Raw genomic sequence first — 72,089 nt, 5'->3', positions numbered from 1 at the left:
TTTTGAGTGATTGTGTATGTTTTATCATATTTTATGGAAAAAAAAAGTATGATGTTATATTGTGTATGTATTTGTATGCAATTTGGAAATTACAATGTTATAATAGAAACTGTATTATTTTTGTATATGTAATATGTGTAAAATCTATTCATATTGTAATTTTCCAGGCTATATATGGGGTTTAGTTGGGCGATACTCTTCTACGTGATGGCGGATGTTATGGGCTTAGGACATGGAGGTGATGGAGTCGGGGATCCACCACCTCCCGTAGGCTTTGGTCGTGGTAAACACAAACAGGATGGTAAGTCTTATTATGATATATTTGTTAGATATTTTTATCCATTTATTATAAGCTATCGTGATTAATATTTTTGATTATATTTTTCAGCTGAGCTCCCTAAAAAAAGAAGAGGCCTAGCAAAAAACATTCAACTATCAAAGATAATAAGGGCAAACAAGGGAAAGCCTGTAGATTTGGATTTCGATAAGGAGCTGACATATTCCCCTGTCGGGAACCATGGTAATTGGTTTACCCGTGAGATTGGGAAGTATATATGGATGAACATCCCTTTGAACGTATCTGGTAGGGATAATGTTTCCCCCGCTTTAAGGAAGGCCATAGTGGTTCATTTAAAGGTAACTTGGACACTATTTTAAGTTTAGTTCTAATTGGTATTTAACTAACTAACTTTTTTGTATTTGTAGAATAAGTTTGATTTAGATAAGGTTAACTTGGATTCCGAGTGTGCTCAGTTGTTGCAGAGCATTGATGCGACCTTGCAAATAATTTATAGAGGCCGAAAAAATAAAGTGCATACTTATTTTGAGAATGCCGGGGGGCTTACAGATATCCCAAGGGCATTAGCCAACCACCCCGATGGTATGTCACGTGAAAATTGGGCGTAAGCAGTCGAGCATTTTCAAACTCCTGAATTTCTAAAGCGTTCGGCGTCAAACAAAGGAGTCAGTACACAACAACAAGTTGTAAACAGAGGGGGGTGGTGCTCGTATAGCAATGCATGTTTCAAAGAAGTAAGCTATGATATATTTAACTGTTTATTTAAATTATAATTAATCTAAATTTTAATGTTAAATAGGACATCGCTAGAATCGAAGCATTTCATAAGGCCAATACTGATCGCCAAGAGGTGTTTAGTAGTCCTGCAGTCGAGCAACAATACGTAAGTGGTTAATTTGTATTTTCATATAAGTGCTTATATCATCAAAGGGTAGTTAGTAATCTAATTTTTATTATATTTATTTCTTTTTTGAAAATACAGAATGCTTTAATCTTTGAGATCAGTCAACAAACTCAAGCTTCTTCTGAAGTCAACGGTCTAACACCAAAGGATACACAAAATTGTTTTGAAAAAATATTGGGTGTTCGACGTGGCCATATCAAAGGCATCGGGCGTAAACCTTCTACGGTTGTGTCGATGTACGATCAGAAACAACCACTGACACAGCCACCACCACAATCACAGGTGACAAGACTATTTAAATTTGGTAATTGTTTAAAATGTTGGTAATTGTTGGTTTAGTAATAGTTTCAAAATTTGGTAATTGTTAGTTATAGTACAATGTTATAATGTTTTATACGCAATATGTGGAATGTATATTTTGTATATAGAATGTTATAATGCTAGTTTAACTTATAAGACTATGTTGTTTTATTTGTAGTTGGAAATGCTTCAAACAATGTTAAAAGATCCGGCATGTAGTGCTGCACTTGAAGATTGGTTTCGTTCATTGCCACAACGAAATAAAACCGGAGGAAACGAGAAGAGTGATGATGACGAGTAGATAGTTGTAGGATTTTTTATGTTTTATTTGTGCAAGTATTTTAGACTAGTATTTTCGATATTTTGTTATATGTTAAATCAGACGAGTATTTTAAACGGATATTGTATTAATATTTTGGAATAGAATGATGTAGGATTAAATTAATTAATATCATACCAATTTTTTTTTTAATATTAATGTGAATATATATATATATATATATATATATATATATATATATATATATATATATATATATAAAAGAAAAACACCAATACCGGCGACGCCTTTAGTGGCGACAATAGGTTATTACCGGCGACCCGTCTTTAGCGGCGACAAGTTTTTAGCGACGGCAGACACGCATTAGCGACGACATTTTGATTAATAACGACAAAACATTAGCGGCGATGTTTTAGCGGCGACAAGCCCCACTTTTAGCGACGACGTCTGTCGCTGGTAATATTCTACTTTCTTGTAGTGTAAGGATTATATATACAAAATGTAATAGTATATTAAAAATCGAAATTACTATCCAAATATTATTACCTTCCTAAACAACCATACAAACATTATAATAAATTAAATATCTTCCTACTTATTATATCTATCTATCATTCTATATTATTATTTTTAGATTATGATAAATGTAATAAAAATTTATTAATTTTATTAAATATGATAATTGTCATATTTTTAAATATGTATGAAGATGATAAGAAGAAAAAAGTATGAAAAATTTGATTTCTTTAAAAAAAAAATCAATAAATAAAAAATAAAAAAAAGCATCAACCTAAAATTGCATTGCAAAGAGATCCCAAATAAATATAGGCCATCATGTGAAGAAATATGACGTCACCTACGAAGTTTATGGTTATGTTTAGAATTTCTGACTTTTTTGGTTATTTTGTGAAAAAAAAAAAAACTTAGCTATATTATGATCATTTTCTAAAAATAATAACTAACACTTACTAAAAAATTTAAAACTTAGCTATACTACGATTATTTTCTAAAAATAATAGCTAACACTTAACCACAGCCAAAGATCTTCAATCTTCAATTTTACTTCTTTCAGTCATCAATAAAATAACTTATTTGTACATTTTTCATTAAAATAAGTGAAAAATACAGCGTTTACTTTTTACTTAAGTAATGATCTGTTTTTTATAATTTTCTTTGTAAATCATCAACATATAGACATTTGACAAATAATTAATATGATTATCATGCATCATCTTTTATTAATTATCCATTAAAAGAATCTAATTAAGGCCAAGTTTAACATATATAATTTTATGTAGATTATCTGCACAAAAGAGGTCAACCCCTTAGACGATTCAACACAGTTTCTAGACAAGACAAATTGTTGTGTTATGTTATTTAATTAATTCTTTTTGTATGACTAATTATCTTATAATATTTCTTCTAAAAGCGCTTCATATATATGTATAATGCGTTGATGCTTATTGAGTAGAAGGCTTACAGTTTATCGTTTTACATGCATGAACTCCTAAATTACTTCAACTAAAATAATCAGATACCATTTACAGAAAATAGGAGAAAAAAAAAATAGAGTAGGCCGCTGTTGACAATCCATTTTTTTCATTTATTAATATGTTTAATTAGAATGGACACTTGAACAACCGAAAAGACTAGATCCCAACTGCATATATCTTCCAAATGCAACAAACAAAATTTACTTGTAATCACGATATCCCTTATTATTATATTTAATAATCAACTGTTTCAAAAAAATTATATGTATATCAATCACTAGTAAAATGTGATCAACATGGTTTAAATATGGATTTAATATCTAACCTAATAAATGAAAATCATTTTTGCCAAATATCATTGAGTTTGACACATTGGACTTTTTGAATTATTTTTTTTCCACTTATCATTTTCTTGTGTTTTTTATTTTTCTTAAATTTAAAATCCATATTTAAATGAGGGTCTATATATGTAAGATAATTATTCTATTAAATTTTAGAATAAATGTTATGTTTTCTTTCCTTTCTCTTTCAAATCTCCTATAATTAAATTTTAAATAATTATACCATACATCATTTTTTAAAATGATTATTTTTTATTACTTTATATTAAATTATTTATTTTATTTATTATATTCTTTGTCTTTATATAAAAGTATTACTTAAAATACAAATGTTTACAATATTATATTAAACTTTTATTTTTAATAAACCCGTGTAATACATGCGTCTTACACCTAGTTGAATATTAAAGAAAATTTAAAAAAAAAAAAAAACAGCATGAATCTATTAACTTGTTCATAATTATCATTGAATCAAACAGAAAAAATAGAGAATGTTTTTCAGTCTTTTTTAATCTTACAAGTTAACAAATTAAAATTGGATATACACAATCTTCTTTTTCTTAAAACCGGAGTTAAACATTATATATCAACACAAATTATTATTTTGTTCGATTATATTCGACTACAATATCATTATATCAATTAATATATTTGTCTTTCAAATTTCAAATCCCCTAATATTAAAGCAACATCAAACTTGCTAAATTTAAATTCAAATCCTCTTACATTTAGCTATATCAAATCGGAAATTCAGTAGACAATGTAATTTCATATCCCTAAGTGTTAAGGAAGATATTATAGACATATCATGCATGAATAAATCAATCTCTTTGATTTTTATTCTTCAAAACCAAATTTCAATCATCTACTCATGGAACAATTATTTTCAATTCCAATATTATTATCTGAGTTTTCATATTTTCACCTATTTTATGTAAATAGCTTATATATAGTATTATAGTTTGTATACCCTAATTTTTTTTATTATTTAAAATTTATTATCGTGAACTGTGTCCTACCCGGATTATAACCTAGTTAAAGAATATAAAAAACCAACATTAATCTGTTAACTTGTTCATAATTATTATTGAATCAAACAGAAAAGTAGAGAATATTTTCAGACTTTTTTAATCTTACAAGTTAACAAAATTGGATATACACAATCCTCTTTTTCTTAAAACCGGAGTTAATTAAAGATTATCAACAAAAATTAATTACAAACTTACAAAAATCAGTACGACTTCCTGAGATACTTGTAATTTGCAGAATCAAAACAATCTAATTTATTTTTGTATTGATTCATCAACTTCAGCATCTCAGTAGCCTTCACCTTCGTCTCTTCACCGCAGTTGACCTGCAACATGAGCAAAAGCTTTTGAAAGGCTCCAATATGAAGAGCTTCCACCAACGTATCTCCATCGTCATTGTTGCTGAGCTTCCACAGCATTGAAACACAGAAATCAGTAGCTAAAGAAGACACTCTCAGTATCTTCTTTACTAACAATGGCACAGATAATGCATGTTTCTGCACTCTTTCCCTCCCTTCTTTTGAATCAGAGAGGCAGTCTAATACGCCTAACGCCATTTCACTCAACCCCTTATTATCGGCTTCCACAAGAGCTTCTAAGCTCGATTCAACCACACCCAATTCGATGAATCTTGATGAGACTTTGCTGCGAGCAACAGGTGTTGAAAGTATGTAATATATGACTGCAAAAGAAGATTTTTTGGCTGAAGGGCAATCGGGTGTGGTTATAAGTTTGATCAATGCTTCTAGAAGGCCGTCGATGTTGATTAACGTCTGCACATGGGTTTTATCGGTGGAGAGAAGTTCTTTTAGGGTTAGAACACAACTTTTCTTGAGCAACAAGTCATCTCCTGACAAAAACCATGTCATGCAACGTAAAGATTCTGTTGATCCAAGCATAGATCGCCCTTCAATCCCTAAAGGAAACATCCATGTTAACAAAAACATAATCTCCTTTAGAAGATCTTCATGTTTTTCATAAGAAATACTCGAAAACGACTCAAATGAAGCCGCTAACACATAACCGAGTCCATTATCTTTAATGAGATTCTTATTATGCTCGCTTTCATTAGCCCAAACATGTACCTTTCCGACCAAATCAAGAAACTTCTTTTCATCGCCTTTTGAAGCTGCACCCATCATTTTAGTACAAATCTCCACTATATCGAATGAGGTTAAGGGGGTTCGAGGAGTTGGTATTCTTTCAATGCCATGAGCACGATTCTCCACACACCAATCTTGAATCATTCTTCGGATCATATGATTTGGTATCTGATCAAAACTTGTGAGGATTTGATTTGTAACCGGACACGTTTGATTCCCGTCTTGTATCCACTTCTCTATGCTCTGTCGATCGTAAGTGATTCCTGTCGACAAAGTCACCGGATCTTTCATCAGATCAAGAGATATCGGGCACCTGAAATGAGTCGGAATGGTGAGTTCTAGCTGAGAATTTTGCTTCGAAAGAAGCTTCTTGCCTGCTAAGCGACTAGCTCTTTGTCTCTTCCAAAAAAATGTCATTTTATGAATCGAAAAACCAGAACCAATGAAGTGGGTATGAATGATTTGGAAAAATAATTAATGGGTTTTATAAATCTTTGATGATTAGAGGTTGTTTATATATTCTAGTGGTTCGGGTCAAAGGTAGAGGGGGGAAAAGAAATGTTCAAGTTAAAGATGACGGTGGAGTAGGGATTTGAATATTGACCGTTGAAAGTGAGAGTCAAAGATTGAGGTTAATGCCGATCGGGGAAACTTTTCTTTGATTATTTTATTGGAGTTTGAGTTAGTAGTAGTTGCAGTAACTGAACGGGTATAATTTGGGTCCGGTTAAAGTTGGACCAAATTTGTGATCCACGTGGTCAAAGGTCAATCTAGTTGTACTCAATGACCGTTGTCCACTTCTCTTAAGAAGACCCGACCCGACAAATATTTTTTTTTCTTATTTTGTATCCTTAGCCAGGTCTCGTACGTTTGTCCTAAAGTTGCACATACAACCTAGCCCAAGATGGCTTCACCAAGCCCTTTTTCGGCCTGTAGCATATTTAAGAGTTTGAAATTTTTTCATAAAAAATGGAAGGATGAAAGAAAGCAAAATAGACAGATTTTAAAAATACGTAATTTTTTATTTGTATGGAGCTTATAGGGAAAAAAAATCTAAGGGAGTGTTTGGATAAACTTAATGAAGCCCATTTTTAGTTTATTATCAAAATGATGTTTGGATATGATAGTTTATCAAGGTGTCGTATCATTAATAAGTCAAATTTTATAAGTTAAACACCTCTAACTTATCAACTTATAAGTCAGTTATAAGCTATAAATTAAAATGTGTTTATGATTTTTCATAAGCTTAGTCAAATACTCTCTAAACGGGTTGAAGCTCCTGACTATTACTATGGTGGTGTTTGTTTTTTGTTTACAGATCTGCGTAGCTTTTTCTGTCTGCGCCGCGCAGACATTAGCTTTCGCAGACTGTTTGTTTTTTTGAAGACTGTAGACCTAAAAATGTATGTGCGCCCTCGTCTTTGTACAGATGTGGACCAGAGTCTTCTAACATCTTCAGACATCTTCTAGCCTAAAAAAACATATATATCTTTAATTTTTTTTTTTAATTTATATTTTTCCAACTTTATTAATGATAAACAATTTGAAAAAAAAATTACAAAACTTAAAAAAAAACGTTCAACGATACAAACATGATATTTTTGACAAATTTGTAAATAAATATTTATTACAATAATAGTCGTTGAAGTTGTTTATATAAATATGAAAAAAAAAATCATAATATAATCTTATATTTTCTTACCAAATTTTGTAAAATATTATTTAATACAGTATCGTCAGTTTCTCTAGAAAATATTTATAGTACGTTTTTAATAGATTTAATTGAAAAAATCGAAGTTTATTTCCGTCCATTTATATATCAAATTCTTTGATCACTAATTATAATGTTTACTTATAACTTTGCAACAAAAGTTGTTGGTTTTTATCAAATATATACGTTAATTCATACCATTTTTATTTTTATTTTTTATACAATAATACATAAAAGTTGATCTAGATTCGTTAATTATTTATAACAAAGTCATAAAAATATTAAAAAATCACTTTGAAGTTTAAAAAAAATCAGTTTATTTATATTCAATTTATTTTAGTAGCCTGCAGATTTTAAAAAAACAAACAGTCTTTTTTTTTCAGACTGCAGATGTTTGGTCCACCTTTTCTAATACAGATGTCTACAGATATGGTCCGTAGACTGCAAACATTTTGGCTCAGAAAAAACAAACAACACCTAATTGAAACCTAATTGAAATGAATATATCTAGCGAAGATGAATTCCATGTGCCCGACTTTCAACCTTAATTCACGTTTAATTGATCAATTAAAGGTACAATAAAATTACCAAATATTAAACCTAGCTAGTTATGACCAACATAGTCAGACCCTCTAATCTATCTATATATATTATATTATAAAAGAAATATTTTTTTTTAATATACCCATTTGAAACTCCTAGCCATTCAACTTTCTAGCTACCTTGTATATTATATTTATTAATATAAGTATATTATTACATTCAAATTAGTATCATATTAACCGTGAAAATTTTGAATTATTAATATAATATATTTAATTTGTTCATTTAAATACGATGTTAAATCCAAAACATAATTCAAAATATCAAACAAAAAAATAGTCAAATACTATTTTAAAAATAGCTAAAAAAATGTTTGAAAATCTATATAAAATTTTGAATTGACATTTATTTAAAACTATATAACTTTACAAACAATTCTTAATATTTCAAATAATCATCATGATCAAAATTATAAAAGTATAAGAGTTATTGAAACCTTCACTAATCTGCTAGATCCTAAACTTTTTTTTGTCAAATCGTTGACAAATTAATGGTATGATACTATTTAAGCATAAGAGTTATTGAAACCTTCACTAATCTGCTAGATCCTATTGAAATCCTTAACGTTTGCTTCTTGTTAAATCATTTTTTTAATATAATCTCAACAAACTGACATTGAAAAAAATTGAGATAATTAAGAAAGAAAGAAAGAAAGAACCAGGGTTGTGCTGGCTTTTTGCAAGCCTAAAAATGGAGGAACAAGAAACCGAAATTGCCATTCTTTTCATTCTCCACATTCACACCCTTTTGACTAGGCATGTGTTGTTTGTGTTTGTATAAAGTCAGGGCAATTTCGTTTTTTTAGGTTTTAATTTCTCCATTTTTTAGACTGAAAAAAGTCAACACAACCCTGGTTCTTTCTTTCTTTCTTGATTATCTCAATTTTTTTCAATATCGGTTTGTTGAGATTAAAAAAACGATTTAACAAGAAGCAAACGTAAAAGATTTCAATAGGATCTAGCTGATTAGAGAACGTTTCAATAACTCTTTTGCTTAAAGAGTATCATACTATTAAATTTCTAACCAAAAAAATTATATATACACTAAAGTCCCAATATTTTCAACGATTTGACAAAAAAAGTCATAAACTTTATTTTTTTGGCAGTAAAGTCCTAATTGACGATTTGACAAGAAAGTCCTAAACTTTATTTTGTTGACAAAAAAGTCCTAATTACCTTCTAACCGGGAAAAAGGGTAAAAGTGTCAAAATATGCCGGTAATTTGGACTTTACTGTCAAAAAAATAAAGTTTAGGACTTTCTTTTCAAATCGATGAAAATATTAGGACTTTACTGTATATATCCCAAAAAATAATAATACAAGTAAATTTTAAATTAATTGCTCATATGAGTAGTTGAAATTAACACAAAACCAATATTTATATGTAATTGCATTAACATCCAAGTCACGGGTAGATGTTATTTAATATTATGATAATCAATTTGGTGTACCGATTATTATTTCATAGTTAACATCAATAACATAATCATTTTCTATATAATATATTTGTCAGAATATTTATAACATAATTTAACATGCATAACGCGCATATATTCGTCTAGGTATAGATAAATATAAAAAAGAAACACGAACAATACAACAATACATAAAATATACATTAGCACATCTCCATAAAACTTAAGTTGTGAAGATATGATCCAACATGAGTTTGGAAATAAGAAACTCCAAACGGATAGGAGAGTGTGTCTTGGCGAATATATCATTCGTCGAGAAAGGAGATTAATTATCTTTTTATGATATGTTGATAATTGATTAAAAAGTGATGATGCTCTCTACATGTTTCGTTTGTTCATGATAAACATCATTATTTGATATTTGAATGCCACTGTGGTTGTTAGACTATATAGATGTAGGAAGATGCAAAGGACTGTTCATGGCATCCAGATGGCAACGTAGCCAGATTGATTCCTAAGTTGTATCAGCTTGTGCCCATTATTTATATTTAGTACTCGAATTGACGACGAATGATTGTTTCTTATTCCTTAAATATATTAGAGAATTATAAAATGCAAGATCCATGGATAACTAAATTGAGGGAGTGATAGAGGAAACTAGAGAATTTTTTTTGTTCACATGCAATTTCAACACCAAATTTTACATATACATTGGATATGTCTCGTCTAAGAGAACTATAAAAAATTTTGAAATTTTTTTGTGTAGGTCAATATACACAAAAAAAATGTATATGTACAAAATGTGCACACAAAACATCTGTATAGGTGTGACCACCTAACACACCCTTTCTTTTAAGTAAAATGTACTTAGAAGCTAGGGTTTAGTGATATGAAATGGGAAATGTATGTTGATATAACTATAAATTGATACATGCAAGTGAAGTTAGGGGTGATTTTTAGTTTGATTTCACCTTATTGTGATCATCTTGAATGAATTTCTTTATATAATACATGGAAGGGTAGAGCTAGGGTTTAGCCTGGTGAAAGGGGTGATTATAAATCATCAAACATCTTTCATTGAGTCTAATTAATATATTATTGTGTATAGAGATGTAAAATGACTCTTAAACCCATTGGATGTACCATAATCATGCAAACCTATATGGAAACTGAATTCGTAATTGGAGTAACGATGAATTAGACCATTTTGGGTAAAGTTGTCATCGTTAATTGATATTATAAATTATATGCATGATTAACTTGTTCTTGAATAAAAAAGGTAAAAGTTATATGATTCACTAAAGGGAACTTTATTAAGTTTTATCCAAATCATAAGTAGCTTAGATTTGTGCTACTAAATTTGAATACTTTTGGAGGCAAGAAATATCTAAGAAACGAACATCATCAAATCCCAACTCATTATGGTGAGTAACTTGTTATACATACATCTTTGAAATGTACACACACATACATATATATATATATATATATATATATATATATATATATATATATATATATATATATATATATATATATATATATATGTTATAAATAAGGACAAGCCCAACATAAGATGATTATTTACAATGACATGATAACCCATGAAGGGTAGGTCATTGATGGATTTATGATGTACCATTTAGATTATACCCTTTTTGGAAAGAATCAATAGAAAAAAATGTGTAGTGTGATATAAATGATGATATGAAACCACACGTATTCCTAACACAAGAATTCTAATAAAGGAAAATCATTAATTCATGTTCATATTTAGTAAGGATAGTGCTCGAGTGATATTATACAAGGTAAAAGACTTATAGTTATGTCAATCATACATAGAATAAATGAAGGAGTTAGTAATGGTAGCACGATGTAGTAACTTAATAGATGCCTAATTGGTGATGTGTTGTTATCATAATTGTACATAATGGTACCAAATTGGGTATACATTCACATTCTTTCCCTATTGAGGATGTATTCTTATTTGTTCTAAATTAGGGATGTATTCATATTTGGTACTGTATTGGGGATATATTCTTATCAGTTCCGAATTAGGAATGTATTCTATAGCACCTGGTTCCTGGTACGTAATCCTTGTAATTAATATTTCTTGATTATGCATTTTGCCTTGGACTCGGCGAGTTGAAGGACCAACTAACCGAGTAAAAGCGGGATGAGACGCAGGGTCTAAGCTTTGGACTCGGCGAGTCGGTCCCCGGACTCGGCGAGTAGACCTTGTTTGGGCAAAAACCCTAATTCGGGTGTTTCCACCCTATTTAAACACTCTAACTTGGCCTCCTTTGTCCCTAACACTTCCAGAGAGATGTAGAGAGAAACCATAGCCCCATATTGTTCTTGAGAGTGATTTTGGCTTTGTAAAGAAGGTTTGGAGCTTAGAAGAAGAAAGAAGAGGTTGAAGTATGCAAGAAGGGGAGGTAGATCCGGAATCTACATTGTGAGAAGCTTCCATTCAGGTAGAAAAGTTCTTACCTTGATCACTAGCTCATTAGATTCCCTTTTTATCCCAAATTAGTGGTTTTCAAGCCCTAAAACCAAAAGCTCCATGTGTTATGCTCTATGTTCTGAAAGGACTTTAGATTTGGACCTTATGGACACCTTGGAAGTGTAAAGTCGCTGTGGTTGGGGTTATTGAGGTCCTTATTGGGTGTATGACCTCTTAAAGAGCTTGGATTTGCCTTTTTGAGCTTATGGGGCCATGCATGCACGTAAAGTTTGTAACTTTACGTGATAAGCATGCCCTAGGAGCATAGATCTATGGTTTAGAAGCGTTGCATGTCTCAGATTTGGTCTGTATGGGAAGTGGGTCGAAGGGACTCGGCGAGTCCCAAAGTGGAACTCGGCGAGTTCTATGAAGATGGTCTTAGACTCGACGAGTTGTTCTTCAAACTCGGCGAGTCATATGAAGTGTTGCTGAGAAAGAGGGGTTTAAGTGTTGAAGGTCCAACCCTTCGTATTTGCATGCGGAATTAGCAATTTAACGTGTAGCAATAGTCCGAGAAACCCAAATCCTCATAAGGGATGCTCTGGTGAGGATTTGGAAGTGAGGAGGAGGTATGCTCGTGGGGACTCGGCGAGTTGTTCTTGGACTCGGCGAGTCGGATCGTGAGTCGGTTCTATAGTCCCAAGTAGTGAGTCCAGGGTGACCTAGTGAGTGGGAAGAGGGACTTAGTGAGTAAGGTCGGGTTAGTAGGAGAAGGACTCGGCGAGTCTGTGCCATGACTCGGCAAGTCCAGTCAACTGGAAGTTGACTTTGACCAAGGAGTTGACCTTGGACCAGGGGTGGGTCAGTCGATTGACCTAAGGGTATTTATGAGGGGTTGATCTATGTTTATGGATTTGTAGCCGGAGGATTACCGGTGCAGCAGTCAGACGTCTAGCAGTCAGACTTTCGGTAGCTACTTTTCGAGGTGAGTTTCCTTCCAGTAGGAACGGGTCTAAGGCACCAAGACCGGCCCGTATAGATGATATGATAGTATCGGAGTGTGGGCAAAGCCCGTATCTCATAGTTGAGTTTGATTATGTTATATGCCAGTATGATAGAATTGCTTATACTTGTTGTCTGTGTGATACTTGTATGTTGTGGTTTAGTAGTTGAGTGTGGGTGAGGCCCGTATCTCCCAGATAGCGGAGGTTGGGCGAGGCCCGTATCTCCCAGACAGCAGAGTGTGGGCGAGGCCCGTATCTCCCAGATAGCAGAGTGTGGGCGAGGCCCGTATCTCCTAACTGTTCATTGTATAATTGTATGGTATGAGGTATTATGGGGGAACTCACTAAGCTTCGTGCTTACAGTTTATAGTTTTGGTTTCAGGTACCTCTCCAGCGAAGGGGGAGCTGGCACGGTAGCGGCCCATCATACACACCTCTTGTTTTCCGCATTAAGAAATTGTCCTGGGATTTGTACTCTAACACTATGGTTGCTCCTATGTTTTGGTTTCCAGACACGTAATATGTTTTAAGAAATGATATGATCGAACGTTGTTTATTTTCAAATGTTTGCAAAGTGCTTAATTAAAAATGAAATTTTTGGACTTGAAAAATTGGGTTGTTACAAGTTGGTATCAGAGCCCTGGTTTGAGGGATTCGGACACACCCTCGGGGATGTCTGAACTCAAATCAAGGGAATAAAGGATTTCAAAAAAGAGAAGTTTTATAAGGGATTAAATAAAGAGTTTTAAGAAAGAACGAAGTGTATGATGTGCGCGATCGGACGAGCTCAAGTAAGTATTCCCTAAAATACCCATACAAGTTTATGTTATGTTAACAGTTTCAGTAGAACAACATTCTATAATAGGACTAAGGATCTAGGAGTGATGCCTTACGTGCCTGCTATATGTGCTTCAACTTATGAGAATTGCATGCTAGCATTGAGTAGACAACATTAGGATATCCTGTTTAGGTTATGCCTGATAGTATGAGTTTAGCACTGTATGCTAGATCAGTTTCTCTCTACGAGAACGGATTTGCTTGAGGTTGTTCCCTTTTGTCTAAATGCCGCTTGCTTTGTGCTTTGTGGGGCTCTGAGTGATGGGAGTTAGTCATTAGGTGAATACGTCACGTCACATGTGACCAGGGTTGGATAAACTTAGAGTGCTGGATTTGGCCCGATTGCGCAGCTCTCGTTTGAGTTTAATTGTTGTAGGGACGAGTCTGTTACTCGAAGGATTATCTAAGCCTCATCACATGTGATGGTATTCATGTAATGGCTAATTGGCATTACAAGGAGGCCTTCAGCAGCTGAGGACCAGGTAGGGTGGAGTCAGAGATTTCCCAAGGGCAAGCCTAGGATGAGTATAGCAGTGATCAACAGTAGTGAAAGGGATCTAGTGGAGTCGAGGCAGTCCTTGAAGAAGGTACGGATATATGTGGAAAGTAGTATGGGCCCGTACTACTGAAAGCAGAGGATCCGTACCCGAACTAAGGAAGGCCAAGACAAGACCGGGGAACTTGAAATAGATGTGATCCCTTTAGAGGTATCAGTATCACTAATGGTTGTCTGTGTGTATTGCAGAATGGTGGTACTATGCCAGAGGCCAGCTGGTGGCAGTTCTGGAGAGGGATCGAGTTTAGGATCGAGTTCCGAGCCAGTGGATGAGAGGCTACGCGAGTTCATCGCGTCAGAGATCACCAGAGACATCATTGAGTCGACCCCCATCATTTTCGGGTCGATCAAGGAAGGGATAGTTGAGCTGATGGAGGACCGCCTCAGGGCGTTCAGGAGTGACATGGCATCTGGCCAGTCAAGATCTCGCACACTATCCTTTAAGGACTTTAGGGGCAGTGGTGCGCCAGATTTCCATGGGTCGAAGGACCCCATTGCTTCCAGACGATGGATTGCAGACATTGAGTCCGCACAGCTGACTAGCTTCTACCCCGAGGGGTCGAAGGTGAGATATGAAGTAGGGTGTTTGAGAGACAGAGCTAGAGATTGGTGGGAGTCCGTCGATGACTCGTTGGGAACCTCGGTTGTTGAGGCTATGACCTGGTCAAACTTTGTGACCAGGTTCAGAGCAGAGTTTGCGTCGGCTGTCAAGCTTCAGCAGCTGGCCAGGGAGTTCTTATACATGAGACAGACTACGGAGACTGTGGCAGAGATCACCGCTAAGTTTCGGGAGAGGGCATTGCTGGTGCCCCAGTACGTGGGGGATGAGGATATGAGGAGGACCCGCTATCATGACATGCTACGGGCTGACATCCGGGAGCATGTTTGCTTTTCAGCTTGCCCTACCCTAGAGTCCATGATTGCAAGGGCAAGGGAGAGGGAGATTGATCTGGAGCATATCCGAAAGAGGAAGGCAGAGGCGGGGCAGGTGGCTGGGGCTTCGGGGAAGAAGCCCAAGGGATCAGATGGTAGGCCGAAAGGCCAAGGAGGATCGGGCCGCTACGGGAAATGCGGAAGGTCGCACGAGGGAGCATGTAGATTGGGATCGTCGGGCTGCTACAAGTGCGGCAAGATGGGACAATTTAGCAGGGATTGTACTGCCCCTGCCTCGGTTGTTCAGACATCTGAGTTGCTATGTTTCCACTGCAACCAAAGGGGCCACAAGAGGGCCAATTGCCCTCAGTTGGCAGCAGCAGTGCCAGTAAAGGCACCAGCTCCAGCGACCCTGTGGATTACTGATAGCCGACATGTCAAGGCAGAGGCTCCAGTGGTGAGGAGCCGGGCATTTCAGCTGACTACCGAGGAGGCACGCGCCGCACCCGATGTGGTGACGGGTATGATTCTTTCCCTCTATTTTATTTATATGATGTTATGATATTGATATGTGCTCTGTATGCGTTAGGATCATTCCATGTGAACGGTATCCCAGTTCAGGTGTTGTTTGACTCAGGTGCCACCCGATCGTTTGTTTGTCTTGCGCTTAGCAAGAAGTTTACTGAGTCTTCGGGCATGTTGGATTTCCCTTTAGAGGTAGAGATTGTCGATGATCGATCGGTGCGAGCATCAGCGGTGTTCAGAGATTGTGTTCTAAGGTTGTTTGAGGAGCGCTACTTGGTGGATTTGGTTTCCATTCCGTTGCGTGGGAACAAGGTGATCATAGGCATGGACTGGTTGAGCCCTAATGGGGCGGTGATAGATTGCACATAGCAGCTGGTGCGGATCAGGACCCCAAGTGGGGGAGAGTTGGTGATCCACGGCGAGAGGCCACAGCGTGGACCCACAGTATGTTCAGCAGCAAGGGCTAGGCGCTACCTCCAGCAGGGTTGCACGGGATACGTCGCGTATGTTATGGATACCCGGGAGGCGGGTAAGGCGACGGTGAGAGAGGTTCCGGTGGTACGAGACTACGCTGATGTGTTCCCAGAGGAGCTTCCTGGAATACCTCCGGAGCGGTAGGTAGAGTTCAGGATCGACCTAGTCCCTGGTGCGGCTCTAATAGCCAAGGCACCGTACCAGTTGGCTCTTCGCGAGATGCAGCAGTTGTCTACGCAGCTTCAGGAGCTGTTAGACAAGGGATTCATTAGACCGAGCATTTCACCCTGGGGAGCCCCGATTCTGTTTGTGAAGAAGAAGGACAGGTCGCATCGGATGTGTATAGATTATCGGGATCTGAATAAGATAACGGTGAAGAACCGTTATCCACTCTCGAGGATTGATGACCTCTTTGACCAGTTGCAGGGAGCATCTTGGTTCTCCAAGATCGATTTGCGTTCAGGTTATCATCAGATGAGGGTCAGAGAGGAGGATGTGCAGAAGACCGCATTTCGGACGCGTTATGGTCATTATGAGTTCGTGGTGATGCTTATTGGGCTCACCAATGCTCCTGTCGTGTTCATGGACCTCATGAACCGCGTGTGCAGACCGATGCTAGATCGGTCTGTGATAGTTTTCATTGATGAGATCTTGGTTTATTCCAAGACGCGGGAGGAACACGAGGAGCATCTGAGAGAGGTTTTGGAGATCCTGATGAGGGAGAGCTTGTACGCCAAGTTCTCCAAGTGCGAGTTTTGGTTGTGCGAGGTGCAATTCCTTGGGCATCTTGTCAAGCAAAACGGTATACTGGTTGATCCGGCCAAGATAGAGGTCGTGATGAGATGGGAGGTTCCGAAGTCTCCATTTGAGATTCGGAGTTTCCTGGGTGTGGCAGGCAACTATCGGAGGTTCATTCAGGACTTCTCCAAGATAGTCGTACCCCTGACACGGTTGACTAAGAAAGTCGTGGTCTTTCGATGGGGGCCTGAGCAGCAGGCAGCGTTTGAGACACTGAGACAGATTGTGCGAGGCGCCAATCTTAGCCCTGCCAGAGGGCATAGAGGATTTTGTTGTGTACTGTAATGCGTCCATCTCAGGTTTGGGCGCGGTACTGATGCAGAGGGGGCATGTCATTGCCTACGCTTCGAGGCAGCTAAAGCCTCACGAGGCGAACTACCCGACGCATGATTTAGAGTTGGGGGCGGTGGTATTTGCCCTCAAGATTTGGCGACATTACCTCTACGGGGTTCGGTGTACCATTTACACGAACCACAAGAGTTTGAGGCACCTCATGGATCAGCCGAATTTGAACATGAGGCAGCGTCGGTGGCTTGATGTGGTGAAGGATTATGACTGTGAGATCCTTTACCATCCGGGGAAGGCCAATGTGGTGGTCGATGCGCTTAGCCGCAAGGTGGCGCCGATTAGGGATATTTTCATGCGGATGACAGTGGTGACTCCGCTTCTAGAGCAGATTTGGGAGGCCCAGCAGGATGCCCTGAAGGAGGAACATCGGAAGAGTGAGCGCATAGTGGGTCAGGTTTCCTCCTTCGACTATGACAGCAGGGGATTATTGACATTCTATATGGGTCATCATGGATCGATTAACCAAGAGCGCCCATTTTATCCCGATTCAGGAGAGCATCTCGGCCGAGAAGTTAGCCGACATATATATCAAGGAGATAGTGGCGCGGCACGGGGTGCCAGTATCAGTGATTTCGGATAGAGATGTGCATTTTACTTCCAGGTTTTGGAAGAAGTTTCATGATGAGTTGGGTACACGTCTGCATTTCAGCACCGCTTTTCACCCGCAGACGGATGGTCAGAGTGAGCGGACCATCCAAACATTAGAGGATATGTTGCGGGCATGTGTTCTGGATTTCGGAGGTAGTTGGGATACCTACCTCCCGTTGGCGGAACTCTCATGTAATAATAGCTATCATGTGAGCATCAACTGTCCTCCCTTCGAGATGTTGTATGGGAGGAGGTGTAGGACCCCGATATGTTGGGGAGAGCTTGGCCAGAGGGTCATGGGAAGCACCGAAGTGGTGCTTAAGATGAAAGAGAAGATTCAGCAGGTCCGGAGCAGGCTTCAGACTGCTCAAAGTCGGCAGAAAAGTTATGCCGACAAGCGCCGTTCAGACTTGGAGTTCCAAGTCGGGGATATGGTTCTTCTGAAGGTGTCGCCATGGAAAGGCGTCATCCGATTCAGGAAGCGAGGCAAGTTAGGCCCAAGGTACATCGGGCCATTCAGGGTTGTGGCCCGGGTGGGCAAAGTGGCGTATAGGTTGGATCTGCCAGCCAAACTCAGCCAGATCCACAGCACTTTCCACGTCTCTCAATTGCGGAAGTGTTTGGTGGACGACTCGGCAGTGGTGCCTTTGGAGGATATTCAGGTCGATGACAGCCTAAATTACATCGAGCGGCCTGTGGCAATCCTCGACAGGAAGTCGAAGGATCTGAGGGACAAGAGGGTGGAGCTCGTAAAGGTGCAATGGCAGCACCGGAAGGGATCGGAGTGGACTTGGGAGCCGGTGGAAGAAATGATGGAGCACTACCCCGAGCTGTTTCAGGATCAAGCAGTAGACTTCGAGGACGAAGTCTAAAATAATTGGGGGAGATTTGTAGCACCTGGTTCCTGGTACGTAATCCTTGTAATTAATATTTCTTGATTATGCATTTTGCCTTGGACTCGGCGAGTTGAAGGACCAACTCGTCGAGTAGAAGCGGGATGAGACGCGGGGTCTAAGCTTTGGACTCGGCGAGTAGACCCTGTTTGGGCAAAAACCCTAATCCGGGTGTTTGCACCCTATTTAAACGCTCTAACTTGGCCTCCTTTGCCCCTACCACTTCCAGAGAGCTGTAGAGAGAAACCTAGCCTCATATTGTTCTTGAGAGTGATTTTGGCTTTGTGAAGAAGGTTTGGAGCTTAGAAGAAGAAAGAAGAGGTTGAAGTGTGCAAGAAGGGGAGGTAGATCCGGAATCTACACTTTGAGAAGCTTCCATTCAGGTAGAAAAGTTCTTACCTTGATCACTAGCTCATTAGATTCCCTTTTTGTCCAAAATTAGTGGTTTTCAAGCCCTAAAACCTCAAGCTCCATGTGCTATGCTCTATGTTCTGAAAGGAATTCAGATTTGGACCTTATGGACACCTTGGAAGTGTAAAGTCTCTGTGGTTGGGGTTATTGAGGTCCCTATTGGGTGTATGACCTCTTAAAGAGCTTGGATTTGCCTTTTTGAGCTTATGAGGCCATGCATGCACGTAAAGTTTGCAACTTTACGTGATAAGCATGCCCTAGGAGCATAGATCTATGGTTTAGAAGCATTGCATGTCTCAGATTTGGTCTGTATGGGAAGTGGGTCGAAGGGACTCGACGAGTCCCAAAGTGTAACTCGGTGAGTTCTATGAAGATGGTCTTAGACTCGACGAGTTGTTCTTCAAACTCGGCGAGTCATATGAAGTGTTGCTGAGAAAGAGGGGTTTCAGTGTTGAAGGTCCAACCCTTCGTATCTGCACGCAGAATTTGCAATTTAACGTGTAATAGTCCCAGAAACCGAAATCCTCATAAGGGATGCTCTGGTGAGGGTTTGGAAGTGAGTAGGAGGTATGCTTGTGGGGACTCGGTGAGTTGTTCTTGGACTCGGCGAGTCGGATCCCGAGTCGGTTCTATAGTCCCAAGTAGTGAGTCCAGGGTGACCCAGTGAGTGGGAAGAGGGACTTGGCGAGTAAGGCCGGGTTAGTAGGAGAAGGACTCGGCGAATCTGTGCCATGACTCGGCGAGTCCAGTCAACTGGAAGTTGACTTTGACCAAGGAGTTGACCTTGGACCAGGGGTGGGTCAGTCGATTGACCTAAGGGTATTTATGAGGGGCTGATCTATGTTTATGGATTTGTAGCCGGAGGATTACCGGTGCAGCAGTCAGACTTTCGGTAGCTACTTTGCGAGGTGAGTTTCCTTCCAGTAGGAACGGGTCTAAGGCACCAAGGTCGGGCCGTATAGATGATATGATAGTATCGTAGTGTAGGCAGAGCCCGTATCTCATAGTTGAGTTTGATTATGTTATATGCCTGTATGATAGAATTGCTTATACTTGTTGTCTGTGTGATACTTGTATGTTGTGGTTTAGTAGCTGAGTGTGGGCGAGACCCGTATCTCTCAGATAGCGGAGGGTGGGCGAGGCCCGTATCTCCCAGATAGCGGAGTGTGGACGTGGCTCGTATCTCCTAGATAGCGGAGTGTGGGCGAGGCCTGTATCTCCTAGATAGCGGAGTGTGGGCGTGGCCCGTATCTCCATGAATGTGGGCGAGGTTCGTATCTCCTAGCTGTTCATTGTATGATTGTATGGTATGAGGTATTGTGGGGGAACTCACTAAGATTTGTGCTTACAATTTATAGTTTTGGTTTCAGGTACCTCTTCAGCGAAGAGGAAGGAGCTGGCACGGTAGCGGCCCATCATACACACCTCTTGTTTTCTACATTAACAAATTGTCCTGGGATTTGTACTCTGACACTATGGTTGCCCCCCATGTTTTAGTTTCCATATACGTAATATGTTTTAAGAAATGATATGATCAAATTCTGTTTATTTTCAAATGTTTGCAAAGTGTTTAATTAAAAATGAAATTTTTGGGCTTGAAAAATTGGGTGGTTACATATTCATATTGGTCATGTATAGGGGATGCATTTTTACCAGTTCTAAATTATGGATATATCTATATTGGTCCTCCATTTGGGGATGTACTTTTATCAATACGAATTGGGGTTGTATTCATATTGGTCCCATATTGGGGATATATTCTTATCAGTACCAAATTCAGGATTTATTCATATTAGTCTCGTATTAGGGATGCATTCGTATCACTCCTGAATTGTGTATGTATTCATATTTGTCTCATATCAGGGATGTATTCTTCTTGGGCCTGAATTACGGATGTACTTATATTATTCCCAAGTTAGAGATGTATTGTTATTGGTCATAAAAGGTTATGAGTTTATGTTGGTTCGAATAGGGATGTACTTCTATGAGTCCCATATGGGGATATTCCATATTGGTTCGCTCGACAATGGTTGCATACGAATTACTGGAAACATAATCACAAGGAAGCTACTCATAATGAGTAAATACCTTATTGCTGGTATAACTATGTTTATTTTATCAAGTTGATATGATATAATTCTTATAAGTTGTTATATATGAACTTATACTTGTTACTCACTAAGCTATTTATAGCTTAATGTTGTTGTCATTCTTACTGATTTCAGGTATATGTACTAGTAAGGATTAGTTGACTTTGAGATGATGTAAAAGACATATGTGTTAAGTTCTTATGTTGTTTTATATGGTAGTTACGTAACACGTGTTGGGACAATAAGATAGTTTTGTACTCTACATATGGTTACTGACATTACTTGTATCATTTACAAGTTTAATGTACACCAATTATTTGTATTGAAAGTAAAAAATGGACGTACCTTATACAAGAATTGTTGAATATGTATATTATATATGTAAAATCGTAAAAAGGAAACTTCACTCACAACCTAATTGTACTTTCCTTATTAACTACCTCATATGAGATACATCAAAATGATATAAAATGAGAATGTTCTTCCTCATGATTAAACTCTCCATTATCCATAAATACAGGCCTTTTCCTAAAAAGAGGAAGTGATATGTCGTGTTCTTAGCAACACATTCATCTTTATCCTCCATGGACTAAATTTATTTGTACTTGTATATATCACAATCTAAGTGTCATTTCTTCAATGTGTTGTGATCCCTAAAACATGAAAAATAATTCTTGCAATACATTTTCTACAACTTAGAGAGCACATATACATAACCCTATGTTTAAGATATGACTTACGGAAAACTTATGACATAGTCGGATGTCCTTGAAAAAAGTAAGCTATAAAAATTGATATTGTAAAAGCCATGACTAGCTAATTTAACCCTATAAACCATTTGAAGTTGCATGCCCCAAAAAACATTTGGTGTTATGTGTTACCATTATGTAGTTAGGCGGTCACCCGTATGTAACCATATTTAGGTGGTGTTTGTTTTTTGTCCGCAAATCTTCATGGCCTCTTCTGTCTGCACGGCGCAGACCACGCGCAGACATTTGCCTTCGCAGATTGTTTGTTTTTTTGAAGACTGGAGACCTAAAAATGTATGCGCGCCCTCTTCTTGGCGCAGATGTGGACCATAGTCTTCTAACATCTTCAGACATCTTCTTGCCAAAAAAAACACATATACTTTATTTTATTTTATTTTTAGTTTTTTTGAATTTATATTTATTCCAACTTTATTAGTGATAAACAATTTGAAAAAGAAGTTACAATACTTAAAAAAAAGTTTGACGACACAAACATGATATTTTTAACAAATTTATAAATAAAAGTTTATTATAATAATGGTCGTTGAAATTGTTTATATAAATATGAAATAAATAATATATTCTTATATTTTTTTGCCAAATTTTATAAAACATTATTTAATAAACCATCGTCAATTTCTTAGAAAAAAATATTTATGATACGTTTTTAATTGATTTAATTGAAAAAATCGAAGTTTATTTCCATTCATTTATATATCAAATTCTTTGATTCTTAATTATAATGTTTAGGCATAACTTTGCGACAAAAATTGTTGGTTTTTATCAAATATATACGTTAATTTGTACCATTTTTATTTTCACCTTTTATAACAAAGTCATAAATATATTAAAAAATCACTTTGTAGTTTAAAAAAATCAGTTTATTTAGATTTGTGTTCATTTTAATAGCATGCAGATGTTAAAATAACAAACAATCTTCTTTTTTCAGACTGCAGACGTTTGGTCCAACTCTTCCGCTGTAAAGGTCTACAGATGCGTTCCGCAGACCGCAAATATTTTTACCATAGAAAAAACAAACAGCACCTTAGTGTGTTGCAACTATTATTCTTGGAAGAAGATTCTTGGAAACAAATTCTATGAATCAAACAAATTATGAGTTCATGTTTGTTCTTGAGCTTTAAGAAACTTATGATCTCATCGAAGACTTATCGAACAAGTTATGTACATGATCCTTGACTTCACATCAATACATACTTCATTTACAAAGGTTTCCTTAAAGGTCGAATCAAACCAACCCAATGAAATTCCAATAAAATTGGACTTGTATGCTAAATATTTGGACTTCAAAATTTTGTTGTCACTCGATATTTTTGTGAATTTTTCTTAAGATGCATTTTGTGTATGTTATTACCATATTTTCGTAACCTTTTTGCATCATTTTATGTGCATATTCACCTTTTTTTTTTCTTGTATTGTATAATATATTGAGATTGTGCATAAATATTTTATGTGAGTTACTATGGGTGCTATGCTATTTTTTTTATGTCCAGATAACATGACATAAAAAATAAAAGTGGAAGCAGAGGATTTAGAGATAAAAACAATGAACAAATGTTAGGACAACGTCTGATGGATACTAGAAGTCGAAAGTAAAAAAAGGAATTTTCCAAGATAATGAATTGTCGTATTGCCAATTATGTACACATTGCGGTCATGCCAAACTAGAAATAACATTGTACTTTATGATGAGTGGTCATGTCACTTATTGTCTACAAATTGGTGAACATGTGAAATGTCAAGAGCAACCAATGACACATATGTGTGACTAAGCAGTCGTGTCACTAACCAATCAACCAAAATAAAATGTTGAAAATGCTTAATGAATATAGTTTTTGTCAATTTCAGAATTGCCAAATTTTGAGACGATTTTTAGACAAAATTTTGAAGTTTTCTATTTAGAGCATCAAAATAGTCGTTTAATTTGTTTTGTAAGTTTATTTCTTGTTACTGATCACATCATGTGTTGCCGTGTCGGTGTTGTGATTTCATTCGTAATCATGTGATTGGTTTCGAGATTCGACATATGAAGTTGTTGATTTGGTTTTCTTCACATTTTATCCATGTTGCTTGAGTTTGAACTAATTACAATGGGGCCGCAAGTGTTTGTTTAATTAGAGTTTAGATAATTAAATGCTAAATAAGTACAATGAAGTTGCAAGTGTCTGTTTAATTGAGCAAAAGGTGGCGAGTAATACACTCGATTTCATAGAATATTGAATTTCTTCTCATTTTATCCATGTTATGTCAATTTGAACTAATTACAATGGAACCGCAAGTGTCTCTTAAATTAAAGTTTAGATGATTAAATGCTAAATAATTACAATGAAGCCACAAGTGTCTATTTAATTGCTCTAGGTGGCGAGTAGTACACTCGATTTCATAGAACATTTTGGTGTAGTACTATGAAATCATATTGATATGTGTATGTATTTATTATTTGGTGATCTCGACATTTAAAATTTAGTTGTTGTGATCTCGACCGAAATACAATGTGAAAATGAAATTTAGTCGCCACCCGTTACTTCTCTTCACCCCGGAATGGTATCGATCACTAAGAAATCATAGCGGCTCACCAGAAAACACGCATCAACCGAAATCAACGAATTGTAGAGTTAATTGCAGAAAATATGAGAAGAACGAATGTATACGTCTTGATTATAGAAGATTCTTCCGTACAAGAAGGACCAAGAAGAAATAGAGAGAACATTTTTCTACTAAAACCGGAACTCAAAGTGTTTACAAAACCTATAGATATGCATATATACTAGTCAAAGTCAGGTCATCTTTTAGACAAAATTGCAAGTTTGGTCCTTGTGGTATGTCAAAAATTGGATGTTTGGTCCAAAAAGTTTTGGGGTTGCACTGGTGGTCCAAAAGCTTTGATTTTTTTGTGGAATTGGTCCAAAGGCTTAACAGCCGTCTACCCCCTCCGTCTGTGTGAGGGTATTTTTGTCAATTCACGCCCATTCCTTTGATATCTTATTAAATTAAACCCCCCTAACGTCTACTCTCCTTATTAATAGATCGAACGTGTGTTTCATCTTTTCCCTAAATAGATATCTCCTCCTGCTAAAATCAAAATCGTGTCTTCCAAACTCAAAATCAACAATGGTGAGGTGTTTCTGTGGTCAAATGGCGATAGTGCGAACGGCTTGGACTGATAAGAACCCTGGTCGACGTTTTTGGGGATGCCCTAAAGAGGTTAGTATTCGTGCGGTTGGTTATGAAGATTTTTCACTGATCACTCAATTCCTTCTTATATTTTGCTAGGATTCGACATGTGGGTTTGTGGGATGGATCGACCCTCAAATGTGTGAACGATCAAAATCAATAATACCTGGGTTGCTGAGATCAATCAACAAGCTAAAGACTGAAGTTGGAAAATTGAAGGAAGAAAATCAAATGTTCAAGTATGATATTGGAAAAATAAAGGAAGAAAAATCAAAACTAAAGTTGTACCTGATATGTAGCTGGGTTTTTTTGGGTTTGTCTTAGACATATCTATGAAAACATGAGGAAGAGATGGAGAACTACTGAGTACAAAGAAAAGTTATGGAACTGTGCCAAAGCCACAATAGTGCAAGAATTCAATCGTTCGATGAAAGAGTTTAGTGAATATGACATAGAAGCTTATGAATGGTTGAAGAAGATCCCACCACTACACTGGACTAGAAGCCATTTCACAGGTAGACAACTCTCAATTCAGTGCTAAGTTACACAAATTTGTTGTATGCTGTTCTAAATTACAATTGTCTTGCAGGTAGACCAATCACAAACATGCTTTTAAATAACCTATGTGAAGTGTTTAACAGTAAACTGATAGAAGGTAGGGATAAACCAATAATCACATGCTTAGAGTACATTCGGGAGTACATGATGAAGAGGATTTGCAATGTGATAAATGTTCAACAGAAGTGTGTAGGTCCATTGCCTCCAACAGCAACAAAGATCATGGAAACAAACGCAACAAATGCTTCTACTACATAGCCAGGTGGAATTCCTCAGACAAGTACGAAGTACAAGGACCATGGCAAGATCAACATGTTGTTGACATGGGCCAAAGGGTATGCAGCTGTAGGAAATGGGAATTAACAGGAATTCCTTGTAGGCATGTGATTGCAGTCTTATTTGATAAAGCTGACAATGGTGAGGATGTGGGTGAACTTTACACTTATGTACACAAGGTGCATTGGCTTGAAACCTGGAAAGAGGCTTATTCCTACAAGGTAGAACCAATCAAAGGTCGTATCATGTGGCATGTTAGTGATTGTCCAATAAAGATCAACCCTCCTCCACATCGTAATCAGCCTGGTAGGCCCAAGAAGAAGAGGCAAAGATCTATGGAGGAAAAATCTCAAAGTCAGGCTCAAAGTCAGAGCCAAACTCAAAGTCAAAGTCAAACAATTGGTGCTAGTGGTATAGATGGTCATGGTCCAGGGGGCAGTGGAAAACTCACAAGGAAGTTCATTATTGTCACTTGTAGCAAGTGTAAAAACAAGGGACATAAAGCAAGAACATGTAAGGGGCAAGGAGGAAATTGATGTGTTGTCTTGTTGGATTAAGATTATGTAATGTGTTACTTTTGGGAACCATTGTGTTGTTCTTTTGGGTGTCTGTTTTATGGTTTTGATGTTTTTTGGACAACTTTACCCTCCGTTTAGAATGATATTTTTTTTGGTCATGTAACAAGAATTTGGTATGTGCAAACAATGGTTATTAACTTTGGATGTTCTTTTGTTTATGCATCATTGTCCTTTACTTTTTAGCATCTTTATGTTACTATTAGGTTATGTTAAGCATTAACAGTTTGTCCCATCACTGCTATGTCTAGTAGAACCAAAATATTTGGATGTTTGAAACAAATAACTTCATTACCCACTAACCATAACAATACATTCACTTGCATGTCCAAAAGAGTACATTCACAAACATAGCAATTTTCCCAAATCTACCACAAAATAAACCACTAAAACATGGACGAACTACTTCATCAGAAAAAAAAAAACCCAAAAAAAACCCAGCTACATATCAGGTACAACTTTAGTTTTGATTTTTCTTCCTTTATTTTTCCAATATCATACTTGAACATTTGATTTTCTTCCTTCAATTTTCCAACTTCAGTCTTTAGCTTGTTGATTGATCTCAGCAACCCAGGTATTAATGATTTTGATCGTTCACACATTTGAGGGTCGATCTATCCCACAAACCCACATGTCGAATCCTAGCAAAATATAAGAAGGAATTGAGTGATCAGTGAAAAATCTTCATAACCAACCACATGAATACTAACCTCTTTAGGGCATCCCCAAAAACGTGGACCAGGGTTCTTATCAGTCCAAGCCGTTCGCACTATCGCCATTTGACCACAGAAACACCTCACCATTGTTGATTTTGAGTTTGGAAGACACGATTTTGATTTTAGCAGGAGGAGATATCGATTTAGGGAAAAGATGAAACACACGTTCGATCTATTAATAAGGAGAGTAGACGTTAGGGGGGGTTTAATTTAATAAGATATCAAAGGAATGGGCGTGAATTGACAAAAATACCCTCACACAGACAGAGGGGGTAGACGGCTGTTAAGCCTTTGGACCAATTCCACAACAAATCAAAGCTTTTGGACCACCAGTGCAACCCCAAAACTTTTTGGACCAAACATCCAATTTTTGACATGCCACAGGGACCAAACTTGCAATTTTGTCCATCTTTTAAGTTCTTCTAATTTACATCACTAGTCCTTACACTAATTAAACTTTGATATATTATGGATTTGAATAGAAATTTTCGTTATCCTCTTTCTCATAACTTAACAATCACGACGGTTGTATATTATTATAATCGAAATTTTTTTATCTTTTAAATTTAAACAAATAATTTAAATAAAGACAAAACTTCAAAAATAGTCCCTGTGGTTTCCGAAAATATCAAGTTTAATCCCTAAGTTCAAAAAACCTCACAGATGGTCCCTGTGGTTTCAAAACTTTTAACAAATGGTCCTTCCGCCTAACTCCGTCAGCTTTCTACCGTTAAGTGAGGGGCATTTTTGTCATTTCACTACCCAGGGACCATTTATGAGGTTTTCTATTGCTTTTTTTAAAAACTAAATAAATAAATATGCAAGGGGTCCCACCCATCTCTTTCTCTCTCTCATTGTGTGTTCATCCCAAGAAAACTCAAAAGCTTCAACTGTCTGGTCACCCCTAACCCCCCTCCCCAATTTCTCTCTCTTCGTTCGTCTCTTCCCCTTTCTCTCTTCTTCTCCATTATTCTTCTTCCTCCATAAAAAAATCCCCCCACTTCCCTTTTATCTGATCACGATTTTTAAAACCATGTCTCCAAAAGTTAAAGAACCTTTTTCAATTAGGAGACTGAGAGCTATTTGTAACCTTCTTTTGACTGTATAAGCATTATCACTTTGATCTAGCTCCATTCCTAAGACACATCCGGATTCAGTTTGAACAAAGGCTCGTCTTCTTCCTGTGAAATGTTTAATCCCTTCCATTTTAGTGTTTCCATGGTATTCATCTGCAGCTATTCCCCAATACAACTTTACTCCTCCATCTGAACCCTGTAATTATATATTTTTTTTCATTTAGGCATTTTCACGAACAGTTGGTAGGTGAAACAAAGTAAAAAGAAAAGCGGAGTCTTGTGAACCATGAATATGGAAGTTTACCAGTGTAATGAAAATAGTTCCGGATTTACTATCGTAGACAATAAATGCAAAACTTCCTTCAATATCTTTGATGACCTGATCGGCGGGGTAAGGCCCACGATCTCGTAGCGTCCGATAAGCTTTGATAATGACCATGGCTTCGTTGGTGTTCTTTGACAGTCCGTATTGTTTGATTTGGGAGCAGAGATTGTTCAAACTCCCCATGAACAAACAGTATATGTCATCAAAGGCAGTGAACAACCTTTGATGAACAGAGTAAGGACGATTCGGTTTAACATAAGCAAGAGCAGTAGCGTCGCCACTAATTCCACGCCGCCATGACTTGTGTTCTTCATCACATCGAGAAAGAGAGAGAGAGAGAGAGAGAGAGAGAGAGAGAGAGAGAGAGAGAAAGAGAGAGAGAGAGAGAGAGAGAGAGAGAGAAAGACCCTTTAGTTAAATAATTATATATATATATATATATATATATATATATATATATATATATATGTATTTAAATAGAGAAAACCTCATAAATGGTCCCTGTGTATTGAAATGATGAAAATGCCCCTCACTTAACGGTAGAAAGCTGACGGAGTTAGGCGGAAGGACCATTTGTTAAAAGTTTTGAAACCATAGGGACCATCTGTGAGGTTTTTTGAACTTAGGGATTAAACTTGATATTTTCGGAAACCACAGGGACCATTTTTGAAGTTTTGTCTTAAATAAATAAAAGAAAATAATAACCTTTAATTTTGAGAATTTTGAAATTAAAAGGTAAGTTAGTTAATGCAATTGATATCCATTTATTAATATATTTGTTGTAATTATTACATATTCTATGAAATTCAATAAAATAGAAAAACTCATTAAATGACATGTAGAAAAAAAATTAATTCAAAATAACTACAAAATGACATTTGGCAAATTGAATGAGAATATGACAAGTAGCAAAAAAAAAAACTTTCATTTATTAGAGAAAATATACTTTTAAGAAAAAAAAAAAGATAAATTAAAGATACGATAATGAACCAAATTCAAATGCCCCAATTTGAGGAAAAAGCAATAACATAGGTATAATTATCGTTGTTCATAGAGAATGTGGTAGGTACAACCAAAATTGGAGAAATCAAATCGAAGAATCGTAAAATCGACGACCTATGAAGTAATCAAGCAAAAATAGAATGGATTACTCGATTATGTTATCTTAATTCTTAAGTCTTAACAGTAAGAATTTCATTGAATATAAAATCTTATAAACCATTCTCGTCATTGTAGTATCTGTAGAGAGATTTTTTTTCAAAGTTGAAATTATTAAAAAATTACTTAAGCGCATCGATATCACAAAAAACATTTTAATTGTTAGACTACTTTTTGTATGAAATATATGCTAGAGAAGATTGATTACACTATTTTCAATAGAACATCAAAGAAAATTAACTTCCTTGAATTCGAACTCCTGACTAAATGGATAAGAAGCAAACAACACAACGAGAACCAATGTTTTTTTTTATCCTGGTACTATTACTAATGATTTTATATTTAAAAATTTATAAGAAATATTTTTCCTTAATCTGATATATTTTTGTAAATTGTTTGGATATAACGTGTGAGTTGTGTCTTTGAGCGGACTTTTTATCTTTCTTGCCCTGAATTCAAAATACATTTGAATCGACCCTATCTCTTATTTAAGGTATTTTTAGGATATTTTTTTTTATTTTCACATCAAAATGCATTACGAAATCTCTAAATCTCTTATTTAAGCCATTTTTAGAATTCTCTGGGCGTTGTTTTAATGTTTTTAGTATACTATAGTTACTTAAAATGTTTTTTTCAACCACATTTATGCAGTACATTTATGGATAGTTTCGCATGTTGTTTTATATGATATATTTCTTTTTATTTGTGTAAATCATGTAAATATTGATGAACATATATAATGCCTTAATTTATGTTTAACGAATCTTGATGTGGACAATGTCAACAATTTTGTATTGCAAGCCAATGCAAAACTGTTGTTCATATTTGGTTTATGTGGTTTTCAATTATACCATCCCTTGTGAAAACATGAAGAAATTCACAATATGAGCTATTACGAAACTATTCATATTTTCTTCAGAAATTTTTAATATATAAATGATAATTTTGAATACTTCATAGTTCATAGAGTTTTCATTGCTAGATTGGTCAACATTAATTATATTGTTAGATTGCAAATTGTTCATGTATGTATGAGTTGTAGTCGAATCAAGAAGAAGTGTTTCACGACCCTAAACATGAAGTCCTAAATAATAGCCTCACTAGTCTTTGTACCTTGTTGTAACGATTAAGAAGCCTAGTGAGTCGGTCACGCTTAGCCGAATCAAGCTTGGCTGACAGAAACCTAACTTACCATCAAACTATGAAGATAATGACATGCAACTTGAAGATTGTGTTAAAAATAATGCTTGTTCAAACTACTTTGTTATTGTTAGATGAAAGGCCAAACATCCTAAACTATGCACCAAGTTTTATTCAAATGACGCCAAAATGCTTGTTCGGATCATTTATTTGGTAGATGGAAGACCCCAAAGAATAAGAGAAGAATAGGGATCCAAAACTAGAAAGAACCAGGAAATGATATCTATTATTTGGTTCGATGACAACTTAGATGAAAGCCTGTTAGAAACTAATATTTCAAATAAACGGAAGCCAAATCAAATCGAACTGGTTTGGAACCGAATGTTGGTTTAGTACTGTTTAATTATTATACATGTAACCAATTTTTGAAAAAAAAATCGGTCTAAAAACCGGTTTAAAACCTTTAAAAATCCGACTTTTATATGGTAAACAAATATCATTTTCATTCATCATATTTTCAAATTGTTGTTGATACAAGGTTTTGGAAGTTTTTCAAGACTCGTTATGAACTCTTATACGATCTTAGATGCTCAAAAACCACTTTCTAAAAGTTCAAAGTAGAAAAATGTTGTTTTGAACCTCTAAACAATCCCAAATGACCGAAAACTTTAGCAAAATGATGAGTTTTGCTTATCTACATGGTTCTAATCATCCACGAAAATTTTATTTTATTCTTGCAACAATATCAAGTTCCATAAAAAATAGCAAAAACATAGGTTTTGTCAAATCGATATGTTAATACATCTTAAAACTTTTTTTCTGTTTTCTGTTTTTATTTCAATTCAAACATAAGATTTATTTATCAACAATTTTAATTTAAATCATTTCCAATGTAACATGTTGTATATAACAAATAAAATAAGACCCTAACTATAACAATATTTACGTGCATTAAAAACACAATTAGTCAATCATTAATCTAAATATCTACCTCGATAAAACCACCTCACTATGCAATGTCCCATTTTCCATTCTAATCCATGATTTCAGGGTGAAGGGCTCGCCGGAAACCTCGAAGATTCTAGCACCTCGATCCCAGCTTCCATAACCACCGTAGCCAGTATGCCTCGCATAGCACAACCACATCTTCTCATACGGACAACACCAATCAAGCCCATGGTTATGACCGACAAACACCGCCTGCCACCATGAAAATACCTTATATCCCTTTCAAATTAAACAACAGAAATCAATGTAATCCTTACTTTAACTGAAGGTCTTTCTGTAAGAAGCTTCATCATTCCCATTTCAGCTTCTTGAGCTGCAACTTTCTCCTTGAACATCGAACCCACGCATTGAGTTCGTCTTCGTCTACCTGCAACTTTCTTAGCCACCTTCTCATAAGCTTTACTCGGTATATGCCAGAAAACTATCTCCGGGATGCTGTAACATATAACAATACGTCACATATGATTTAAGTCGTGATTCAATGATCTATAGAGCGACATTAATTGCTAACCTTGAATCAGGGTTTAATTCGTGAGATTTGTTGCGGAACCATTCGGATTGGATGTTTGATATGACTTCTGGGTATGATCCGCCACCGGAATCCAAGAAATACATGAACATTAGCGGCGATTTGTGATCTGTTTTTGGGGATAGAAGAGTAAGAACGTAATTAGATACACTTGGCCATAGATTTTGAGGACCAAATCCAGTGTATGACAATGAATTATGCTCTATCTCGTTTCTCATCAGCTCCAAACGCGATGTTCCCTTGAAGCTACACTCATCTCCCTCTGAAAAATTCATCCAAAACCAAAATATACGGAATACTGATTAGGACAAACCTGTAAGCACCATGAATTTGATGATAACGATAATCGAAGCATTTTGGGGCTAACCGGAACAATTGGAAGGACACTGAATTTGAGGAATCCTAGAAGATGAAAACCAGTCGATAGGCCACTCAAATGGTGCATCGTCATGGTTACCAAATAAACTAGCCCATGGTATGTTCCTTTCTCGAGTTGGAGAGATTGCTTGATTCCAGTAGAAGCTAGCATTATGAATCGGTAAATTGTTTGCTGTGATCACATCTCCAAGATAAACTACAAAATCTGTCACAAATTTGGGAATGTAACACCATAAGCGTTGATTTGATCACATTAAAAGCTATAAACCAAACCGCCATGTTTACGAACCTGGATTTTCTGAATCGAGAATGGTGGACATGACTTTGATGGAGTTCATATCTTGTCGTGGACCCCAATCAGTCCAAGCATTCTCTCCGAAATGCAGATCGGCGAATAGAGCCACCTTGAACGATGAACCCTCGCCGGCCCCACCTGCTACTCGAAGATAATTATCACTTGGCGTTTTCCGTAACGTGAGGCCATCGGACTGCCTGTCATATGGCCGGGCAATGACGATATTTCGCAGGAGAAGAAGGAGAACGGTGATCGAACCCCATCTGTTTGATAATTTCGCCATTGATTATCTGCAACAAGTTCGCTGATTCTCAGCTGTAGATAACGTGAGTTCGATAATTGCTTCAATTTTGGAGGATATGCCGATTGTGACAACGAATATCCAACAAAAAACCCTTCGTTATCACTTTGGTGGAATTTCGCTCTCGATTTCGTTTTCCAAGTGACTTCAAATGTGTCGTATACTCGTATGTTCTGAAAATCTGGATAATATTTTTGGAATAAGATGGTTATTTTGTTGTTAATGATCATAAGTCCTGATTATAGATCGGTTTGTTCTATTTCCATACCAACTAGCGTGTTGTCTTTTCTGATTTCTTTTTTTGTTTGCTTGTGTTTTGTTCTTTTTTCTTTTTATTTGGAATAGTGAGGCGGTTATTGTGTTTCTAAGATAAAATGTTTGCAGTCTGCGGATTATATTTGTAAATTTCTGCAGTATAAGAGGTGAACCAAACGTCTGCAGTCTGAAATAAGAATACTGTTTGTTTTTTAATATCAGTGTGTTAGAATAAACTAAAATCTAAGTAAAGTGATTTTTTTAACTTAAAATAGTTTTTTTGATAATTTTATGACTTTATTATAGATAATTAACAAATATAGATTAATTTTTATGTATTATTGTATAAAAAGTGGAAATAAAATGATAAGATTGGAATGGTAAAATAATGCACATCTAACCCTTTAAGTTATTCATTGACATGACATATACTCGTGGCAATATTCTCCAAGCCTTAACGACGTTATTAGCCTTCCACGTAGTATCCTTCATTGAATGGAGGACCCATACTGAACCCCCTTAGAGGAATTTCACTAAATTAATTTATTTATTTTAATGTATAAATTACACCTACTCAAATCACATACTCTAATCTAATCATAAACCCTTAATTTATTGGATGAGAAATACCTTTTTAATAATATTTAGTTAATAATATAACCACTTGTTTTACAATCATGGTCACTAGGCCAATAGGTTAAAAAGATATTTAGTAAACACTAACTTTTCAATGAAAATAATGTTTTTTCAAAAAAACCAAGAATTTCTTGGCTTTTCCAAAAAAAACCAATAAGCAGTTTGAGAAACAATCCCGAACACGCCCCAATACGATTTCCAAATTGAAAAAATGGTCACCAAACTATTCAAGGATTTTTTTTTACCATGTTACTTTAATTCTTACATACCTAAGCTAATCCAAATATTTTTGTTAAGAAAATATATTTTTGTCATCACATAAGTTAATAAACACTTTATCAAAAAGTGCTTATTAAGTTAATCAAGCAGTCTTACACACCCTTTACAAATTTATTTCGTTATCTAGAAGGTATCATCTTCCAATGTCTTCAAAGTAGGTATATTTTTGTATTCATATATGTTTTTGCAAGCTTGAGTGTAACACTTGGTTCTTGGTACGTATTTATAATTAAAGTATTTTGTATTTTGGCTTGGGACTCGGCGAGTTGATGGCTTAACTCGTCGAGTAGAAGCGCATTGGACGCGGGAGTTAAGTGGATGATTCGACGAGTCCATGGTGTCTGGACAAAAACCCTAATATGAGGGTTTGCACCCCATATAAACACATTTAACTCAGCCTCCCTTGTCCCTAACACTCTCCCAGAGCTGCATAACGAAACCCTAGTTGTTTGTGTGTGTGTGTTAAGGCCATTTTGGTGCTTTTGTTGACTTGTGAAGCTTGGAAGGAATAAGAGGAGTTGAGTATTCGACTTGGGGCTTGTAGATCCAGAAATCTCATTCCATCTTCAGCTTAATCAAGGTAAAATGCCCCTGTTTTGGTCTTCCTTTTTGGTTGTTCATCTTTAGAATGTGGATCTTGGGTGCATTTGGGGCTTTTCAAGCCATTTTCGGACTTAAGGGGTGTTATGTGGACTTTAGCTTCAGATCTGGGCCTTAAGAGAGGTCTCATGGCATAAAGGTGCCAACTTTAGGGCCATGAGAGCCCCATGCACATTGTAAGCCACTCTGTATGGATTTTTGAGCTAAAACCCCCATGCATGTGCATCAAGTTTGGAACTTTACGTATAAAATGGACATTACGAGGCCAAATCTATGGTTTTGATGTGTTGGACGTCATTTAAATCGACTGTATGGAGTTGGTCAAGACTAGACTCGGCGAGTTGTTCTTGGCACTCGACGAGTCGGTGACCATTGTGCACCAAACCCTTCCTGTGAATGGGTAAATGTTAGGAGGGAAGTCCCTTGTGGGTTTAGACGCGAAAAGAGGACATGGGAGTCATGGGACTCGGCGAGTGGTATGAGCAACTCAGCGAGTCCATAGCAATCTCCCAATCTTTAAAGATGGAATCGACGAGTTGTTCATACAACTCGGCGAGTCTTAGACTGGACAAGTTCTTATGTTGGAGATGAACTCAACGAGTTCAAGGAGGAACTCGGCGAGTCGGATGAAGATGGTCCCGATGTTATGATTGAAGGAGAACCCGTCGAGTTATGCTAGGGTCGACGAGTGGAGACGGGTTTGTGTGGGATTAGATGAGCATGTACTCGACGAGTTGGTAGGCCAACTCGGCGATTCAAGTCAACTAAATGTTGACTTTGACCAATGTTCACTTTGACTGAGTTTGGACCGACCCTGTTTAGGGTTGTATGTGATATGTGTTAACTTGAAGGTTGTCGTGTAGGGATCGAGGAGTCGTAGGGAGTCGACTTGTGCGCCAAGGATATTTCAGACACTACACGACATTGAGGTGAGTTACCTTCCAGTAGGGGTAGGTCTAAGGCCACAATGTCGGCCCACCGAAAAGGGGTGCTTATAAGATAATGGTCTTTGTGATAATTATCTTGGACTGGTTATGTGATTTATCTGGATTATATGTTATGTGTTTAGAAGGGATTAGTTTCCCTAACAGTGGTCCATAGGACCCAAGGGTAGGTCAGTACCCGGATATGCCTGACTGTATGCTTATGTCTGTTGATTGCATGTTAGTAGTAGGGGTGAAATAGTCCCCAGTTACCGGTTGAAAGATACCGATGATGGTTACCGGTTGAAAGATACCGATGAATGTTACCAGTTGAAAGATACCGACGATATTGTGTGGTATGTGGTATGATGGGGGAACTCATTAAGCTTCGTGCTTACAGTTTTGGTTTTGGTTTCAGGTACCTCTTCGTCGAAGGGGGAAAGAGTCGGCGGCGTAGCAGCGCATCACACACACTCACATGTTCCGCAAGATGTTTTGGGACCGTACTCTGATTTTCAATATTTATGATGTTATGGTTTGAAATACAATATTATGATTTTGTAATGAATGTTTATTGACAATGTCTTGGTACAAATGTTTGCTAAACACGTTAATTCAAAAACGAAATTTTTGGCCTTGAAATTTGGGTCGTTACAAGTTGGTATCAGAGCCCTGGTTTGAGGGATTCGGACACAACCTCGGGGGTGTCTGGACTCAAACCGAGAGGCTAAGAGGTCTTTCAAAAAAAATGGTTGACTAAAGTTTAAACTGAGAAATTTTTAAGAAAGACGAAGTGTGTGATGTCTGCGACCGGTCGGGCTTAAGTAAGTTTTCCCCAAGATACCCATACTTGTTATGTTATGTTATATGGTTTTGATTCCGAAAACTGCATGCTAGAATAGGACTAAGGATCTAGGAGGATGCCTTGTGTGCCTGATATATGATTCTGAGAACTACATGCTAGTTAGGGATAAGGATCTAGGAAGAATGCCTTGTGTGCCTATTGTATGAGTTGTATGCTAGGACTGTTTAGTCAGTAGTAGGATGGCCTGTATAAGTTATGTCTGGTTTGATTACTCAAAGCCCGAATGCTTCTTGCTTTGTGCTATGGGGTTCTGACCAACTTCAACTAACTAAGGAGTGGATATGTAACAGTATCCGCAAGCTAGTTAGGGGGAGGTGATGGGGACTCCCAGTGTAGCTGATGGCGGAGAGTAGGTCGGAGAGTGCCCTAGGGAAGCCTAGGATGAGGTCAGTGCAAAGGGTATCGGTAAAAGGGACTTGGTGAAGTCAAATCAATTCTTGAGGAAAGTACGGATAGATGTGGAAGGTAGTATGGGCCCGTACTACTGGAAGCAGAGGATCCGTACTCGAATCAAGGAGGGCCGAGATGGAACCGGGAAACTTGGTAAGTGTGTGAGACCTCCAAGAAAGTATATGTGACCCTGACATTTGTATGTTATTGTTTTAGAATGGTGGTCACGCGACATGGAGCAGGAGGTTCAGGATCTGGATCAGGATCGGGCTCGGGGGCAGGATCCGAGCATGTGGATGATGGGTTATGCGAGTTCATTGCGTCTGAGATCACGAGGGGTATCCTTGATGCGACGCCGGTTATCTTCGGGTCGATAAAGGAAGGGATCATTGAGTTGATGGAGGATCGCCTCAGGGCATTCTGGAGTGACATGGCGGCTAGCCAGTCAGGACCACGCACACTTTCCTTTAAGGACTTCAAGGGGAGTGGTGCGCCAGATTTCCAAGGGGCGAAGAACCCCATTGCTGCCAGACGATGGATTGTGGACATTGAGTCTACACAGCTAACCAGCTTCTGCCCCGAGGGGTCGAAGGTACGATTTGCAGCAGGGTGTTTGAGGGACCGAGCTAGGGACTGGTGGGAGTCGGTTGGTGACTTTTTGGGAGCCTCGGTTGTTGAGGCTATGACATGGTCGGATTTTGTGACCCGGTTCAGAGCAGAGTTTGCGCCAGCTGTAGAGCTTCAGCAGCTGGCCAGGGAGTTCTTGGATATGAGACAGACGACGGAGACTGTGGCGGAGATCACCGCCAAGTTCCGAGAGAGGGCTTTGTTGGTGCCCCAGTATGCGGGTGATGAGGACATGAAGAGAACCCGCTACCATGACATGTTACGGGCTAACATCCGGGAGCATGTTAGTTTTTCAGCTTGCCCTACCCTGGACTCCATGATTGTCAGGGCTAGGGAGAGGGAGATTGATCTGGAGCACATCCGGAATAGGAAGGTAGTGGAAGGGCAGACGGCGGGGGCTTCGGGGAAGAAGCCCAAGGGATCCGATGGTAGGCCGAAAGGCCAGTTTGGGCAGGACCGCTGTGGAAAATGCGGTCGGTCACACGATGGAGCTTGCCGCACTGGGTCGGGGTCAGGCTGCTATAAGTGCGGCAAGATTGGGCATTTTGGCAGGGATTGTACTGCCCTTACTCCTGCGATTCAGATATCTAACCTGATTTGCTTTCATTGCAATCAGAAGGGCCATAAAAAGTCCAATTGCCTTAGATTGACAGCACCAGCGGCAACGGCGCCGGTTGTGGAGCCGACTCCAGCGACAGCACGAGTGGTGGATGGCCGGAAGGCCAAGATGGAGGCTCCAGTGGTTCAGATCCGAGCAAATTAGATGATAGCCGAGGAGGCACGCGCTGCACCTGATGTGGTGATGGGTATGATTTCTTATCCTTATGCTTTTATATTATGTGGCTGTGATTTTGATATATCATGTGCCTCGTTTAGGATCGTTCCATGTGAACGGAATCCCAGTTCGGGTGTTGTTTGATTTGGGTGCCACCCGATCTTTTGTCTCTCTTGCGCTTAGCAAGAAGTTTCCGGAGTCTGCGGGCATGTTGGATTGCCCACTAGAGGTCGAGATTGCGGACGATCGGTCAATGTGAGCATCGGAGGTCTATCGAGACTGTGTTTTTAGGCTGTTCGAGGAGTGTTACCTGGTGGACCTGGTTCCTATTCCGTTGAGGGGGAACAAGGTGATTATAGGCATGGATTGGTTGAGCCCCAATGGGGCAGTGATAGATTGTGCACATCAGCTGGTTCGGATCAAAACCCTAAGTGGGGGAGAGTTGGTAGTTCAGGGCGAGAGGCCGCAGCGAGGACCAGCGGTATGTTCAGCAGCGAGAGCTAGGCGTTACCTTCAATAGGGTTACGCGGGATATGTTGCCTATGTTATGGACACTCGGGAGGCGGGTAAGGAGACGGTGGGCGAGGTGCCCGTGGTGTGTGAGTTTACGGACGTATTGCCCGAGGAGTTGCCTGGGATACCTCCGGAGAGGCAGGTGGAATTCAGGATTGACCTAGTCCCCGGTGCGGCTCCGATAACCAAGGCACCGTATCGACTGGCTCCTCCTGAGATGCAGGAGTTGTCTGTACAGCTGCAGGAGCTATTAGACAAAGGATTCATTAGACCGAGTAGTTCTCCATGGGGAGCCCCGATCTTTTTTGTGAAGAAGAAGGACGGTTCGCGTCGGATGTGTATAGATTATCGGGAGCTGAATAAGGTAACGGTGAAGAACCGTTACCCACTTCCGAGGATTGATGACCTCTTTGACCAGCTACAGGGAGCATCTTGGTTCTCCAAGATTAATCTGTGTTCCGGATACCATCAGATGAGGGTCAGAGAGGAGGATGTGCAGAATATTGCATTTCAGACACGCTATGGCCATTATGAGTTCGTGATGATGCCTTTCGGGCTCACCAATGCTCCTGCCGCATTAATGGACCTCATGAACCGCGTTGTAGACCGATGTTAGACCGGTCTGTGAAAGTGTTTATTGATGATATCTTGGTTTACTCCAAGACGCGGGAAGAGCACAAGGAGCATCTGCGGGAGGTTCTGGAGACTTTGAGGAAGGAGAACTTGTATGCTAAGTTCTCCAAGTGTGAGTTCTGGTTGCGCGAGGTGCAGTTCCTTGGGCATCTCGTCAACCAAGACAGGATTTCAATGGACCCGGCCAAGGTGGAGGCTGTGATGAGGTGGGAGGTTCCGAAGTCTCCATCCGAGATTCAGAGTTTCCTAGGATTAGCCAGCTACTATCGGAGATTTATCCAGGAATTCCCCAAGATATTCGTGCTCCTGACTAGGCTAACGAGGAAAGTCGTGGTCTTTCGTTGGGGGCCTGAGCAGCAGGCCGCATTCGAGAATCTGAGACAGAGATTGTGCGAGGCGCCAATCTTAGCCCCACCAGAGGGCATGGAGGATTTTGTGGTATATTGCGATGCGTCCATCTCAGGTTTGGGCGCAGTTCTGATGCAGAGAGGGCATGTCATCGCCTACGCGTCGAGGCAGTTGAAGCCTCACGAGGCGAATTACCCGACGCATGATTTGGAGCTAGGGGCTGTCGTGTTCGCCCTCAAGATTTGGCGTCATTACCTCTATGGGGTTCGTTGTACAATTTACACTGACCACAAGAGCCTGAGGTATCTCATGGACCAGCCAAATCTGAATATGAGGCAGCGTCGGTGGCTTGATGTAGTAAAGGATTACGATTGCGAGATCCTTTACCATCCGGGAAAGGCCAATGTGGTGGCCGACGCGCTTAGCCGCAAGGCAGTGCTGATCAAGGATATCTGTATGAGGATGACAATGGTGACTCCGCTGTTGGAGCGGATCCGGGAGGCCCAGCAGGAGGCCATGAAGGAGGAACATCGCAAGAGCGAGCGGATTGTGGGTCAGGTTTCCTCCTTTGACTATGATAGTCGGGGGTTGTTGACTTTACACCGTAGGGTGTGGGTCTCGTATCATGGGGGTGTGCGCCAGGTATTGATGGAGGAGGCACACAAATCTCGATTCTCCATTCACCCCGGGGCGACGAAGATGTATAGGGATCTTCGTCTGGACTATTGGTGGCCCTGCATGAAGCAAGATGTGGCATGGTACGTAGAGCGGTGCTTGACCTGCAGGAAGGTCAAGGTCGAGCATCAGAGACCTCACGGCAAAATGAAGCCATTGGATATCCCGCTGTGCAAATGGGAAGACATCACGATGGATTTTATCACTAAACTTCCCAGGACCACGCGGGGAGTGGATTCGATCTGGGTCATCGTCGATCGATTGACCAAGAGCGCCCATTTTATCCCGATTCAGGAGAGTAATTCGGCCGAAAAGTTGGCCGACATTTATATCCGGGAGGTGGTGGCGCGGCATGGGGTGCCAATATCGGTGATTTCAGACAGAGACGTTCGGTTTACTTCCAGATTTTGGAAGAAGTTCCATGACGAGCTGGGAACTCGTCTACATTTTAGCACCGCTTTTCACCCGCAAACAGATGGTCAGAGTGAGCGGACCATCCGGACCTTGGAGGATATGTTGCGGGCATGTGTCTTAGACTTCGGAGGTAGTTGGGATACTTACCTTCCTTTGACTGAGTTCTCGTACAACAACAGCTATCACGTGAGTATTGACCGTCCTCCCTACGAGATGTTGTACGGGAGGAAGTGCAAGACCCCAAAATGTTGGGGTGAGGTTGGCCAGAGGGTTATGGGGAGTACCGAGGTGGTACTCAAGACTACGGAGATGATCCTGCAGGTCCAGAGTAGGCTTCAGACCGCTCAGAGTCGGCAGAAAAGTTATCCCGAAAAGCGTTGATCTGACTTGGAATTTCAGGTCGGGGATATGGTCCTCCTAAAGGTGTCACCTTGGAAGGGTGTCATTCGATTCAGGAAGCGGGGAAAGTTGGGCCCTATGTATATTGGACCTTTCAGGGTTGTAGCCCGGGTGGGCAAGGTGGCATATAGGTTGGATCTGTCAGCCGAACTCAGTTAGATTCATAGCACCTTTCACATGTCCCATTTGCAGAAATGTTTGGTGGACGATTCGATAGTAGTGCCTTTAGAAGACATTCGGGTTGATGACAGCCTGAACTACATTGAGCGGCCAGTGGCGATCCTTGACAGGAAGTCAAAGGATCTAAGGAACAAGAGAGTGGAGCTGGTGAAGCTGTAGTGGCAGCACTGAAGGGGCTCGGAGTGGACCTGGGATCCGGTGGACGAGATGATGGAGCATTACCCTAAGCTGTTTCAGGATCGATCCGCAGACTTCGAGGACGAAGTCTAAAATAAGTGGGAGAGATTTGTAACACCTGGATCCTGGTACGTATTTGTAATTAAAGTATTTTGTATTTTGGCCTGGGACTCGATGAGTTGATGGCTCAACTCGTCGAGTAAAAGCGCATTGGACACGGGATTTAAGTGGATGACTCGACGAGTCAGGGACCGGACTCGACGGGTCCGTGCTGTCTGGACAAAAACCCTAATATGAGGGTTTGCACCCTATATAAACACATTTAACTCGGCCTCCCTTGTCCCTAACACTCTCCCAGAGCTGCATAACGAAACCCTAGTTGTTTGTGTGTGTGTTAAGGCCATTTTGGTGCTTTTGTTGACTTGTGAAGCTTGGAAGGAAGAAGAGGAGTTGAGTATTCGACTTGGGGCTTGTAGATCCAGAAATCTCATTCCATCTTCAGCTTAATCAAGGTAAAATGCCCCTGCTTTGGTCTTCCTTTTTGGTTGTTCATCTTTAGAATGTGGATCTTGGGTGCATTTGGGGCTTTTCAAGCCATTTTCGGACTTAAGGGGTGTTATGTGGACTTTAGCTTCAGATCTGGGCCTTAAGAGGGGTCTCATGGCATAAAGGTGCCAACTTTAGGGCCATGAGAGCCCCATGCACATTGTAAGCCACTTTGTATGGATTTTTGAGCTAAAAACCCTATGCATGTGCATCAAGTTTGGAACTTTACATATAAAATGGACATTAGGAGGCCAAATCTATGGTTTTGATGTGTTGGACCTCATTTAAATCGACTGTATGGAGTTGGTCAAGACTGGACTCGGCGAGTTGTTCTTGGCACTCAACGAGTCGGTGACCATTGTGCACCAAACCCTTCCTGTGAATGGGTAAATGTTAGGAGGGAAGTCCCTTGGTTTAGACGCGAAAAAGGGGACATGGGAGTCATGGGACTCGACGAGTGGTATGAGCAACTCGACGAGTCCATAGCAATCTCTCAATCTTTGAAGATGGACTCGACGAGTTGTTCATACAACTCAGCGAGTCATAGACTGGACAAGTTCTTATGTTGGAGATGAACTCGACGATTTCAAGGAGAAACTCGGCGAGTCAGATGAAGATGGTCCCGATGTTATGATTAAAGGAGAACCCGTCGAGTCATGATTGGGTCGACGAGTGGAGACGGGTTTGTGTGAGATTAGATGAGCATGGACTCGACGAGTTGGTAGGCCAACTCGGCGAGTCAGGTCAACTGAATGTTGACTTTGACCAATGTTGACTTTGACTGAGTTTGGACCGACCCTGTTTAGGGTTGTATGTGATATGTGTTGACTTGAAGGTTGTCGTGTAGGGGTCGAGGAGTCGTAAGGAGTCGACTTGTGCGCCGGGGATATTTCAGACACTACACGACATTGAGGTGAGTTACCTTCCAGTAGGGGTGGGTCTAAGGCCACAATGTCGGCCCACCGAAAAGGGGTGTTTATAAGATAATGGTCTTTGTGATTATTATCTTGGACTGGTTATGTGATTTATCTGGATTATATGTTATGTGTTTAGAAGGGATTAGTTTCCCTAACAGTGGTCCATAGGACCCAAGGGTAGGTCAGTACCCGGATATGCCTGACTGTATGCTTATATTTGTTGATTGCATGTTAGTAGTAGGGGTGAAATAGTCCCCAGTTACCGGTTGAAAGATACCGATGTTGATTATCGGTTGATAGATACCGACGATGGTTACCAGTTGAAAGATAGTGATGATGGTTACCGGTTGAAAGATACCGATGAAGATTACCGGTTGAAAGATACCGATGAATGTTACCAGTTGAAAGATACCGACAATATTGTGTGGTATGTGGTATGATGGGGGAACTCACTAAGCTTCGTGCTTACAGTTTTGGTTTTGGTTTCACGTACCTCTTCGTCGAAGGGGAATGAGCTGACGACGTAGCAACGCATCACACACACTCACATGTTCCGCAAGATGTTTTGGGACCGTACTCTGATTTTCAATATTTATGATGTTATGGTTTGAAATACAATATTATGATTTTGTAATGAATGTTTATTGACAATGTCTCGGTACAAATGTTTTCTAAACACGTTATTTCAAAAACCAAAATTTTGGCTTTGAAATTTGGGTCGTTACATTGAGATTATTTATTGATGTATAAAACATTTTGTAGTGTAAGTTTTATCTTTTTTATTTTAATCCGACAAAACAATTTATAATTATATGGGAAACTACCCTAGATATATTATAGTTGAAAATAGGAATTTTATAACCTTTATTGAACTATTTGTGAATTTTTACATTGCTTAAAGATTTTCGCAGTTGATAAATATATTATTTCAAAGTACGTGCTTACCTGTGTTTGTCCTGATGATAATAATGAAAACATTATATAATAGGGAAAAACACCCTAATTTAGTTTAAAAATAGGGATTTTTTAGAAGAAATTACAAAATAACCAAATCCCTTAATTGTCTATTAGGTTTTAGCCAAAAATTAGCACTTGGCTCAAAATTGGCAACTTTATGGGTCCTTAGGGTCCCTTGATGCTTTTATGTCATGGATCTAAAGTTTGAATGATGTTGGAGTTCATGCATGAGAATTTATCTTCTTTTTCTCCATGAATGACCTAATTTGAGCCCAAGTCTTGTATGGGACATAAAAGACCTTAAAGCATCAATTTTTATGATCCTTGGAGTGTTAGGAAGCCTCCTGGAACATATGGAATAGTGGCTTATTGGATTAAGAGGTTTTTGAATCAATATGGCATTAAGACGAACCTCACGACATGAGGAGATGCATGTCATGTCGTGAGGGTGGTCAGACTCGAGTATTTTGTCATGTAGTGGCACACGACATGAGCCATAGATGGTCACGTGACCTTGACTTTTGATTGACCGTTGATTTTTTAACCAAGTTTGACTTTGGGTTAAACCTGAGGATTTTGGGCTATTTATTGAGATTTTATTTGGTTTTGGTGTTAGTGGATTTGCGGGAGAAATCAGTGTTGAAAAGGGGTTGTATCATAGTGTTCAGAGTTCTTTGATTCAAGTGAGTTTCCCTTCATTATATAGTGGGTCGAAGGCACCAATGCCGGCCCACTATTTTTGGTTATCTGTTAGTAGAAGGATGCCTTAGGGACTGTATATAGTCAAGTAGGATAGAGTGAGGACTCTTGGTTTAGGCTCTCTTACCCGTTCTTTGTTTGGTTGTGGTTCTAGAGTAGGACCACCTGTCTGGGTGGCTATCTCACATCTGAATATATGCGGTCATGTATTCCTTGGATTATTGATGCTTAGTATGTTGCTTTGCTATAGTAATTTATTAGATCAGTATCCTGTTATATAGGATGTTGCTATGTTGTAGTAATTTGTTAGATCGATATCATGTTATATAGGATGTTGTTATGTTGTAGTGATCTGTTAGATCGGTATCTTGTTATATAGGATGTTGTTATGTTGTAGTGATCTGTTAGATCGATATCCTGGTATATAGGATGTTGCTATGTTATAGTGCATTTTTGGATTTGTATGTTATCTGTAGTTAGTGGTTATCATCTAGTGTAGTGCCCTAGGGACTGTATGTGGTCATGTAGGATAACCTGAGAACTCCTGATCTAGGCTTTCTTTCATATTCCTTGTTTGGTTGTGGCTCTAGAGTAGGATCATCTGGTCGTGTGGCTATCTCATATCTGGTTACTTATGGTTACGCATTTTCATGGAGGTTAGCTGGTAGCGGGATTGTATGCCGTGAGAGGACTAGTAGGCGGTAATGAACTGTATGATTGATGTTTTCATGTATTATGTGCCCACTTGATCCTTGATTGTTTATATGTTGACATATGGTAGTGGTGGGTTGAGGCGGTCCTGCTTTGTGTGGTAGGCTAAGATACTCGAGGCGGGCCGATTATAAGCCGAAGGCATGGAGGCTCGGGAAAAAGCAGTTAGGTAGAGGCGGTAGGCTAACAAACTCTGGGTATTCCAACCTGATGGCTGAGTGGACCCGATGCATGCTTGTGTGATTATCGTATAGGGTATTTTGGGGGAAACTCACTAAGCTTTATGCATACCAAGTTGTTTTATTGATTTGGGTTAGGCCTGTCAAATCGGGCCGCCGTGTCGTGTTTTTGTCTGACACGACACGACACGACAATATTTTATGTAACACGAACACGACACGACACGATGTCGTGTTTTTTTTTTCACTAACATGAAAACGAACCAATTAAAAAACGACAACATGACACGACATGACAAATATAATATTACATAACTATTACTTTATTTGATTCATATTTAATCATACATAACACGATAAAAACAACAAACATGAAAAAACGACAAACATATGCTCAATCGTGTCAATTTCGTGTGGATTTGTAAACACGAACACGACACGACACGACATCGTGTTTTTTATACTTGACACGAACATGACACGAAAACGAATTCAAATTTTGATTTCGTCCCAATTTCGTTTCGTGTCGTGTATTTTTGTCGTGTCGTGTCATAAATTGACACCCCTAATTTGGGTATCATCGGTCATTGCAACATCTGGTTTTGAATTACTTCCGTTGTTGATCATTAAATTGAGATGTATTGTATTTTGGTCCCTAAGTTCAAGACAGTGTGCAAAAGAGCCCTAATGACATTTCTGTAATTTTTGCCTTGGAGTACATCATGCGTACGTGGTGTACACTAAGCGTACTAGGGCGCGTCCTAGTACGCTGGGCGTACTTGCCAGGAAATGAAACCCTAATTTTTAGGGTGAGACTCGTATTTAAGCACTCTTGTGGCCTCATTTCGCCCACCTTGACTGCATCCATCCCTCTCATACATTTATGCAACCCTAGTTTCCCATTGAGGAGCCTTTTCAAGCTTAGAAGTGTGTTTTTGGTGCCTTAGAAGAAAAAGGAAGTATGCTAAGCTCATCTTGAAGGAGTGGAAGACTTGGATCTGGGATTTCTACATCATTTGCAACCATTCTAAGTTAAAAAGCTTGCAACATTATTCCTCTAGCATATAGATCTAGTTTTGGGTGTCTTAATGGAGCTTTTTAGTCCTAAAATGCTAGATCTTGACTATGGCATGTTCTTGACCTTTGAGTTGTCCTTTCAGACCCTAGTAGGGGTCTTAAGTCATAAAAATGGGTTCCAAATGGTTAGTTTTGCTTCATGCATCATTTAGAAGGTCTTAATGGAATAAGACCTTGTGTTAAGCACTTATTGGGCATGCTAGGTCATAAAGTTGGAGACTTTATTACTCCTAAGAGTATTTTAGCCATGGATCTGAAGTTTGGACGTAAGAGCTTAAGCTATTAAGCTCTTAATGGAATTTTAGACTTACGAAGGTGCGCATCACATACTCAGTGTACGCTCTGCGTACGAGGTCAACTACATCGATGGTGGTCAACTATGAGGTTGTGTGTACGCCCAACGTACCTATGGAGTACGCCCCACGTACGCACCTTGGGTTGACTCAGTCGAGTTGACTCGGTTTGGTTGAATCGGCTGGGTTAACTCAGTTGACTTATGGACTTTGACCAAGTTTGACCTTAAGGGTATTTTGGGTATTTTAGGATTTTGGTTGTGGTTGGTCACTTGGATGGATAAGTTTCGGTTGGAGCTGAGATTCAGAGTCGAGACTTCATCAGCTATGGATCAAAACGAGAGATGAGTTTTCCTCACTGTACTTACGAATCGAAGGCACTAAGGCTGACCCATTGGATTAGATATCATGTTATGTTATAATATATTATTATGTTGGAGTGATCTATTAGATCAGTATCCTAGTATATAGGATGATGTCATGCTTAGTAATTTGTAGGTCTGGCCGATTGTCTGTTGACTGGTTATATGTTGGTTGGTGGTTGAGATTTCATTGCTATTTGTGGGAGCCAACAGACCGGGGGCATTCCAATCTGATGGTTGATTGGCCCCGAGGGTTTTCCATCCCGAGGATGACTGGACTCATTGTATATTGACATTCCAACATGATGGTTGATTGGGCCTAGGGTATTCCAACTCAATGCTTGATTGGACCCAACATGATTGCATTGTATATGGTGAGACTTGGATGCTTTGTGCATTAGTCAATAAGCCTGGGGTATTCCAACCCGATGGTTGATTGGACTTGACAAGATTGTTATGTATATGGTGAGACTGGACTACTTTATACATCAGTTAATATGCATGGGGTATTTCAACCCGATGGTTGATTGGACCTGACATGTTTGGTATTCCAACCTGATGGTTGATTGCACCAACATGCTTATGATACGAGGGTATTCCATCCCGAGGATAACTGGGCCCATCATATACATGCCTGGTATTCCGTACAAGGCTGATTGGGCCAGGCATGAGCATTTGAGCATGCTTATTTGTATATGTTATCTGTTTGTGTGGTGGTATTTTGGGGGAAACTCACTAAGCTCCGTGCTTAAAATTTTGGTTTATGGTTTCTAACGCCCCAAATTCTGGTATGTAATTTAATTAAAGTAATTTTCATTCTTAAGGGGTACTCGACGAGTCAGAAGATCGACTCGTCAAGTACAGTCAGGATTTGCACATGTTTTAAGTGGGCGACTCGACGAGTCCATATTTCGGGACTCGGCGAGTCTGCCAGTCTAGATGAAACCCTAATCTCAAGGGTTTGCACCCTATTTAAACAACTTATGTGCCCCAGGAATAGCCTCTCTCACCCACAAAGAGTCCCATACGAAACCCTAGCAATTCTTTAAGCAACCTTGAGTGTTTTGTGTTCTTTGAAGTTTTGGAAGGAGAAGGAAGGAGGTTCCAAAGGAGAAGAAGAAGATCCAAGCTTTTGGGGGTCAATTCATAGCATATAGAGGTATTAAAACTCGAACCTTTGTTGTTCCTTCTTTTGAATCACCATAAAAGCTTAATCTAGTCACTTTTTGGGCCATTTCTAGAATTAATAGTGAGTGAGGGGCATGTAGAGATAGAAGAACATTAGATCTAGTCATGTTTGAGCTCCAGAAGCTCAGATTTACCATCTTTATTAAGACTAACGCTCATGTGAGCCCTATATCTACACTTTTGGCTTATTTAGGGCTTTTAATCCTCAATCGTGCATGCACGTAAAGTTGGAAAACTTTACGTGTAAAACCAACCATAAGAACCCAGATCTATGAATTGAATGCCTTGGAATCGATCAAAATCAACTGTATAGTTATGTCATGCAAGCGACTCGGCGAATTGTTCATCAGACTCGACGATTCGAATCGCGAGTCCCTAATTTATCCCTTCGAGAGATTACGAATGGAATCAGTGAGTAGGAGGTGGACTCAGTAAGTTGGGACATAAACTCAGTAATGGAGGGACTCGACGAGTCTACGCCCTGACTCGGCGAGTCCAAGGCAATCTTCGAGTTGTTCATACAACTCGTCTAGTCACATACTAGACGTGTTCATGAGATGAAGGTGAACTCGACGAGTTGTTCATACAAATCGGCTAGTCGGATGAAGTTAGACCGGATGTTAGTATAAGAAGAACTCGTTGAGTCTTTGCTAAACTCGACGAGTAGTAGCGAGTAGAGGATGAGAAGAGAGTATAGGGACTCGACGAGTTGACGGCCCAACTCTGCGAGTCTGGTCAACTAATTGTTGACTTTGACCAAAAGGTTGGCTTTGACCAAGGGTAAAATAGTCATTTTACCCTCAGTTCAGTTATCGGTATCTGATTTAGTGTTTATGGGAATTATAGCCGAGGAGTTCCGGAGCAGTAGTCAGCCAGTTTCAGATTTAGTATCTCAGCAGCCAGAGTTACGAGGTGAGTTTCCTTCCAGTAAGAACGGGTCTACAGCCACAATGTCGGCCCGTTTAGTTAGCAGTAGTTCCGGACCTCGGTCCGATGCAGTAGTTAGAGTGCTTGATGTCTTTGTGATTCAGGCATGTTTTGTGTTATGTGTTCCGGACCCTGTTCCGATGCAATATGCAATATATATGTTCATGCTAGTTGATATGTTTATGTTATGCTATGTTCAGTCAGTTTTCGGACTTCTGTCCGATGCAGGGGACAAGGTCCCAGTCAGTTCCGGACTTCGGTCCGATGTAGTTAGTTTCAGACTTCGGTCCGATGCAAGTGACGAGGTCCCAGTCAGTTCCGAACTCCTGTCCGATGCAGTTTCCGGACTTCGCTCCGATGTAGAGGGCAAGGCCCTGGTTAGTTTCGGACTTCGGTCCGATGTAGTGTGCAATGCCCAATAGTTGTTTATATGTATTGTATGATATGTGGTAGTTTGGGGGAGCTCACTAAGCTTCGTGCTTACAGTTTCAGTTTTGGTTTCAGGTACTTCCGCTAGCAAAGGGAAGAGCTCAAGATGATGACATCGTACACACCATAACTTCAGTTTTATCCTGAGAGTTTTATTCAGATATTTTGATATGATTGATACATTTTTTGTTTTGACACAGTTACTATGATTTTTAAGTTACTCATTCCATGGTTCTTATTATGTATGCATTCGATGATGTGATTTTTAGTATTATTAAAACAAAAATTTTTAGGTCGTATTTTGGGTCGTTTCATGGTTTCAAGTACTTCAATGGACAGTGGTTTATGGTTAGCCATAACCTCATAAATTAAGTAGCCAAACAATTTTTTGTTGGCTTGCGTGATGGTTTAGGTTCAATTATGTTGACGATCAGATGTTCGTCAATATGTTTTCTTGACTTGGAAAATGATGTTCGTCAATATGTTTCCTTGACTTGGAAAATGATGTTAGAAGACTAGAGTAGCACAATCTTAACACACAAAGTGTATTTTTCTTAATAACAGATAGTCTAATACCTTTTTTTATATAATTTCTCTTTGAGTGGCTCACACACTAAAATCGCATCATACCAAGGCCAAAATCACAGCTAGCATCAAAATCGCAACCTACGCTGTGATTTTGATGGTCATGTCTTAATGTTTTGACTATTTTTTGAAATTTTTTATATAGTTAGACTAATTTTTTTTCTCTCTATAAAATTATAACTTTTATAAATATAGTTTACAAAATTTATAATTTACATGTGATTTTGGAAAAAAAAAAACAAACAAAAAAACAAAACCTACAATCATTTTCTTTTGCTTTTTAAACTTGCCGTGTGTAAAAAGGGTGCGGTTGTGAAACATTTGGTAACAGTCCAAATCTTCCTCAATACGACGAGATCTATATTCTCTACTCTCTCCCTCTCGAGTCTTGCCTCGCCGGATCCACTTGGCTCCTCTCTCTCGATCCACCACCACCACCGAAACTTGCCCACTTCTTGCAGCCGGCGTCCAGAGTTAAATGCCATTTCCCCATCTCCTGCCACGGTGACCTAAGTCCCATCTTCTTCGTTATCAGGTAATGTACAATCACAGTCTCTCTAATCCTCACACACTTATATAGATTATGAATTTTGCACGCGATCTTTCTCAGAATTATCATTTTGTTATCAGTGCGTAGCAATTCAGTTCTGTCAAAATGAACATTGCTGTTTTATTGTGATTTCGCATTGTTTTTTTTCTGCATTCGTGAATCTGTCTATCAGATGCTCTCATAGCCTTTCACGCATTGAATTTACGATTTCCTTTCGCAAAAAACAGATAAACAGTTACATAATTGGAGATTGTCAATGGTTCGTCAGGATCCTCTTCCTGCATTGTTACGTTTTAGGGCGGCAAGATCCACTAGCTTATTTGATTTATCCTTGGTTGCCAGGGTTCTTTTGATCAATCTAAGATTAAGATGTAGTACTTGGATGCTGATTATTCTGATGTTGTTTTAGAACGATGTTAATAATCTATCTATTTGTTTGTAATGCAAGTTATAATCTATGTGTTATTTGTTGATAAATCATTGATTATATGATCCATTCAATCTCTCTTCACAACACATGTTTAAGCTACTAATATCCCCAACCATGTTTGAGTTATGTGCTTCCAATCTGCCACAGATCTGTATATGAACTTCACATTTCAAAGAACTGATTTAGATTGCATATCAGATGGCATGTAAGAAATGTGATACTAATACATACTTTTCCTTTTGAGTTTGATGCCCAACATTCTTGCAAACTTATGTAGTGTCTACACTGGAGATGAACAATTTGGATGTGATTTTAGCTATATGAGTTATGATTACTGCAAATAACACATACATTCTAGAATATTATAAATAAACCTTCTAATGTTTTGGAGTTGATGAACTAAAAATAAATCTGATCATTTGCAACAGAAACCATGGAGAAATCTTGCACTCTACTTGTTCATTTTGACAAAGGAACACCAGCACTTGCCAATGAGATCAAAGAAGCTCTTGAAGGAAACGATGACATGGCAAAGATAGAAGCCATGAAAAAAGCTGTCATGCTCTTGCTAAACGGTGAAACACTACCACAGCTTTTCATCACAATGGTTCGATATGTTCTTCCTTCAGAGGATCACACTGTTCAAAAACTTCTCCTTCTTTACCTCGAAATCATTGAAAAAACAGACTCAAAGGGAAAAGTCTTACCTGAAATGATCTTAATCTGCCAAAACTTAAGAAACAATCTCCAACACCCAAATGAATACATCCGTGGTGTTACCTTAAGATTCCTTTGTCGAATCAATGAAGCAGAAATCATCGAACCCTTAATCCCTTCTATATTAACCAATCTTGAACATCGTCATCCATTTGTTAGAAGAAACGCCATACTTTCAGTAATGGCAATCTACAAACTCCCACAAGGAGAACACCTTTTGGTAGATGCCCCTGAAATGATTGAAAAAGTTCTCTCAACAGAAGCAGACCAATCAGCAAAAAGAAACGCATTCCTTATGCTTTTCACATGTGCACAAGACCATGCGGTAAATTACCTTTTAACCCATGTCGATAGAGTCTCAGAATGGGGGGAGTTGCTACAAATGGTGGTGTTAGACTTGATACGCAAAGTTTGCAGAGTGAAAAGAGGAGAAAAGGGTAAATACATAAAGATCATTATATCTTTACTAAATGTCCCTTCAGCTGCTGTAGTTTTCGAATGTGCTTCCACATTGGTGTCACTCTCATCTGCTCCAACTGCCATTAGAGCTGCAGCAAATACTTATTGTCAACTTTTGTTAACTCAAAGTGACAACAATGTGAAACTCATTGTTCTTGATCGATTAGATGAGTTAAAATCTTCACATAGAGAGATCATGGTGGACATGATAATGGACATACTCAGAGCACTTTCAAGCCCAAATCACGACATTCGAAGAAAAACCCTTGATATTGTTCTTGACCTAATTACCCCTCGTAACATAAACGAAGTTGTTCTCACTTTAAAAAAAGAAGTTGTGAAGACTCAAAGTGGAGAGTTAGAAAAAGATGGAGAATATCGCCAAATGCTTATACAATCCATTCATTCATGTGCAGTTAAGTTCCCTGAAGTTGCAGGGACAGTTGTCCACATGTTAATGGACTTTTTAGGTGATAGTAATGTTGCTTCAGCTATGGATGTGATTGTTTTTGTTAGGGAGATAATTGAAACAAATCCAAAGTTGAGGGTGTCAATTGTAACTCGATTGTTAGACACTTTTTATCAAATTCGAGCAGCTAGGGTTTGTTCGTGTGCTCTTTGGATTATAAGTGAGTATTGTCTTTCACTTTCTGAAGTGGAAAATGGAATCATGACAATAAAACAATCTCTTGGAGATTTACCTTTTTATGAAGCTCCAGAAGAAGGCGACAGTGAAAACAAGTCAACAAAAGTCAACTCAATTACTGTTTCTTCTAAACGCCCTGCGATTCTTGCAGATGGGACATATGCGACTCAAAGTGCAGCTTCTGAGACTGTTTTTGCTCCAGTCAACAGTCTTCAGTCAACATTGACTTCTGGGAACTTGAGGTCTCTTTTGTTGACTGGTGATTTCTTTCTTGGTGCTGTGGTGGCATGCACGTTGACTAAACTTGTGTTGCGTTTGACCGAGGTTCAGATGTTGAAAAGTGAAGTGAATAGGGTTTGTACACAAGTGTTGTTGATTGTTGTGTCCATGGTCCAACTTGGTCAATCTTCGTTTTTGCCACATCCGATTGATAGTGATTCTTGTGATAGAATTGTTGTTTGTTTAAGATTGTTGTGTAATCGAAATGAAGAGATCAAGAAAATATGGCTGAAGTCTTGTCGTGAAAGTTTTGTTCAAATGCTTGTGGAGAAACAGATGAGGGAAACTGAAGAGATAAAAGCTAAGGCTTTGGTTTCTCATGCTCAACCTGATGATCTCATTGACTTTTACCATTTGAAGAGCAGGAAGGTAAGTTTCTTTTTCTTTTTTTCTTTTTTAAAATCTTTGGTTAATGTTTGGCATGTCACATCTAGCTTATTTTTGGAGGTTTTTTAGGTTGTCATGTTTGGCAAACCAAATAATAACTTATTAGCTAGCTTTTTAAAAAACTACTTAAACTAGCGTTTTATTGAGCTATTTTAAACGGGCTTATAGAGCTATTTTAAAGCTACTCAGACTAGCTTATTAGCTAGATTTTTCAAAAACTACTCAAACTATTTGCTAGCTTTTTTAAAATAGACTATTAGCTAGCTTTTTAAAGTAAATTATTAGCTAGCTTTTTAAAAGGCTACTTAGGCTGTGTTTGGCGTGCCACAGCTAGCTTATTTTTCGAGTTTTTTTAAGTTGTCATGTTTGGCAAGTCTAAAAGTAGCTTTTAAGCTAGCTTTTTAAAGCTACTTAGGCTATGTTAGGTGTACTAACTGAAAAGCTAGCTGTTAGTTGAAAAACTAGCTATTAAATAAAAAGTTAGCTGATAAAAAAATGACGTTTGGTAAAAATAACTGAAAAGCTAGCTGAAAAATATGAAATGACATAAAAGGACATTTAAAAGAATATGTTTTTATAATTAATTAAGGGGTATATTTGAAAAAAATTTAAAAAGCTCCTAAAAAGCTTGTCTAAGTAGCTTTTTAAAAAGCTAGCTTACAAGCTACTTTTTGACTTGCCAAACATGACAACTTAAAAAAGTTCAAAAAATAAGCTAGCTGTGGCGCGCCAAACACATCCTTAGACTAGCTTTTTAGGAGTTTTTTCTAAAATTTTCCAAACATACCCCTTAATTAATTATAGAAACACATTCATTTAAATGTCCTTTTATGCCATTCATCAATTATAAAAAAAAAAAAAAAAAAACTCAACATTTTACGTGCCCTTTTATGTCATTTTACATGTCAGCTAGCTTATCAGCTAGTTTTACCAGACGTTATTTTTTATCAGTTATCAGCTACCTGTTATATTTTATGAGCTAACTTTTCAACTATCAGCTAGCTTTTTATCTAGTACGCTAGACATAACCTTAATAATAAGATTGTGAACAACACACATAAGATATATCATGTTTGACTTTGACTCGGTCAACATCTCAGGGAATGAGCCAGTTGGAAATAGAAGACGAAGTTCAAGATGACCTAAAACGAGCAACAGGAGAATTCATCAAAGAAGGAGATGCTGCAAACAAACTCAACCGAATTCTCCAACTAACCGGATTCAGCGACCCCGTATACGCAGAAGCATACGTAACCGTACATCACTACGACATTGTCCTCGATGTAACTGTCATCAACCGAACCAAAGAAACTCTCCAAAATCTCTGTTTAGAATTAGCCACAATGGGCGACCTTAAACTCGTTGAACGTCCACAAAATTACACTCTTGCCCCTCAAACAAGCAAGCAGATCAAAGCCAACATTAAGGTGTCGTCAACCGAGACCGGGGTCATATTTGGGAACCTTGTTTATGAAACTTCAAATGTGCTTGAGCGAAATGTCGTTGTGTTAAATGATATTCATATTGACATTATGGATTACATATCTCCAGCTGTTTGTAGTGATACTGCTTATAGAAACATGTGGGCTGAATTCGAGTGGGAAAATAAGGTATCATTAATTCATAGTTTTTTAATAAATTATTATCTCGATTGTAGATTTGTGATTGGTTAATATTGTATATGGGTTTTTCAGGTTGCTGTGAACACTGTGATTCAAGATGAGAAGGAATTTTTGGATCATATTATTAAATCAACCAACATGAAGTGCCTTACTCCACCGTAAGTTATTTATTTTATACAGGTTTCAATGCCTACATGGCGGTTTTAACGAATCTATCTTACGTGGCCAATTAATTTCTTTTTATTTTTTTATTGTATATTTTTAATTTAACTTAATACTTTAGGTCTGCCCTTGAGGGTTATTGTGGGTTCCTGGCTGCTAATTTGTATGCCAAGAGTGTATTTGGGGAGGACGCTTTGGTAAATTTGTGCGTTGAGAAGCAGGCGGATGGTAAGCTAAGTGGATACATTCGGATTAGAAGCAAAACCCAAGGGATAGCTTTAAGCTTGGGTGACAAAATAACTCTGAAGCAGAAGGGAGGCCCCTAATCGATGTCCTAAAACAAAAGGGTAAAATGGTCATTTACTCTCTATTCATTCCGTCTAAAAAAAATATATTTATTCATAGAAATATATCATTTAACCAATAAAAGGTTTTGGTTTTGGTGCAGGTTTGGGAGTCTGACTAGAGCAGGGGATTGACTTTGACCATGCGGATTGTGAGTTTTACATTGTAGATGGCTTTATTATATTTTCCATTCATTTAAGATGGATGACAAAAGAGATTATTAGTATTACTACTTGGTGGCTTTGAGATTGGATTTTGACTTTGTACATGGCGCTTTTATATTTTTTATTCATTTGGTCAAGGAATTTTATACATAATGTTCAATTCTCGACTCTTGAGAAAAACGCAAATCTAATAAAAAATATTAAGCTTTTTCCAAACTTTAGGCAAAAATTAAGTCTTCCACAAAATTTGTAGGAATACCTTGTGAAATTACTGTTGGCCTGAATAAATATTCTTGATTCCATGTGAAAATTGAAATAGGCCTTTTTTTTTTAAATACATAAAAGAAAATTTATTAAACTTTGCCAAAAAACTTGAATGTATTAAATAAAATTTTAGATTTAACATTAATATTAAAATTACACATAAGTTGTTATTACCAAAACTCAAGAAAATATAAATTTATTCATTTTTTATTATTCAATAAAAACCCAATAAAATTTATAAAATCTTCAATGTAACTCTTTACTTTTCATAATTTTGTTTTTTCACATAACTTCTAACATTGATGATTAGGGGTGAGCAGCGGAACTGGATGCCCGCTTTCAGAACTGGAACCGCCTTAAAATTGTTGGTTCCGGAACCGGAATCGCCTTAAGCGGTTCCGGTTCCGATTCTCATTTTTTTGGAACTGCTACCCGCCGGGTACCCATCGAAACCGGTATATATATATATATATATATATATATATATATATATATATATATATATATATATATATATATATATATATATATATATATATATACACACACACACACCAAAACTAACCAAGTATGTCCCGTAGTTATACAGTAACATGCTAACTTAACAAATCAATTATATAAATCGTGAAAATATCATCGACATTATTATAATTATAATTGATACATCAAGATCATATTCTTACTAAAGTATAGATAGTCTTTATAATGTTATTTAATATATACTAGTTGTGTATCCACGCAAAACGGCGACGACAAATAGTTTTCAAGCGATGATTAATTTATTTCGATGAATAGTTTTCTTACGGCTATCAAATCAAACCATAAAAACCTTTAAGTATAACCAAGTTATAATATTGATAATTTTTTTATTTTTACAATCCTCAAACGTTGATAAATTTATTTATGTGTCACTTCTGTGCAAATTGCAATTAATCACTTGTTCATAATGTTAACTTCTAATAACCGTAACATCTAAACTTAGAACTTTGGCCGGTTTGGTGGATTGTAGGGTTGTAATAATTCAATTCGATTTTTTTCCAATCTATTTTAAGTTGTTTTTTTAGTCCTGAAATCATTTTAATTTATATATTTAACAGAAATGTTTATCCATTTATTTGTTTATTGTAGCATTTTAGTTTTATTTTTTAACAAGATTTTGAATTGGATAGGACCATTAAAATCATAGATGCATTTAAAAATCAAAACAAATAGAATCCAACAATACAAACAAATGGGTAAAACGAAAAGATATTTTACTTCCTTTTTGAGTTAAAAAGATTCTTACCATATATTTTCTTAGACAGATGACTAAATTTCATATAAAAATCCAAAGTCATCTCCAACCTTTACAAAACGAAGAACGCAGCTATTGAGAAATGTCAATATGATTATATATGATTATGAGTAGATTATAAAAAAAACCACAAATTTGAAATAGCAATGCAATAATAGATTGAATATAACTTTCAACAAATAGGCTCATGATTAGTTACTAAGAAAGAGAGACGATCTATAACATAGAAACTCATGGTTGCCTACCAGGAATACCATATGCAACCATGATGGGTTTAGCACTCCTGATGACAGTGTTAGATACTCGAATCTACAAAAAAATCGACATATTGACATGCTTAGCAGATGAGACCGCATCTAAATCCCTAAAATCATGGTTCAAAAAAGAAAAATTTATAAAGAGAAATGAAATGGATGATTATTGTGGTGGCATTTAATAAATTGATCATGATGTTGAGAAGATGAATCATATCGACATTACCATTGAGACCCAAAATTACAATTATATCAGTTGAGGACACATTATTTTAACAAGAAATCCAATTAGGTCTATAGTAACAAAAAAACATTCAGAGAAAGAATATTTGTAGAAAATTTACCTAAGCCATAAAATCTTTTATTATGTGTCTATATTCCTTGGAATTTTGTAAACGGAGAATATAAGATTTAAGGATTCAAATTTTGAAATTGAAATGGCTAGATAAACTGAGTGTGGGTTTTAATAAGGGAATGTCAGAGATAACAACACGTGATTAATAGAATAAAGAAGGAAGGTCATTTAACTGATGGAAGAGTATCGTTTGATTATTTATGAAGCATTAATGTTTAATGTAATTAATTTCTGAAACGGAAATGTAATGTGTATTGATGATAAGCATAAGTTGATTGTACATGATATAGTAGGAGTGGTACCTCTTAAATTTCAAGAAATGTCTAAAATACTTTATATAATAGTAAAAATTATTTTGATTGACCATGAATTCCATATTGTTTGTTCATGTCATTATGTTATCATGGAAATAAAGTGAGAGGAGTAAATGACAAGTTCACGTTTTATTTTAATCCCACATCGCTATTAGACAGAAGTTTTACCTTCTCTACTTTTTATATAAATGAATTTCATGGCTAACGTATTTTCAAATTCCTCTTCATTCTTATTGCGAAGAAGAGGTTTCACCGAGTTTTCTTAAATATTTAAGAGAATTCATAGTTAGTATATATTTTTAAACTGTTTTGGGTTTCACCCATATTAATAGTTCCAGTTTGAACTCAGTTAATATTAAAAATAAATTTAAAGTGGGTACCTGTTATTGGGACCAGAACCGATGGTTTTAGGACTGGTTCCAAAACTTCAAGAACTGGTGTCACCGGTTTTGGTTCCTATACTTTAAGAACCGTCGGTTCCGGTTCCGTTTCCGGTTCCTAGAGAATTAGCAGGGTATGCGGTTATGCTCACCCCTATTAAGGATGCTTGTCTCACCTAACATCTTTATACAATTTCTTATTTCTATATAAAAAGGTTAAACCATAGTATAATTTACCCAAACTTAACAAATCATTTACCTCTTTTTTATGAAGAAGATGTCTAATAGTCGATTTATCAAGTTTTAACAAGTCTGAGCAAGGTGAATGTCTGAGCAAGGTGAATCAGTTGTAACCTCAACCAATATGTATGGAGGTTGTTATTAAAGATCAGAATATGTAAATACAGTTATATTAATTAAAATAACTCTTTGATTATTGTGAGAAAATCACTTAAAACTCACGGTGTTTACAATGTTTTCCAATGATCATAGCTCGACCTAAAACAATGTATATATAATCCTAACTACCGACTTGTAATTAGATTACAATTAGGAAACTAGAAACCGACTTGAACATAGCTTTCTAAAAACTAGGTTGGTCTCCAAGTCCTACTCGACTTAGGATTTTAACAATCACCCCCAAATCTCTAAGTCCTTCTAGAGAATTGTTCAACTCCGATCCGGTTTAAGAACACAAACTCGTCGCTATTGTCACGTTCTGAAAAATCAACTTCTCGTAATTTTTGGAGTCGTTCCGGACATTCAGACGCAAAGTGACCCGCTTTGTCACATCGAAAACAAATCACCTTAGATCGGTCTTTTTCCCTATTTTTCCGATTTTTGTCACAACAACAATTACAATTTTCGCAATTGTTGGAATTAGATTGAGATGAATCAGAATTAGAATTGGGCTCCCCACCTTGGGCTTGTTTTGATTTAAAGCTACTTGAGCACGATCTACTTGACGCCTTCGACCCACAGGATCCGAATCCACTTGAGTTATTAAACTCGTGTGTTTTGTTCTCAGTCGCATCAGACCCGTGAGCCTCCATCGTTTTCCCCTTTCTTCTCCAGTTGCGATTCGAAGATCCAACATGCTCGACGAACAGAGCTTGATCTTTCTCGCAACCTTAAGATTCTTCTTCCCTGATTCTCTCTTCGTATGCTTTGAGCCTTCCGACGACATCTTCAAATTCCACCGTCTTCAAGTCCAAGACCTGCCCAAGGGAGGCAACGATCTGGATGAACTTCGATCGGGGCAGGGTTTTGAGGAACTTCTTTACCAACTTCGATTCATCAATGGTTTCTCCAAGGGTTGCTGATTTGGACGCGATTCCAGATAGCTTTCCAGCATAGCTATCAATTGTTTCAGACTCCTGCATCTTCAATCGATCAAATTCTGCATTAAGGGTTTGCAATCGAGCCTCTCTCACACGATCAACACCTATGTATCTCGCCTTAATCGCTTCCCAGACTCCCTTGTCAGATTCCACATCTCCGATTTGCATGATTAGATCCTCCGGGATTGCCTGATACAACAATCCTATTGCAAGATAATCTTTCTCTTCATTCTTTTCTGTTCCAAGATCTATTACAGTCCAGGCCTTATGGATTCTGAGAACTACCTTCATCCTTAGTGACCAGACTGTGTAATTTGTTGGGTTCAGCATAGGACATGCTACAGTGGTTGACCCAATCCCCTTCACTCTCACCGGAGGGGGCTATGCATCATCTTCACCATCCGACATGTTGACCTAGCTTGTCAACAGGTAACAAAATCGATCTCATAGCCTTCGATTCCTTGGCTCTGATACTAATTAAAGATAAGAATATGTAAACACGGTTATATTAATCAAAATAACTCTTTGATTATTGTGAGAAAATCACTCAAAACTCACGGTGTTTACAATGTTTTCAAATGATCATAGTTCGACCTAAAACAATGTATATATAATCCTAACTACCGACTTGTAATTAGATTACAATTAGGAAACTAGAAATCGACTTGAACATAGCTTCCTAAAAACTAGGTTGGTCTCCAAGTCCTACCCGACTTAGGATTCCAACAATTATATCATTTAAAATACGGAAAATCCATCTGGACCCTTTCCCTGGATATTCCAAAGACAAAGAATTTCCACCTAAAATGTCCAATCATATATTCGAAGTTATGAAAGGTGCCGGAGAGGAACAAAATAGGGGCTCATAAAGACATCGGATACTTTGTGGACATATAAACTATAAAGGCTCTATTTGAAGAGAGCAATAATTTTTATTTTATTTTATTTATTTATTTTTTTAAGTTTTACCATGTAAAATAGCTAGTTGAAAACATTTGTGTACTTTCTGGGACCTATAAGCAGCCCAACAATTTTGATCAGATATAATATATAAAATGTTAAAGACTTTTTTTTTTTAATAAAATTAACATAATAAATTGAAAATTGTTGACATATTACTTCAATAATTTTTATCCCAAATATTTTGTCATTGAGAAATATCTAGTTGAAAATGGTACGAAATACATGAAAGAGCTGACGACGATGGGCACGAGGGTTTGAAGAGGACACACCGGTCAAAATTTAATATTATGAAAGTAGGAATAGGAATAACCGCATAATCCAAAAACCATAAATAAATACAATTAATTTCATATATATATATATATATATATATATATATATATATATATATATATATATATATATATATATATATATATATATATATATATATATATATATATATATATATATATATATATATATATAGAGAGAGAGAGAGAGAGAGAGAGAGAGAGTTAGGTTCAAATGTTTTTAGCAACTATTGTGTGCCTAAATGCATCAATGAGAATTCAATTTCATATATATATATATATATATATATATATATATATATATATATATATATATATATATATATATATATAGAGAGAGAGAGAGAGAGAGAGAGAGAGAGAGAGGTTCAAATGTTTTTAGCAACTATTGTGTGCCTAAATGCATCAATGAGAATTCAAAAAATAATTAAATCCAATAAATAATAAAAAGGTATAAGAGTAATCTATAGTATAATTAATTATGGTAAAAGAAAACAAAATCAATCAATATCCCACTAATTTAGGATATCATTTTCATATAACACCACCACCCACCGATTCCCCCTACTTCTCTAAAAATCATCGCTCTAAACACAACTCCAAACCCCATGATTTCCAGTCAAGCATCCACACGTAAACATGATCTGAAACACGCTTCTATTCGCGAAATGACCCACATAGTGCACCCCTGTCGGAATACAAGCCATGAACTCGTCACCGTGCTCCCATGATAACGGAAACACCACGAGCTCATCAACCTCTGAGGCGGCAGGCAGCGGATGCCGGTTTCTTGTTGCGGAGAGGAAACAGGAGAAGAAGGAAAACCGGAACAACGTCGGCAGAGCCTCAAGAGGCCGTCAGTGGCCTTGCCGGTCGAAACACGAGTGTGAAGGGGGGGGGGGGGGGGGTGGCGGTTCACGTCTTCAACAACAGCTTTGCAACACCGATGGTGGAGGCAAAAGGCTAGCAGCGGCGGAGGAAGTAAGAGGGGTGAAGATGGCGACTGGGTAAACTCCGAATAGATGGTGGCGGCTAGAGAGAAGACGAGTTAGGGTTAGGGTATGGGAGTTGTTACCTTAAAACGGGAGGGAAGATCATCGGGTTCAAGTCTCGTGCTCCATATCAAACTTTCATCCATTTTAAAAAGTTTAGTCCCTCCCCCATCAATCCTTTCCAACTTGAATCCAATATTTACCCTATCTACCCTGGCTTTGGAATTCTTCTTCAAATTAAATCCGGTAATTACCATTCGTTTCCGATAGAATATGTTACAAATTCTTTAAGAATATTCAAAACCATTCTACAAGAATAGTTTATTTTGTAAGAATATTTTATTGTTGTATTCTATTATAATGCATTGAATTGTTTAATTTTTGAAAATTGATTATCTTTTCTTTGTGGATTTAGGTTTTGAAGAGGCTAACATTGATGTGGAGAAGGAAAAAAACATATAGAACGAGAGTATATTATACCAGAATGTGTTATGCTACAATGCATAAAGTGTTGCTTAAAAATAATATTCTTTCAGAATAGATTAGTGTTTTTGTTAGATTTTGATGTTTTTTTTTTATATTTTCTTTCAGAATGTTGTTATTATTCAATGAATCACAATCATACAATGTAATTATTGTTATATTATTAGTTCAAGAATTGATGTGTGTATTCTTTCAGAATGTATTTACTAGTTTATGGTTGGCATTCTGCCATTCCGACAGAATAAAATCGAAAAATATATTTACTAGTTTATGGTTCGCATTCTATCATTCTGACAGAATAAAATCGGATTTCTAAATTTGAATTAATTTAAAATATTTCGATTTTTAAAAAATAAAGGAATTAATCATCCCTAAAAATCCGAAAATTTCCTTTTTTAATATAGGTTAATTGACTAAAATGCCCTTATGTTGAAATTTGTGTGATTATACGGTACATGTTATCATATTCTACTATCATAGACCCTCAGATCATGACATTTGATTATATTACATCCGATGGTCCATATCTGTGCATTCTGGCACACAATAGTTAGTAAAAACAAAATAACCTAACCCTATATATATATATATATATATATATATATATATATATATATATATATATATATATATATAGGGCTTAGGGAATATGTGGCTATCATTATCTAATGTTAGATATAGAACCATCAAAAACTACATAATTTTAACAAAATACAATCAAATCTCTCTACCATCTTTCTTGCATCCTCTATTAGAGCTTTTACTAAGCTTTGTATATATTTTTATGGAATTTTATAAGTTTAATTATGTACCACAAACCATGTATAAGAATAGTTTACCAACTACTTGTAGGTCTCCAAATTGAAATTTAATATAAAAAACTACATTGAAAGATTGAAATTGTTCAATAAAAAACCCACTAAACCTCTTTCCATAAGCCATTATAGAAAAATATACAAGTATACATAAGATAGGTATTGAAGGAAATTATGAAACTTACTAGAGGTCTAATAAAAAGCACATTCGAAATATATAGATATTAGGGATGAATCATGAAATCAAATATAATATGAGTTCAAAGGCAATATGAAGAAGCTAACAATTAAAGAAAAATGTGTTGTTTAATCAAAATGAAGTCAATTTTAATGGTTCTATACCTGCCATTATATACATGACAGCCACATATTCACTTTTTCCATATATATGAGTTGTGGACTTTTACAATGGACTCACATGCACCGGATTATAACAAAACTCACTTCCTTTTTTTCGTTTAAAATTTTTTTAGGCCATGTTTTTTATCGAAAAAAAACCGTATATACCGTTGTTTACGACTTTTCGCTCCCTTTCCATAGAGATTCATGATAATATATAAAAAACGATTTTTTTTTTGAAAAAAAACCTACTTCATTTTCTTTGTTAGAAATTAATAAATATATTAAAATTCATACTTTTTGGTATTTTTTAAACATAGATTCATATTCATGTTAAAAAAAACGATATTTAAGTTCAGATTCATATTGCAAACCTGTTCAGATTCATATTGCAAACCTGTTCAGATTCATATTGTGAACCTTCTCAGATACACAGTGTGCATAATAGTAAGTCAGATGTGAATCTGAACTGATCGAACTTTTTCATATTGTGAATGTTAAAAATTGAAATATTTACAGTTTAGATTCACAGTGTGAATATACATTGATCGATTTTTTTTGTCGGTGTTGATATTTATTAATATAGTACAAAAAATTAATTTTTTTTGGTATAATTAGTTTTTTTTATAAAAATAAACTTAAATATTGAAAAAAATAACAAAATGAAGTGAGTTTTTTCGAAAAAAAATCGTTTTCTATATATCAATATGGATCTCTATGAAAAGAGGACGAAAAATCAAGAACAACAGTATATTTGGTTTTTTTTTCGATAAAAAATGTGGCCTAAAAAAATTTTAAACGAAAAAAAGATGTGAGTGTTTTTTGGTAAAGAGTTGATTTTTTTGGTATAATCCGGTGTGTGTGCTCCAATTACATATTTACATCTATTTCATTGGCCGTTGATCATTATGATTTCCGACGCTCACGATTGGTTTCCTGGTTCATTGTTAATTATGGTTCTCTATTGAACCTCACCACACACACACACACACACACATATATATATATATATATATATATATATATATATATATATATATATATATATATATATGTATATGGGAAAAGTGAATATACATTACAACCCCACCAAAGCTTAGGTACTAAACCTCATGAAAATATATTGTTTTACTATATAAATATTGTGGTTAAGGGATTCACAATTAACACTTGATGATGTAGATTAAAGATAAACGAAATAGTTTTGATAAGGAAGCAAGAATATTGATTATCTTCGACCTTAGTAATAGTGGAAAAAAGTAATGTTTACTGGAGTGAAGTAATTAACAGTAATTGAGGAAAGAAAACAAGCATGGTAAAATGATAATGGAGGAAGAAAATGTTATCGAGGAGGTATATTTACCAAGTGAAAACCAAATCGGGTATATTTGCTAAGTTAAAACGACATATTTTAGTGGTTTTGTACCTAAGCTTAGGTGGGGCTGTAATGTATATTCTCTATCCCCTATATATATATATATATATATATATATATATATATATATATATATATATATATTGTTGGATTAGTGTCTAAGTCCATAACTATTTTGGTATGTACTTGACCCGATGGTGCATGGTCCTTTTAGGTTGCCTTCACCAAAGCAACTTGATAGGATGAATTATGGAGAGAAATGATTAAATATGATTTATTAATATATTATGAGAATAATATATTAAAGGAGAAATCATATTGTTTAATTAATATTAGTCAATAATTAATTGGTAATTAGTTTTGTGACTAAAAGAGATTAATTAAACTTAAGGGACTGGAATTGTAATTATAGGATAATTGCAATTTGGGCCATGGATTGCCTTGAATCAAGGGGTGGACGAATTCTATGGGGAAACCCATAAGGAAATCGTCCGTGGGCTTGATTAAAGGAGTTTATGGGTTGCTTAGGGCTTAAGCAACCAAATTAGGGTTTCCTTGTTAGATAACCCTAATTGCCTCACTATATATAGACCCCTTAAGGACCAAAAACGTGGACAAGCAACATTCTAGGGTTTTCACATGGTTTTGGCAACCTCCATCCTCTCTCCTCTTCATCCTCTTTCTTATGGTGTTTGTGAACCATTAGATGAGTGACACTTGTGACTCTAAGCCTTCCAAAGTCAATTCAAGGAGGAATTGGGATTGTTATTGCTACATAACAATCAAGGTAATATCTTAAACCTAATTATATGTTAATATTGATTTCCATATGCTAGAGTTAGGATTTATAGTCTTGGATTCAAAGCATGTACAATAGAGAAACCTAAATCCAAGCATTAGGGTTTGTATGAGCACATAGGATGTCTTATGACTAAAACCCATCAGTGGTATCAGAGCCTAGCTTGGTTTCAATTGTATTGATGCTTGGTATAACTGAAAAATTCGTTTTTAGGGTTTCTGGAGGCTGGACTCGCCAAGTCCATAGCTGAACTCGCCGAGTCCAAGCCTGACTCGACGAGTCAACTCGTCAAAAGGAGGGTACTACGGGATTTCTTGCTGTTTTTGCTTATAGATAGTTACCTTATCATGTTAGATCAATATTAATCCGATTATATGATATATTTGACTATAATTTTGATCTAATTGAAGATATTTATCAATTAATAAGATAATTGTTTCCTTATAAGATAATTGATTAATTATTTTGAGTAAATTGATAAATTGTTTTGCAAGAAATCATTAAATAAATCAAATATGGATAATTATGTGATTAAATGTTAATTTAGATTATTTGTTATTTGATCCTTGTTGTTATGAAAAGTTTCATATTTTGCCCTTTAGGTTTTATAGTTTAAATTTGAACCAAAAAGTTTTGTTGTTTTGAAATTTAAATAGTTGAAACCCTAATGTGTTGAAATGTTTCAAAACTTGCCCTCAAGTTTTGGAATTTAAAAGTTGATTAAAAGTTTAATTAGGAATGTTAAATTCTAAAACCCTAGCATAGTTTTGAAAAAGTTCAAATCATACCCTTATGGTTTTATTAATTAATTAAGGTGTATAATTAAAAGAAGTTTAATAAATCCATAAAAGTTTAGGTCTACAATTTAATTGAATTAAAAGGTATAATTGTTAAATTAGACCACCTAGTATTTTGAAAGTATAAAATACACCCTATACTATATATAACATTAAAAGTCTAACATTATATATATGTATGAATAAAAGTCAGTCTTACCGTTAGTAGGCCTCATTCACGAAGCTGGTCTATGAGGGGTGTTTAAGGAAATTGCCTATAAAATGGCGATTGAATGGGTATCCACTCTTACCCACCGCACTCTTGACTAGTGGAGGGTCGTTAGCCGAACGGGTAGGATAGGATGAAACCTTCCATTATAAGTATAATGAATTATTAAAGTAACTAAATGTTTTCATAAAATTCCTAATCTTAGTTACTTAGGCAAAAGTAAATTGATGCAATTCCATGAAATTACACTTTGTGCCCTTGCGAAGAAGTTGGTGGAGCGTGTGTGGTTTACCGGCACACTAAATGGTTCTAAGCAAAGGTAGCAAAGGGTGACTCAATGTTTGTCATAGTTCGGTGGAGCGTGTGTGGTTTACCGACACATCGAATAGGTGACTGTAACATATGAGGGCACCATGTAGTTTGCATGGTTATTCACACCCGCTTTGTGATCCTCGGCATCCCAGTCACAAACAAGAGGGGCATATTGAGATTTAAACATGTCATTGAAAGTTCAATGAATCTCAAAGGATCTAGGAGTTTTCATAGATTTAAAACTTAAATTCTTTTTCGTTTTTCGTGGTGGAAATTAGTGAATCGTCATTCACTTACCTTCAAATATTCTGCAATTAGGGTTACGGCATCCCTCTCCCGAGTTGTAGAATATTGTGTTGGGTCCTAGCCTTAGTATTTCATTTGGGTGATTTACTAAGGACTCAATCAATCAACTAACTTGAATTCGTTTTCTCCCGTTTTGTAGATGTCAAAGTTTGACAACTATGGTCTTCTCAAATCCCATGGAACAAGCATTCCACATGAAGATGATATTCCACGATTCGATCGAGGAACAAGAGATCATACTTCATTTCCTCCTCCTCCTCCAATTATTCTCCCTAACCCACAAGATTGTAAAATTGAAAGGTTCAATATCACTCAAGCCCTTTTGGCAAGTAAACATAAAGAAGGAAAGTCGGTGTGTGCACACGTCCTAGGGATGAAGTCACACATTGATAGACTAAGAATGTTGGGATCCGTTGTTTGTGAGGAAATAGTTGTTGATTGGTTTCTTCAGTCACTTCCTAACTCATATAGTGAGTTCGTAAGAGAGTACTATATGATGAAATACGACTTGACCCTTATAGATCTCACCTACATGCTTATTGCTGCTGAATCAGGAATGATTTGGCGCAATAGAAAAGCAAAGTTGATTGGTGAATCTGCCTTCGAGACCTCTATGGATATAGACAATGGCAATGAAAGACATGCTATGATCGAAAAGTTTGATCATAAGAGAAAGGCAATGTCTGAAGTAGTTCCATGTCATGTTCCAAAAGAGTCAATTTGCTTTTATTGCCAAGAGAAAGGGCATTGGAGACGAAGATGCCCTATTTACCTAAGAAATCTAAGAGATGGGAGAGTCGAAACGTATGGCTCTAATATAGGTAAAATCCATTAACTAACTCTTCTAAGCTTCTATTCTAGATTCTTAATACATAATGTGATAAGATTACAATTGATGTTTGTAAGATCGAAGAAAAGAAAGGAAGCTTAAGGGAAGAAGTGAGCAAAATCTAACCGTGAAGGAATGGATTTCGATCGCATTTCTCGAAGATTAGATTCTTGAGCTACTACTTAAAGTTAGAATTAGATTGCTAAGAAAGATGTATTAGCATAAGTTTTTCAATGAGCTGCATTATAAGAACAAATTTTTTCCGCAATAAAATAAAATTTTGATTTTATACTATTTATTTATCCTTGCAATGGCGTATGTGAAAAATTGATGTTTGAATGTTTCTATTATTAGCAATAATGGATTTGGTTCTTATTATGTTATTTATGGAAAGTCGAGAATTTACCAAATAGAGAAAGTTTCTCATCGCCCAAGTTTCAATTGGACAGAAATTTGGAATCATGCAACTTGGTTGCACGATGAATGAGAAATTTCGTATATGGAAATTAGACTAATTCGTTGACAAAGTGTCAAGTGAAGGACTAAGAGATCGAGCACACAATGTTGCGTGTTGATCAAGTCCACCATAAGAGTAACAATGATATTCGTCATGATTTACTAAAGGTTTAGTAAATATGATTATACTTACAAGATTAGGTGTAATTCTGAATTGATTAAAGGGTTTAAATCAATAGCAGAACGAATAAGAAGAATCAAGTAGGCAGAAAGATAAAAGTTTCTCCATTCTAAGATGAAGGGAGAGTACCTTTTATGCTTTATGATAGGTCTTAATGATTAAGAACCATATCTAAATTAATCCTCTAAGTGAGTCTTAGTACAATTGTATGTCTAAGAAGAGGAATCAAGAATTGAAGAAATGGTTAAATCAATAAGTCAATCATACTTCGTTCCAATAACAAGTCTTCAAGTTAAGATTGTGACATTGAGTGAAAGGTATTAAGAAGGTTTGTAACTTTCATTAAATGTGGAAAGTTGTGATGTCTTGGATAAGACAAAGACCAACTAGGACCAATTTATGAAGTGTTTTGATAAAAACTACACTAACTCTTGAATATTTGTTTGTCGAGAAATGTTTATTGACAAGAGAATCATATATGTCAAGGAGTCAGTGAGAATCTTAATGGTCTTGAAAGGTTTCAAGAACAAATCAAATAAACCTTATCGATCATCACTAGCACACGAGTTGAGGTTTACAACCTATCGTGTTGACATTATTTTGATTCTGTGCCAATCCAATCAAGTTAATTATGCATGTGAGTTCTATGAGTTCTCATTTTGAACGCATAAAAGGCAAAGCACCTTAATCAATGAAAGGTACATTGATAGGAAAGGGTGAGCTGCTTAACTACTTGGAAGACATGGTGGGCAGCTGTGCTACCATAAAGGCAAGAAATCGAGATCAAGAAAGTTCGATCCATAAGAGTTTGAATTTGTCGTAAACCTTGGTTTCGACAAGAGAATCATATTGCATTCTCGAATTCATTATGGTTATGGCATCCCTTTCCATAATTTGAATTGTGAGGTTTGGCAATTAGTCTTAATTGTTTAGACACACATATGAACTATCGAAGGCAAATGTGTATAAGTTCAAGAAAGCTTGATAAAAGATTATCAAAGCACTAAGTATTAGAAACATGAACTTAAGAAATTCAATAAGCATTGTTTTCTTAAAGTTAAGATGTTTATGAATACATGTCGAAGCTAGTGGGAGTATAAGTGTTATGTTTTATAATAATCATCAAGATAGTGGGAGCATAAAAGTTATGATTGTATGATTATTAAGGAAAGTATTGCAAGGTTAGCAATATTAATTATAGAAAACAAGAGTCATACTTTGCAAAGTCGCAATAGTTGAAGAGTTGTTTTGATATAATTAAGGGAGAGAATATCATGCTTCATTTCAAATCTAAAGGTTTAGGTTGAGAAATGTTAATAAAATTTAGTCAAAGGTACAAAGTGTGTTCTTAAAATTTCAATTATGATTACGGCATCCCTCTTCACTATTCGAATTTTGAGAACATAGCAAATAAAACATTATGCGTCGTGTCCCATACGCTTCGGGTATAGGATCGATTGCAAATGCTTTAATGTTTGACCATTCCAAAATTTTCCAAATGTCGAGCACATTTAGAAGGAAAAAAGGACTAGAATCGGTTTAGACTAAAATAATTAAACAACTATCAAAGGACAATCCAAAGTTCGACGAGGATTGGTTGCTTGTGAGTAGTTGGAAGTATAGTATTGGAAAATATGGAAATGTTTCCATATTGGATGGACCATATCGACTTTATTATGAATAGAAAAGATTCTATTAAGAATGAGTTGTCATATGGAAAATATGGAAACGTGTCCATATTGGGAATTGAATATTGAGAATTCTATGACTAGATTAGAAACTTTTATGCAAAAGGATGTTCAAAGGAATGTACTTTGAGTGAGAGA

The 72,089-nt window shown here is 37.2% G+C and overlaps 5 protein-coding genes across 5 annotated transcripts; 3 read left to right on the top strand and 2 right to left on the bottom strand.

Annotated features, from left to right (window-relative positions):
* Positions 1 to 4,721: 4,721 nt before the first annotated feature.
* On the bottom strand, positions 4,722 to 6,279 carry LOC111883407 (U-box domain-containing protein 21). Its single transcript, XM_023879738.3, has one exon. It carries the CDS (start codon positions 6,162 to 6,164, stop codon positions 4,848 to 4,850), a length of 1,317 nt encoding a protein of 438 aa, XP_023735506.1. The 5' UTR covers positions 6,165 to 6,279; the 3' UTR covers positions 4,722 to 4,847.
* Positions 6,280 to 25,194: 18,915 nt separating this feature from the next.
* LOC122196740 (uncharacterized) lies at positions 25,195 to 25,583 on the top strand. The gene is made up of 2 exons (XM_042899855.2): positions 25,195 to 25,289; positions 25,359 to 25,583. Exons 1-2 carry the CDS (start codon positions 25,197 to 25,199, stop codon positions 25,581 to 25,583), a joined length of 318 nt encoding a protein of 105 aa, XP_042755789.2. The 5' UTR covers positions 25,195 to 25,196.
* A 16-nt stretch (positions 25,584 to 25,599) lies between these two features.
* LOC111899724 (uncharacterized) lies at positions 25,600 to 26,629 on the top strand. The gene is made up of 3 exons (XM_052768958.1): positions 25,600 to 25,774; positions 25,849 to 25,914; positions 26,001 to 26,629. The coding sequence occupies exons 1-3, from the start codon at positions 25,600 to 25,602 to the stop codon at positions 26,627 to 26,629; spliced, it is 870 nt and encodes a 289-aa protein (XP_052624918.1).
* Positions 26,630 to 31,937: 5,308 nt separating this feature from the next.
* LOC111883464 (probable inactive purple acid phosphatase 16) lies at positions 31,938 to 33,817 on the bottom strand. The gene is made up of 5 exons (XM_023879794.3): positions 33,288 to 33,817; positions 32,988 to 33,203; positions 32,603 to 32,882; positions 32,349 to 32,526; positions 31,938 to 32,283 (listed from the first exon to the last, which is right to left on the bottom strand). The coding sequence occupies exons 1-5, from the start codon at positions 33,574 to 33,576 to the stop codon at positions 32,071 to 32,073; spliced, it is 1,176 nt and encodes a 391-aa protein (XP_023735562.1). The 5' UTR covers positions 33,577 to 33,817; the 3' UTR covers positions 31,938 to 32,070.
* Positions 33,818 to 51,461: 17,644 nt separating this feature from the next.
* LOC111883378 (coatomer subunit beta-1) lies at positions 51,462 to 57,067 on the top strand. Its single transcript, XM_023879702.3, has 6 exons — positions 51,462 to 51,688; positions 52,562 to 54,603; positions 55,722 to 56,231; positions 56,316 to 56,401; positions 56,527 to 56,752; positions 56,854 to 57,067. Exons 2-5 carry the CDS (start codon positions 52,567 to 52,569, stop codon positions 56,729 to 56,731), a joined length of 2,838 nt encoding a protein of 945 aa, XP_023735470.1. The 5' UTR covers positions 51,462 to 51,688; positions 52,562 to 52,566; the 3' UTR covers positions 56,732 to 56,752; positions 56,854 to 57,067.
* The last annotated feature ends 15,022 nt before the right edge of the window (positions 57,068 to 72,089 follow it).

This window comes from Lactuca sativa, chromosome 2 (assembly GCF_002870075.4).
Source record: "Lactuca sativa cultivar Salinas chromosome 2, Lsat_Salinas_v11, whole genome shotgun sequence".
Classification (NCBI taxonomy): domain Eukaryota; kingdom Viridiplantae; phylum Streptophyta; class Magnoliopsida; order Asterales; family Asteraceae; genus Lactuca; species Lactuca sativa.
The sequence above is the reverse complement of the archived record's forward strand: the minus strand, read 5'-3'. Positions and strand labels throughout refer to the sequence as shown.

Coding starts and splice junctions, on each gene's coding strand:
- LOC111883464 (XM_023879794.3), bottom strand. CDS start 33,576: ATGGCGAAATTATCAAACAGATGGGGTTCGATCACCGTTCTCCTTCTT. Junction 33,204..33,287: donor TCTCGATTCAGAAAATCCAG/GTTCGTAAACAT, acceptor AATTTGTGACAG/ATTTTGTAGTTTATCTTGGA. Junction 32,284..32,348: donor CAGAAAGACCTTCAGTTAAA/GTAAGGATTACA, acceptor TCATGGTGGCAG/GCGGTGTTTGTCGGTCATAA.
- LOC122196740 (XM_042899855.2), top strand. CDS start 25,197: ATGGTGAGGTGTTTCTGTGGTCAAATGGCGATAGTGCGAACGGCTTGG. Junction 25,290..25,358: donor TTTGGGGATGCCCTAAAGAG/GTTAGTATTCGT, acceptor ATATTTTGCTAG/GATTCGACATGTGGGTTTGT.
- LOC111883378 (XM_023879702.3), top strand. CDS start 52,567: ATGGAGAAATCTTGCACTCTACTTGTTCATTTTGACAAAGGAACACCA. Junction 56,232..56,315: donor AATTCGAGTGGGAAAATAAG/GTATCATTAATT, acceptor TGGGTTTTTCAG/GTTGCTGTGAACACTGTGAT. Junction 56,402..56,526: donor ATGAAGTGCCTTACTCCACC/GTAAGTTATTTA, acceptor TTAATACTTTAG/GTCTGCCCTTGAGGGTTATT.
- LOC111899724 (XM_052768958.1), top strand. CDS start 25,600: ATGAGGAAGAGATGGAGAACTACTGAGTACAAAGAAAAGTTATGGAAC. Junction 25,775..25,848: donor GACTAGAAGCCATTTCACAG/GTAGACAACTCT, acceptor ATTGTCTTGCAG/GTAGACCAATCACAAACATG. Junction 25,915..26,000: donor TAACAGTAAACTGATAGAAG/GTAGGGATAAAC, acceptor AATGTTCAACAG/AAGTGTGTAGGTCCATTGCC.
- LOC111883407 (XM_023879738.3), bottom strand. CDS start 6,164: ATGACATTTTTTTGGAAGAGACAAAGAGCTAGTCGCTTAGCAGGCAAG.